Source organism: Bos javanicus, chromosome 10 (assembly GCF_032452875.1).
Source record: "Bos javanicus breed banteng chromosome 10, ARS-OSU_banteng_1.0, whole genome shotgun sequence".
NCBI lineage: Eukaryota > Metazoa > Chordata > Mammalia > Artiodactyla > Bovidae > Bos > Bos javanicus.
In genome coordinates, this window is record NC_083877.1 from 26238034 (window position 1) to 26298981 (window position 60948).

The 60948-nt window shown below is 41.9% G+C and overlaps 2 protein-coding genes across 4 annotated transcripts; both read right to left on the reverse strand.

Moving 5' to 3' along the window:
• Window positions 1-15095: 15095 nt before the first annotated feature.
• RNASE10 (ribonuclease A family member 10 (inactive)) lies at window positions 15096-58518 on the reverse strand. Of its 3 annotated transcripts, none has more exons than XM_061430645.1 (3): window positions 58431-58518; window positions 21026-34006; window positions 15096-19014 (listed from the first exon to the last, which is right to left on the reverse strand). In XM_061430645.1, the coding sequence occupies exon 3, from the start codon at window positions 19007-19009 to the stop codon at window positions 18374-18376; it is 636 nt and encodes a 211-aa protein (XP_061286629.1). In that variant the 5' UTR covers window positions 19010-19014; window positions 21026-34006; window positions 58431-58518; the 3' UTR covers window positions 15096-18373. The 3 variants fall into 3 exon arrangements, with proteins under 3 accessions (XP_061286629.1, XP_061286627.1, XP_061286628.1); XM_061430643.1 differs by lacking the exon at window positions 58431-58518 and adding an exon at window positions 45758-48993; XM_061430644.1 differs by lacking the exon at window positions 58431-58518 and adding an exon at window positions 45758-48993 and having other exon boundaries at window positions 21018-34006.
• PNP (purine nucleoside phosphorylase) lies at window positions 54335-60611 on the reverse strand. The gene is made up of 6 exons (XM_061430639.1): window positions 60474-60611; window positions 58431-58600; window positions 56364-56467; window positions 55984-56159; window positions 55702-55892; window positions 54335-54971 (listed from the first exon to the last, which is right to left on the reverse strand). Exons 1-6 carry the CDS (start codon window positions 60605-60607, stop codon window positions 54754-54756), a joined length of 993 nt encoding a protein of 330 aa, XP_061286623.1. The 5' UTR covers window positions 60608-60611; the 3' UTR covers window positions 54335-54753.
• Window positions 60612-60948: the final 337 nt, after the last annotated feature.

Sequence of the window (60948 nt, forward strand, 5' to 3'; positions counted from 1 at the left end):
CTAACTCTTTTTTCAGAGAGGTAGTGGGGGACAGCCCCCCGTAAAGTCAGAGGTGTAGGTGAAAGCACAAAGCAGAAAGTAGGCAGACTCTGGTTTTGGGGGTAGATTGCTCGAGAATTTCCAGGGAGACTCCTGAGGCTTGATCCCGCCTTTGCGTATGCCAAGCCTCCTTCCTCATGACCTTTGCCAGAGGCAGAGCTCGCTCCCCGCAGGGTCGCTAAGAGTTGGACATGACTGAGCGACTTTACTTTCACTTTTCACTTTCATGCACTGGAGAAGGAAATGGCAACCCGATCCAGTGTTCTTGCCTGGAGAATCCCAGGGACGGGGGAGCCTGGTGGGCTGCCGTCTATGGGGTCACACAGAGTCGGACATGACTGAAGTGACTTAGCAAACAAATTGTGGGATGTCCACACAATGGAATATTAACAGTTATAAAAAAGAATTACTGGTACACACTGCAATGTGGAAAAATTTGGAAAACATTATGCTAAGTGAAAGAAGCCAGATGTGAACTGTGAATACTTTATGATTCCATTTGTGTGAAATATCCAGAATAGATAAATCCAGAGACAGAAAACAGATTGGTGTTTAACAGGAGACGAGAAGAGTAAATAATCAGGAGTGACTACTTAAAGGTTCAAGTTTTCTCTTGTGATGTGAAATATTTGGGATCCATAAAGGGATAGTGGTTACATAATAATGTTAATGTACTAAATATCACTGAATTGTACATTTCTAAGTGTTAATAGTGTATTATGTGAACTTTACTTCAATTAAAAGAATCAGTTACACTGGTAATTGCCAGAAAGGACTTTTAAAAAATAAAAAATAACATTACTGAGACAGTAAATTGTGAATAAAGTCTTTAGCTTAGACAATATTATTATAACATATTAATTTCCTGATTTTGATAATTATAGATGTTTAAGTGAAAGTCTTTGTCCTAGGAAATTCACACAAGTATTTAGTAATAATAGAGAGACATTATGTCTGAAACCTTCTTTCAAACCATTCCCCCCAAAATGATAGAAAAACTGTAAAAACAAAGAGTGGTAAAATATTAACATAAATAAAACATTAACAAGGGCTTCCCTCATAGCTCAGTCAGTAAAGAATCTGCCTGCAATGCAGGAGACTCTGATTTGATTCCCGGGTCTGGACAATCCCTTGGAGAAAGGAATGGCTACTCACTTCCGTATTCTTGCCTGGAGAATCCCATGGGTAGAGGAGTCTGTCAGGCTATAGACCATGGGGTCCCAAGAGATGGACACAACTTAATGGTTAAACCAACAGCAAAATGTTAACAACTGGGGAAAGGAAGAACTTTTGTTTTTGCTTTTGCTAATTTTACATGTTTTCTCTCTCTGATAAGAACTAGCAATTCTCAGAAGTGACAGAAGGGGTAGTGTGAGTTGTCATCAACACTTGAATCTCACTGGTAATATGGGAAATGTGAAATATTATGACAATGAGATATAATTGCATCTGTATCATAATTTGGAATTCTAGAAAAACCATGTAGGCAAAGGAAGATGCACAGGAAAGTTCATTAAGGTGTTATTTATATAATAAATATTTGGAAAATTAAATGCCCATTTATAAGGAAAAATAAACATCCCAGTATGCTTGTAGAATATAGCAGTAAAAATTAATGAACAAGATTTATATATCTTAGTGTTGATAATCTCAGTAACAATGTTGATTGTTAATTGCAAATAGCAAAACGATATGCATAACAAGATAATTTACATATATTTTGAAAACACAAAATATTATACTACATGCATATATATTGTTTACAGTACATGCATAGCTGATAAAAGCATAAAAATGTCTATGGGAAGAATAGTCACCAACATCCCTTTCCTAGTTACTTGCGGAAAATGGGGGAAAAAGAATGGAGGAGTCATGTTAGATGTATTTGCATCCCTTTAATTCTTTTTAAAAAAATAATTTTGTTACCAAAAGAGGTGGGGATTCCAGAGCTAGCCACTCAAAAGCCAATAAACAGGCCGGGTTGGTGGACATGAACGTTTACTTTATTTCAGATGCCAGCAACTGGTGGCCAGTGGCAGGGTGGGGGAGAGGGGTGGTGGACATCTGTCTAAAGCCCTACTCTCTTCCTATAAACAGGGGGTGAGAGCTTTGGTAGACAGAGTTGGGGGGGTGCTACATGCAGAAATAGCACAATCATCTTCAAATCTGTCCTCAGTGGTCTGACTGGTATCATCTTGGTTTTCTTAGGTACAGTTAATCTTCAGTTCCAGCATCCATTTGTTCCCATTACTTTGCAGCCTGTTCTCAGAACTGTGGCAGCTCATGTCCTGGGTACAGTCTGGTCATCATGTAGTTAACTTCTCCACTTGGGATTTTACTATCTGTAAGACAGCTCACAGGATATGGTTCAGAATATTGTCTATAGCCCTTGAGAAAGAACTAAAAGTCTTTGTCTATGTTTAATGACTATGTTATTATTTAGTCTCCTTTGACTGTTTTCCTTTGTTTCTGCATTTCTCACTTCTCTGATTAAACTTGTTTTTTGACTAAAGTTCTGCACAGACAAAAGGCAGGCAGAGGACGTGGCGGGGTGGCAAGGACCTGCTCCACTTCAGTTTTAATAATCTGAACCAAATAAAGCTTAGCATTAACATTTTTAAAATGTTGATGGAAATGTGCAATTATTTTTTATTATTTTCTATATGTTTGACATTATTGTTAAAAAGAAATCAAAGAGATTATAGATTTCTTAAATGTGGAGATGGGAAATTGAGAAGAGATGAGTGTTTAATTCTTTTAATGATATTAGAAAATAAACATTCTAATGAGTCTGGTCATGAGATTAGTTTAGGAATAATAATTTATAATAGAAACAGGAAAAAACTAGTGAGTCACTAACAATTTGTACCTATATGTTAACTTCTTGCTGTACCAAATATTAATAGTTGTATATTGTAACATCTAATGTTGAAATTTAATCACTATACAGAGACACATCATTTTGGTTTTTATCACTCAAATAATTCAGATTAATTGGTAAAGACTAAGAAAAGAGTACTATTCAGAAATTAACCACATTCATCCACATAAAATTATGATTCATTTATTGGTTCATATCTTTCCAGATTTTATTTCATAAATAAGTGTTGGAATGCTCAAATTTATTACAAAAGACTGAGACAGGTAAAATCCAAGCATCTACCCCACAGATCCTGATCATGAGACTAGTACATTGGCGCCATTTGGTGGCAAATCTCACACATGTTGCACATGCTGGGGGTTTTGTTATTTTTGAGAAATAAATGCACATAGGAGGAAAAATTAGGCTCTACCACTTCTTTGTTAATATATATACATACACATATCCTTTTTGCAACATTGAATTATCTTTATTTTAAGGAGAAATGTACTTTCCCAAGGCTACACGATTAGTTCTATTTGTTCGCAAAGTTCTTTTTTTTTCACATACTGAATCCATATCTCTTTGAAGACTGCACCTACAAAACATGAAGTAAAAGAACAAATTAAAGCAAAAGCAAGGGGGATAAAGTCTTAATAATTAACAGTTAGAGGCTAAGATCTCGAATTAATGTATTCTGAGTTATTTGAGGCTTGGGTTTTTTTAATAAAAAACAAACCCAGAATGCTTTGAAAAAGTAACAACAGAAAAAGAAAAAACACTTGGAAAATAAACATGCTGATGTCAGAAGGAACAAAAGAATCAGTAATAGGGTCAAAAGATAAGTCAAAGAAATTTCCAAGAAATTCATTCCAAAAAAGAGAAGAAAGAATAGATAAGAAAGTCCAAAAGATCCAATATCTGACAGTTTGTTATTGTTCTGTCACTAAGTTGTGTCCTATGCTTTGTGACCCCATGGACTGCAGCACATCAGGCTTCCCTGTCCTTCACTATCTCCCATGGTTTGCTCAACTCATGTCCATTGGGTCAATGATGCCATCCAATCATCTCATCCTCTGTTGGCCTCTTCTCCTCCTGCCCTCCATCTTTCCCAGCATCAAGGTCTTTTCCAATGAGTTGGCCCTTTGCATCAGGTGGCCAAGTATTGGAGCTCCAGCTCCAGCATCAACTCTTCCATTCAATATTCAGGATTAATTTCCTTTAGGATTGACTGGTTTGATCTACTTGCAGTCCAAAGGACTCTCAAGAGTCTTCTCCAATACCAGTTTGAAAGCATCAGTTCTTCAGTGCTTAGCCTTCTTCATGATCCAACTTTTGTAGAGTTACAAAAAAAAAAAAAAAAAAGAGGAGAAAGAAAATTGAAAATTTAGTGAAATAAGTTTCCCAGATCTGAAGATTTGATTTTCCAAATTAAACCCTACCACCAGATCAATAATTTCCTTGTAGTTCAGTTGGTAAAGAATCAGCCTGCAACGAAAGACGACCTAGGTTTGATTCCTAGGTCTGGAAGATCCCCTGGAGAAGGAAATGGCAACCCACTCCAGTATTCTTGCCTGGAGAGTCGGATATTACTTAGCAACTGAATCACCACCACCACTAGTTCAGTTTAGTTCAGTCGCTCAGTCATGTCCGACTCTTTGCGACCCCATGAATTGCAGCACGCCAGGCCTCCCTGTCCATCACCAACTTCCAGAGTCTACCCAAACTTATGTCCATTGAGTTGGTGATACCATCAAACAGTCTTATCCTCTGTCATCCCCTTTTCCTCCTGTCCCCAATCTTTCCCAGCATCAGGGTCTTTTCCAATGAGTCAGCTCTTCCCATAAGGTGGCCAAAGTATTGGAGCTTCAGGTTCAACATCAGTCCTTCCAATGAACACCCAGGACTGATCTTTAGGATGGACTGGTTGGATCTCCTTGCAGTCCAAGGGACTCTCAAGAGTCTTCTCCAACACCACAGTTCAAAAGCATCAATTCTTCGGCGCTCAGCTTTCTTCACAGTTCAGCTCACATTCATACATGACTACTGGAAAAACCATAGCTTTGACCTAGATGGACATTTGTTGGTAAAGTAATGTCTCTGCTTTTTAATATGCTGTTTAGGTTGGTCATAACTTTTCTTCCAAGGAGTAAGAGTCTTTTAATTTCATGGCTGCAGTCACCATCTGCAGTGATTTTGGAGCCCAGAAAAATAAAATCAGCCACTGTTTCCCTATCTATTTGCCATGAAGTGACGGGGCCGGATGCCATGATCTTAGTTTTCTGAATGTTGAGCTTTAAGCCAACTTTTTCACTCTCCTCTTTCACTTTCATCAAGAGGTTCTTTATTTCTTCTTTACTTTCTGCCATAACGGTGGTGTCATCTGCATATCTGAGGTTATTGAGATTTCTCCCGGCAATCTTGATTCCAGCTTGTGCTTCCTCCAGCCCAGCATTTCTCATGATGTACTCTGCATATAAGTTAAATAAGCAGGGTGACAATATACAGCTTTGATGTACTCCTTTTCCTATTTGGAACCAGTCTGTTGTTCCATGTCCAGTTCTAACTGTTGCTTCCTGACCTACATTACAGGTTTCTTTTCTAAAACCAGCTTGAACATCAGGAAGTTCATGGTTCATGTATTGCTGAAGCCTGGCTTGGAGACTTTTGGGCATTACTTTACTAGCGTGTGTGATGAGTGCAATTGTATGGTAGTTTGAGCATTCTTTGGCATTGCCTTTCTTTGGGATTGGAATGAAAACTGACCATTTCCAGTCCTGTGGCCACTTCTGAGTTTTCCAAATTTGCTGGCATATTGAGTGCAGCAATTTCACAGCATCATCTTTCAGGATTTGAAATAGCTCAACTGGAATTCCATCACCTCCACTAGCTTTGTTTGTATTGATGCTTCCTAAGACCCACTTGACTTCACATTCCAGGATGTCTGGCTCTAGGTGAGTGATCACACCATCATGCTCCAGAACAGGACACAATGACTTAAGCATATCAATACTAGACTTAAGCATATCAATACTTTACTTAAGCATATCAATGTGAAAATTGAGGACATGGTCATTAAAAGATCCTAAAAGTGAAAGTGTTAGTCGCTCAGTCCTGTCTGACTCTGTGTGACCCCATAGACAGTAGCCCACCAGCCTCCTCTGCCCATGGGATTTTCCAGGCGAGATTGTAAAAGTGTGCTAAAGAAATTTAAAAAACAACAACAACAACAACAACAAAAACTTAAAGACTCAAAATGGCATCAGGCTTTTCAACAACAGCATTAGATGATAGAAGACTATGAAGCCAAGTGTTTTCACAATTCTGAGAAATTCTTGGTGGTGGTTTAGTCACTAAGTTGTGTCCAACTCTTGTGACCTCATAGACTGTAGCCTGCCAGATTCCTGTGTCCGTGGGGATTCTCCAGGCAAGAATACTGGAGTGGGTTGCCATTTCCTTCTCCAGGGGATCTTCCCAACCCAGAAATCAAACCCTATCTCCTGCACTGCAGGCAGATTGTTTACCAACTGAGCTACAAGGGAATTCTTACCAGTCTGTAATGCCATACCCAGGCGAATTATCAATCAAATCTGAGAATAAAATAAATACATTTTCCAGTAGGCAAGAACTCACAAAATGCACCTCCAAAGCACAATTTCTTATGAATTTACTTGGCAATAGAATCCAACAAGAATACACAGAAAAACTACAAGTTCTTAATTACCTGGATAACCACGATGGTGTGATCACTCACCTACAGCCATTAGGTGGAATGTCACTCCCAGACATTCTGGAGTGTGAAGCCAAATCGGCCTTAGGAAGCATCACTACAAACAAAGTTAGTGGAGGTGATGAAATTCCAACTGAGCTATTTCAAATCCTAAAAGATGATGTTGTGAAAGTGCTGCACTCAATATGTCAGCAAATTTGGAAAACTCAGCAGTGGCCACAGGACTGGAAAAGGTCAGTTTTCATCCCAATCCCAAAGAAAGACAATGCCAAAGAATGCTCAAACTACCCCACAATTGCACTCATTTCACATGCTAGCAAGGTAATTCTCAAAATCCTTCAAGCTAGACTTCAACAATATGTGAACCAAGAATTTCCAGATGTACAAACTGGATTTAGAAAAGGCAGAGGAACCAGAGATCAAATATTCACTGTATCACAGTAAAAGCAAGAGAATTCCAGAAAAGCATCTGCTTCTACTTCTACTTCACTTCTACTTCTGCTTCACTGATTACACTAAATCCTTTGTCTGTGTGGATCACAACAAACTGTGGAAAATTCTTAAAGAGATGGGAATACCAGATCACCTTGTCTGTCTCCTGAGTAACCTGTATGCAAGTCAAGAAGCAACAGTTAGAACCAGACATGGAACAATTGACTGGTTCCAAATTTGGAACCAGTCAGTTCAGTATATTGTCATCCTGTTTATTTAACTTCTGTGCAGAGTACATCATGTGAAATGTTGGGCTGGATGAAGCACAAGTTGGAATCAAGATTGCCGGGAGAAATATCAATAACCTCAGATATGCAGATGACACCACCCTTATGGCAGAAAGCAAAAAGGAACTTAAGAGCCTCTTGATGAAGGTGAAAGAGGAGAGTGAAAAAATCTGGCTTACATTCAAAAAGCTAAGATCATGGCATCCAATCCCATCACTTCATGGCAAATAGATGTGGAAACAATGGAAACAGTGACAGACTTTATTTTCTTAGGCTCCAAAATCACTGCAGATGGTGAGTGCAGCCATGAAATTAAAGGACTCTTACTCCTTGGAAGAAGAGCTGTGGCAAACCTAGACAGCATATTAAAAAGCAGAGACATCACTTTGCCAACAAAGGTCCATATATTGAAAGCTATACTTTTTCCAGTAGCCATGAATGGATGTGAGAGTTGGACCATAGAAAAGGCTGAGCCCTGAAGAACTGTGGTGTTGGAAAAGACTCTTGAGAGTCCCTTGGACAGCAAGGAGATTAAATCAGTCAATCCTAAAGGAAATCAACCTTGAATATTCATTGGAAGGACGGATGCTGCAGCTGAAGCTCCAATACTCTGGCCACCTGATGCCAAGAGCCGACTCATTAGAAAAGACCCTGATGCTGGGAAAGATTGAAGATAGGAGGAGAAGGGGGCAACAGAGAACAAGATGGTGGGATGGCATCACCAACTCAATAGACATGAGTTTGAGCAAGCTCCAAGAGACAGTGAAGGACAGGGAAGCCTGGCGTGCTGCAGTCCATGGAGTTGCTAAGAGTCAGACACGACTGAGCAACTGAACAATGACAAGACCAAGGAACAATGACATGGCATCCAGACAAGAGGGGCACAGGATTACAGGTGAAGTACAGACCTACTAGGTCAGTGATTCTAGGAGAGAAGTCTCTAAAGAAAGGAAGTACTTCATAGAAAACTCAATTTGATTGAAAGGATGGATCAACCTGAGGTCTACAGCTTGCAGAAACTGTGTAACAAATAAAAAAGACAAAAATAAACTTCAAGAGGTAAAAAATGTTTTTGAAAAGTATGCTGTTTCTGAATCTTCAGAAACATTATTTGCGTAGTCAGTTCAGTTCAGGCTATTTACGTAGTCAAAATAATGTAAATACTTTGCACTAATTTTTACTGTTAGAGTACATGAACCTAAGCTTTAATTTTGATTACAGAATGAAATCTTAATAATGAATAATCATGACAGTGTAAGACTAAAGGAGAAATCACTGAATTTGGGAGACAGCAGAAAAAGAGAATGAAGGGAAAGATAAAGATGTTAAAATCCTTGTCTTGCAAAATTGGAACTTAAAATATGCATCACATAGCTGAACCAGATACTAAGAGAGTTAGTGTATTATTAGGTTAGAAAGGTAAGCAACAGAGAAACTAAAATATAGCTATATTAGGAGCAAGAGGAGAAGGGAGTGAGGTGTATTTGGGCTAAACCTTAATCTGCATAGCCACTTGATGGATTAATAAGTAGAGAAAGAAGACTTTTCTAGAGATAGTGAGGCAAGATCTGGAAATGGTGCCTCTTGGCCCCACTTGGACTTGGACTGGAGAGTTGGAAAGTCGTGGGGAGAGAGACTGTAGATTTTAATTGTGGGCATGTACTATTTTGATAAATACAAATTGTGACCTGAGTGACAGAATTTCTATTTGGCATGATAAAAAAAAGGTTTAGAAACAGATAGTATTGGTGATTGTATAACATTGTGAATGTAATTAACACCACTGATTGTATACTTTAAAGATGATTAAAGTGAGAAGTCTTATGTTTACATCTATTTTACTACAATGATAATTGTGTTCTGAGGTAACGAGCCCACCTCCTATAACACCTCTGCTTAGGCAGTTGATTTGGTCCTAGAATTTCAGAAGATGAATTTAAGTAACCACAACAGCAAAGATGAAAGAATTGTAGAACCAGGGCATTACGCAAGTCATTAAGAGGATACTTTATTATCTCTGGATGTGATGCTGCCTGTTCAAATTTTATTCTCATTAAACAGGGCCTGCCAAGGGAGAAAGTTCCCATCTTACAATTGACTTTTTTTTTTTTTAAATTCTTGTCTTGAGACTTTAACTAAATGTTTTTCCATTTTAGGATTAACACTAAAAGAGTTGCTTCAAAAGCAGTTGAGATGACTAAGCTAGGCAAAACAGATTACAAGAGAGGAGCCAGTGAATGAAAAGACTCCTGACTATGCAGATAGTTTGTTGAGGCTGGTACAGATAAGCTCAAGGGTGGTCAACACTGATGATGGCCTTGTCCACTGAAGGGCAGGTGGCAAGACTGAAGGCAGGTGATGATGGACTGTCCATGGCGCTTGCCCAACCTGAGCTTGGTGGTGTAATTTTCCTCTAGGAGAAATTTCTGAAGCATGTTTCCTCTGTGTATCTTCCTAAATGAAGCCAGATTCAGCACCCTGAAGGCGTGATTGATGATACTATGAAGCCATTATGAATAATCCATTTAAATTTAAAGGGTTTTATATTTATGTTTATGGAGTAACAGAATCTATATGCAAAAAGAAAGTTTATGAGGGTTTGTATCAGGAAGTGGAGAGAATCTCTGGAAAGAGGAGATACTGAGTCACTAAGAATTGGTTTAGGTGTGGCCTGTTTAATAAAAGGTATGCAAAGTTCAGTGATAATGAGATGCCTTACTTTGCCTATTAACTATCAGAGATTAAAACAGTACCAAATTATGCAAAGGATATAGAGAGGTGGGTCCATTATGTACTCTGGTAATGGAAGCATACTTCCAGAGGTGGGCAAAGTTAGAGTTAAGAGCCAGGCAAAGATATGATACAGAGATGTTACCTTATTTGACCGTAAGCAGAGTTGTCTTTAAGGTGTGTGGCCCTGGCCAATTTTTTCTTTTTTTTTTTAAGAGTGATGACTAATATGGCCCCTATCTATATAAACAATTTGACTTTTAAATATATTATAAAAGTCATCGGCCCAAGTGAAGTACAGTGACTTATCATTGATGATTTAGAATTATGGGAAGAGGACTACTACTTAGTCCTACTAAGAAACTACTACCAGCTACTTGCTTATTTGCTTACTGTCCAGTCAGTGCACATACAGACTTTTGTTACTATCCAGGCACCATCTCTTCCTGTTAGATCGAAGAGACATTTGTTCATGTTATTTATTGTCAGAGGCATTATTCCTGGATAATTTCATTATCTCCCACCACATGAAAAAGGTAGCACAATGCCACAACTCTTCAAAAGCTGTCTGGAATCGTACAGATCTTGCTCTTTCTGCAGTTTCCATAATGCCACTTATTTCACACCGGCTGTATCATGACTCAAGGCACCGAATCATTCGCTGTGGTGCCTGTGAATACCAGCTCCAGTGACTCTATCAAAGGTTACTTTGTTACTCTACTGTGTTGATAATGACCACAAACGTAGGCAGTGTCTTACTTAGTCCAGCTTTTATTGTTATGACAAAATACCACAGACTGGGTATCTTATGAATGATAGAAATTCGTTTCTCACAGTTCTGGAGGCTGGAAGTCCAAGATCAGGGTGCCAGCATGGTCAGGGCAGAAATGGCAAGGGAGCTCTGGGGGATTTCTTTTGTAGAAGCATTAACCCCATTTATAAGGCTCCATGTCCTAATTCCCTCCCAAAGGTCCCGCTTGCTCACACCATCACAGGGGGCATCAGGACTCCAACATGTGATTCTGGAGGGGATACATATTCAGGCCATAGCACCAAGAGTACACAGGAAAATGAGAATAAATTTCTGGCCATGTGAAATTTGCCATCTGGAGTTTTATAGTGTAAACATAAAACAACACATTTTCAAACCATATCTTCTCCTGAACTGCTTTTTTTTTTTTTTTTTTGAGAACTGACTTAAGAATTTCTAAAGTTTTCTTTTCTTTTTTTTAATTGGAGCATCATTGACTTACAATAATATATTAGTTTCAGATGTACAATTCTCTTGAACTCTTTAGGCCATGATGACCACGTTCCTAGAATGCCACCTCTTTCACAACTGACCACACCATACTCCTGCCTTCCACACATTGCCACCATCTAAGAAGACAGGCAAGGGGTCCGTGGGCAGAGCAAAAGAGCAATCCCATTCACACAAGGAATGACCATACTTCATCTTGCACAGGTTAAGAGAACATGTCACCACCCGTCAATCAGAGGCAAGAGAGGGCATTGATCTGAAGTGCTCCACTGACACTGCAGAGCCATCATCTCAAAAGTCTTTACGAGAGATAGGAGCAGCCAACCATGCCTCATATGCTGTGGAGCCTGCAAAGGGGTGAGGTCCACCCTGGTGCCCGCAGTGGGGAGCTCACAGTGTAGGGACATGACTACGTTGCCCCTCGTCCTCAACTGCTGTAGATTAGAAGAAGCAGAGCAGTATGGGCATGGGTCCTGGGGAAGCCTCATATATATGCACTCAGTTCCAAGGGTGAATAGTGACTATCGGCAACCCAGAGTCCTAAATTCATTCTGTGTCCAGGATATATTTGAGTCACGAAAAATCAATCTGTCAGCACCATTCTGGTGACCCACTGCTGTGTGATCCCACAAAAGAAATACCACACCAGCCAGAGGGAACTGTCCACTTACCAGGCACCCTCCTGGAAACAGGGCCTGGCTTCAGGGTCCATCAGTTCAGTTCAGTTCAGTTCAGTCGCTCAGTCGTGTCCGACTCTTTGCAACCCCAAGAATCGCAGCACGCCAGGCCTCCCTGTCCATCACCAACTCCCGGAGTTCACCCAGACTCATGTCCATCGACTCGGTGATGCCATCCAGCCATCTCATCCTCTGTCATCCCCTTCTCCTCCTGCCCCCCATCCCTCCCAGCATCAGAGTCTTTTCCAATGAGTCAACTCTTCACATGAGGTGGCCAAAGTCCTGGAGTTTCGGCTTTAGCATCATTCCTTCCAAAGAAATCCCAGGGCTGATCTCCTTCAGAATGGACTGGTTGGATGTCCTTGCAGTCCAAAGGACTCTCAAGAGTCTTCTCCAACACCACAGTTCAAAAGCATCAATTCTTCAGTGCTCAGCTTTCTTCACAGTCCAACTCTCACATCCATACATGACCACTGGAAAAACCATAGCCTTGACTAGCCGGACCTTTGTTGGCAAAGTAATGTCTCTGCTTTTCAATATGCTAAGGTTGGTCATAACTTTCCTTCCAAGGAGTAAGCGTCTTTTAATTTCATGGCTGCAATCACCATCTGCAGTGATTTTGGAGCCCCAGAAAATAAAGCCTGACACTGTTTCCACTGTTTCCCCATCTATTTCCCATGAAGTGATGGGACCAGATGCCATGATCTTCATTTTCTGAATGTTGAGCTTTAAGCCAACTTTTTCACTCTCCACTTTCACTTTCATCAAGAGGTTTTTGACTTCTTCTTCACTTTCTGCTTATTTCTGGTTATTGATATTTCTCCCAGCAATCTTGTTCCATAGGTGAACTTTTACGGGGCATCTGGTTGGCTCCACACATGGGGTAAGGGAGCAGTGTCCTGAAGGGGAGAAATGGGACTCAGGCCCACAGAAGTCCCAGTCCAAGCTCATGGTACCTGATTCAGATGGCACTGCTGGCCCCAGTCAGTCCCAGACACCAGAGGGGAACTTCCTAAGTAAAAGGCACTTCAAAGTGTAGGGAACCCCTGAGGGGCTAGACTCCAGATCAGGGTCCTCTTCACTCAGGTCTGAGGACTGCACTGTCCTCAAGTATGTAAATTAAATGGCCACCGAGGGATGGAATTTGAGGAGTTCTACAAGACACTACGGGAGAAGGAAACGGCAACCCACTCCAGTGTTCTTGCCTGGAGAATCCCAGGGATGGGGGAGCCTGATGGGCTGCCATCTATGGGGGTCACACAGAGTCAGACATGACTGAAGTGACTTAGCAGCAGCAGCAGAAGACACTACATATTCACATACTAGCCAATGTGATCAAAACTGAAACTTGAGCTAATGGTATTGAATATTGTACCACAGCACTGCTTCCAGAAGAATGTTGTCAAAATGCTTATGCTTTCCATGAGCAGTGAGCCCAGCAACATCACCACCAAAAGCAGCTGCCATTCATGGAGCTCTACTAAAGGCCATTTAATCTTATAGCATTCTCATAACAACCCTGAAGTAGACACTATCATGATCTCATTTTACAAATAAGGAACCTGAAGTTCTGAGAAGCAAGAGCTGAGTTGACTCTTTTCTCCCTTGCTATATGAATTAGTTAATAATCTGAGTAGATTACTTTATAATCTTCCTAGATATGAATCTTTACGGTAGTCCCCATGATAAGTGTATTAGATGAACAAAGTTGGGTGAAGGGCTTAGAAAAGCCTGTAACAACTTTTCTCAACTAGAAACACTAGTTCTAGAAGCTGCTGAAGACTGTGTGTGCTTAGTCATGTCCGACTATTTGCGATCCCATGGACTATAGCCTGACAGGCTCCTCTGTCCATGGAATTTTCCAGGCAAGAATACTAGATTGGGATGTCATTTCAGAAGGGAGGAATTTCATGATGAAAAAAATTTAGAAATGCTGAATATGATCTCTGCCTATTAGAGAGTCATATGCAGATGACACCACCCTTATGGCAGAAAGTGAAGAGGAACTCAAAAGCCTCTTGATGAAAGTGAAAGAGGAGAGTGAAAAAGTTGGCTTAAAGCTCAACATTCAGAAAATGAAGATCATGGCATCTGGTCCCATCACTTCATGGGAAATAGATGGGGAAACAGTGGAAACAGTGTCAGGCTTTATTTTCTGGGGCTCCAAAATCACTGCAGATGGTGATTGCAGCCATGAAATTAAAAGACGCTTACTCCTTGGAAGGAAAGTTATGACCAACCTTAGCATATTGAAAAGCAGAGACATTACTTTGCCAACTAAAGTCTGTCTAGTCAAGGCTATGGTTTTTCCAGTGGTCATGTATGGATGTGAGAGTTGGACTGTGAAGAAAGCTGAGCACCGAAGAATTGATGCTTTTGAACTGTGGTGTTGGAGAAGACTCTTGAGAGTCCCTTGGACTGCAAGGACATCCAACCAGTCCATTCTGAAGGAGATCAGCCCTGGGATTTCTTTGGAAGGAATGATGCTAAAGCCGAAACTCCAGGACTTTGGCCACCTCATGTGAAGAGTTGACTCATTGGAAAAGACTCTGATGCTGGGAGGGATTGGGGGCAGGAGGAGAAGGGGATGACAGAGGATGAGATGGCTGGATGGCATCACTGACTCGATGGACGTGAGTCTGGGTGAACTCCGGGAGTTGGTGATGGACAGGGAGGCCTGGCGTGCTGCGATTCAAGGGGTCGCAAAGAGTCGGACACAGCTGAGCAACTGAACTAAACTGAAGGCATGTTAATATTAAAGGTTATGCCAACTGCATAAAAGAAACCTACTTAATTCTGTTTAACCCAGCACCTCCCAAACCATTTCAGCATCTCTATAAGCAAGAATCCTCCATTCAAATTGCAGATCAGCCACTTATGAGTTGGGTGACCTTCTTCCAGGTAAACTTGGACTCTCTGAGACTGTTGCTTATTACCTGCAAAATGGAACTAATAAAATACCACCTCCTTACAAGAACTTCATAAAACCAAGCATGGACAGCACCTAGTGTACAGTGCCCAGCATACAATGGTAGTTTCTTTCCTGCTTGTCTTAAAAGAATTCACATAGAGTCCTCAGGAACATGAATTAAGCCACTCAGCTCTTTTTATTTGCATGTACAATATTTGATAGAAGTCAGAAAACTTGCTTGTCTTACATGATTCTATGTTTAATACAATTTCTATAACTTCTGAAGAGGTACTGGATAATCAGTAAGCAGGTAACCATTGATCAATAAATGTATTGAAAATTAAAATAAATTTATAACAGAGTTGTCTCCACAAAAATGCTCATGGTCTCACTAAATACTCAAATTAATTAAGGGCTAACTAAGTAGTATATATAGGTCCCAATCCCTTACCTGAAACTTTTAGGGCCAATGCATTTTGAAACAGAATTTTTAGGATTTTAAAAAGCAACATTGTGTGGGTATATAAGATATATTACTTATGCATCCCTAGAAGAGTTTATCTGAGGCAGTATTCATAATCAGACATTTTGGTATTTCCTCATTGAAATGTGTAATAGTCATTGTTGTTTTTCAGTTGGTAAGTCGTGTCTGACTCTTAGCGACCTTGGGGACTGCAGCCCACCAGGCTCTTCTGCCCATGGGATTTCCCAGGCAAGAATACTGGAGTGGATTGCCATTTCCTTCACCAGGGGATTTTCCTGGTCCAGAAATCGAACCTGCCTCTCCTGTGTTGGCAGGTGGATTCTTTACCACTGAGCCACCAGGGAAGCCCTAATAATCATAGAGAATAAATAAAGATAATAATTATACTAACATAGTCAGTTCAGTCAGACTTCCATCTCACTGAGTTTGGGAACCACTTTGAAAGAAAACCTTTCAGTTTTCAGAGCTTTGGGAATTTAGGAACACTGGGAAAAGGTTTGAGAACCTGTTATATGGGCTAAGCATATATCCTGGAAGTGCAAAGTGGGAGATACATTGAAGCCAGAAGACTTTGTGAAAGTTCTGTGAATCAGGCATCATTTGAGCTACGTGTGTGAAAGTCACTCAGTTGTGTCCGACTGTTTGTGACCCCGTGGACTATACGGTCCATGGAATTCTCCAGGCCAGAATATTGGAGTGGGTAGCCTTTCCCTTCTTCAGTGGATCTTCCCAACCCAGGGATTGAACCCAGGTCTCCCACATTGCAGGCGAATTCTTTACCAGCTGAACCACAAGGGAATTAATTTTCTATTTCTGTCGAGTGAAGTCCCCACATCTTAGCAACCCTTTACACCTACCAAGCTATGTTTTCTTGTTTAAGTCACTAGGAGCCTGAAGAAGCCTTTGTAAATTGCTTTTGTGAAACAGGAAACTGAACTGAACTTACTGAAATTAGTCAGATAAAAGCCTAACCACTGAGATTTGTGTAAAGTGGAGACCAAAAGAGGGCGATAGAGGTACTCGGTGGAGTGCTGGTGGAAACCTATGAGAGGATGTAGTCTTACCTGTGCATGAAAACATATTGGCTTCCGTTTCTTGCCAATTCCAGTCTCCTAATAGTTCACCCCACACAATGGATCCTTTGTCTTATGGTCAAGATGTCAAGCTTGGAATCTTTCCCATCCCATTCCCAATCTTCAGTGTTTTTCATTTACCTATTGGATGGCTGATTTTCTCTAATAGCCAGTCTTCTTTCCTCTCTCACACCTCACTTCTTTTTTTTCTCCCTTGTCTTAAATCACCTTTTGTCTAGTTCTCCTGAAAGAGATCCTCTGTCAGGAAGGGTAGAAATCTGCCTTGTCCAGTGCCTTGCCTCTTGCCACTCTTCAACCCACCTCTGAAATGTCAGGGCAGCCCACAGCTGTAGACACACTTCCTGCCCAACATCCTGAGAGGTCACTGCCAGGAGAGGTGAGTCAAAGGTATAAAGGGAAATGTTGAAATAGGGGAATCAGAGCAGAGGCTACAGGCAAAACATTTAAGTGGTTGCTTGCCTGTAAGAACAGGAAGGATAAGGGAAATTAGGGACTAAATGATGAAAGAACAAGAAAAGAAAAGCCAGGCAGAGTAAGACAAAGTTTTCCTTCCTCCAGTCTCCCATTTATGGATGTCCCTGACTCTTGAGTGTGTTAGTCTAGAAGGCTAAAGCAGAAAAAACCCTAGGGAAAGGAAGTCTCAAAATCAAGTCACATAGTGAATCCATATTGCCATTTTTGAAGATCTCTTCTGTACCTCTGCCTGTCTAAAGTATTTCTTGATAGATTTGAAGTCAGAGGAAATAGGCTGGGGCAACCACTTACACCCTCTATTTATTCAACTCCATAGCATTTCTCCTCTGAGTAGATCCAGTACCTTTTCTGCTAAAAATATTCTTTCACCCACTTTCTTGTTTTTCAGAAAAAAGGAAAGAGGTACTGAGTGAGAATAAAATTCCCTCCAATCCCATTAATTCTACATCTATTGAGCATCTAATGTGAGCATTATTCTACTTATTGGACATAGTTTTGAAAAACAGTTCTCTTTTCTCATCAGTCTCCTGACCCACCCTCCCTCTAAATCCCTATGCCAAGCTCTTTATAAGACCAACATCTTATCTGGCATGGCATAAGAGATCAGTGTTGGCTGAATGAATTTCTAAAAGGATTCAAGGAAAGAATAGGGAGAGCCCCAAAAGAAGAGGAAAATGAGACTAGGAGAAAGTGGCTGGGAGTGAGGGAGAAACAAAGGGAGAGAAGAGAAGATGCAAAACGATAGGTAGTAAAAGATGGGAGGGAAAAGAGTTGAGAAAGGTCAGGAAAATGAATGCTGTCTTTGCCCCAGAACATGTTTGATCTCGGTCTGCACCACCATAGCCCTGTACCAAGGGGGTACACCTACAACCAGGGGTCAGGAAAAGAAACTTTGTCCATATGGTTTTTCAAATACAGTCACAGGTAGAGTCACTTTAATTTGCATCTACAGCAGAGAAGTGTTTCTGGGGAAGCCCAGGAGGTTTATGTGAGTGCCCTAGAAGCTCGTGGTGGCTAGCTGGGAAGGAAATGGGTAAGGATGCATTAAACTCTTGTACTCCACACCTAAAGGCCTCCAGACCAGGGAACAGACTAATGACCAAGATCATGAAAGAGGCTGTCTTATCTTTTTCCAGGACAAGGGATAGACTCCAAGAGACAGAACCTACAGAGATCAGACATCATCACCCTCTTCTGCCACCTCTAATCCCAGGAACAAAATACAAGTTGGTTGAACCCTAGGGAAAGAAGATTTATATTTTTGTATTTATCAGAATAGTCCAGCTTCTCTTCCCAAACCCTTCTTTGCAGAATACTTAAGGAAGGATGAGAACCGTAAGGAAAAGAAGTGAAAGGGAGACAAAAGTGAGAAGGTGAAGAAAAGAAAAGTTACTTCATGATGTTATCTGGACTTTCATGTCACTACAGGACATAAGAATGTACTTTTCAAGAATGAAAGTTACATAATTACAGTGAGGAATCACTTGGCCTGATTTGGATAACTTGCAGAATGTCAAATCAAAAGGACGGGGGCTTTTGTGGCATTTGCCTCCCTTGAGATCACAGGCAACAGCAGGACTCTTACAGACAGCTTTGACTGCATCTAGTTCCTCATGGATAAATATGTACTGGGGTATGCAAGTGTGGTCTTTTGACTTCACCTTCAGTGCCATCAGGGCATTGCATTCCCTGTCCATCATGTCAGATCTAAGATAGTCTTTGTTGCTGTGTAAAAGAACCTCAGCTCTGAGCATCCTGTCTCCTCCAACTTCATCTTCACTGATGATGGTGTCTTCTGGTTGTACCACTTCTTTGTTGCTAACCAGCAGGGTTTCTGTGCTTCGGCTGGCCAGTCCCTCCTTAGTAGCCTCAGCTTTGTCCTGTGAGTCACTGGACAGAAACTCATCCAGTAGCTGATCACTTTCCTCCAGGACAGCTGCGGCCATCTGGAGTCCCACACCCAGGCCCACCCCTAGGCCCAGAAGCAGCAGCAACATCATGAAAAAGATCTGCACCAGAGTCAGCTTCATTTTGCCTGGTGGGAAGAAGGGAAACAGAGGACTGACTTTGAGATGAAACTTGGCTCCAGTAGAGATCCTAAACTCCCCAAAACCCCGAGAGCATAGTCTTTGGGGTCTTCTCCTCCCCCTCTCCACATAACCCATCCCTTACCCAAGGCTGAGATCCTTTCTCAATCTTTTCCCATTCTCCTGCCCTCTCATTCATTCCTTGTTGCTGTGGAATAATATGTGGATCCTGCACTACTGCAAGATGACCAGGGAAGCTGTTCTGTAATTGGCTCACATATGGGGAATCGGGGGGAAGGTTGACATCAATTGACTTTTAAACAGAAATTAGTTCCAAGTCACCAAAAAGAATAGGTAAAAAGACAAATACAGTGTCACTTTTTCCTTGAGAGAAATTCTTGTAGAAACTCTTATTCTCAGTAAAAGACTAGAATTACCATAGGAGACCAACTCCCTATTTTTTTCCCCAAATTTATTTTTGCTCATTCAAGTATTTATTATTCTCCCAGCTACCCACCTTCCCCCCAAAAGATCAAAAAGAATAGAAAAAGTACTATAGTTCATTTTCACTCCTAAGCTGAGGCTAATGGGGAAGGGAGATTGGGGAGGGGAGGGTGTGGGGAGGGAGCCAAATTTCCCCTTGCTGCAACTGAATCTTGTCAAGTCAAATCTTTTCTACTATTATTGGTCACTTAGCACTTGGGTATTTCCTGCTGATCAGTTTTTGTACTCTTTAAGGAGGATAGGGACTAAGAATGGAACAAAAGTAAACCAAACAAATGAGCATTGGAGTTCCATCATTAGTAGAGATCCTAAAGAGGCTGGGAGGAGCACGTACCTTTGTCCTGCTATGCCAGCCTCATGCCCCGTAGAGGCATGCTACAGTAGATAGGAGTGCTATGTCAGTGTTTAATATGTGGAATTTGCAATTTATACTACAATTGTCAAAGAGGATATCTTTGTTCTTAGAAAATGAATCCTAAAATATTGCTCAGGGGCATAATACAAGCAACTTCCTCTTCAAGATTCAAAATGAAAATCATATGGGGAACTCCCTGGCAGTCCAGTGGTTAAGACTCTGTGGTCTCACTGCATAGGGCCTGAGTTCAACCTTTGGTTGGGGGAACTAAGCCAGGTAGTGTGGCCATAAGCCACACTTCCCATAAGCCAGGTAGTGTGGCCAAAGAAAAAAAGGTAGATCATATGAATGTCTGTGCATGTGTGTTTACAGAAAAAGAAAGAAAAAACGTTTAATGAGGGAAAGAAAAATTTTAAATATTGTGATTGGACAAAGGGTATTTAGGGGTTCCTTAGTCAAGGCTATGGTTTTTCCTGTGGTCATGTATGGATGTGAGAGTTGGACTGTGAGGAAGGCTGAGCGCCGAAGAATTGATGCTTTTGAACTGTGGTGTTGGAGAAGACTCTTGAGAGTCCCTTGGACTGCAAGGAGATCCAACCAGTTCATTCTGAAGGAGATCAGCCCTGGGATTTCTTTGGAGGGAATGATGCTGAAGCTGAAACTCCAGGACTTTGGCCACCTCATGCGAAGAGTTGACTCATTGGAAAAGACTCTGGTGCTGGGAGGGATTGGGGGCAGGAGGAGAAGGGGATGACAGAGGATGAGATGGCTGGATGGCATCACTGACTTGATGGACGTGAGTCTGAGTGAACTCCGGGAGTTGGTGATGGACAGGGAGGCCTGGCATGCTGCAATTCATGGGGTCGCAAAGAGTTGGACATGACTGAGCAACTGAACTGAACTGAACTGTATTATTGTTGTAACTTTTCTGTAAAGTTACAAATACTAAAAAAAAAAATTTTTTTTTTAACCATGACGCACAGCTTATGGGATCTTAGTTCCCCAACCAGGGATCAAACCCAAGTCTTCCACAGCAAAAGCATGAAGTCCTATTCACTAGACCACCAGGGAATTCCCTCAAATTTTTTTAATTTTTTAAAAAGAGAATTTCTCATGTTTTTCCCTGGAGTGCCCAACAACACTGTGACTTACCTACATACCTAGATAGCTTCAGAGATGCTTGTGTCTTCTTGGTTTCCAATTTTGTCCCTCCCAGGTTTTACTTTTCTCGGAAAAGTACTCTGGATGCTGGTCTGGAGAAAAATGGTTATCCTCTTGCGGTTCCTGGGCTCTTAAACTCAGACTTACTTCCTACACCCATTTCCACTCCCACTCCCTCTATCTAGCACTGAATAAACACACAGCCAATTGTCCTTTCTGCTCCCATGAACACTTTGAAGTAAGGCTACTTGGATATTGAAACAGATCCAGACATCCAAGATCGGAAATGTCTCCAGTCTGGAAAACTGCAAAACTGCAAATGGTTTTATTTATCCAATCAATTGTTCCACTTCTGATTTATACCCACTATCCTGTGGTTCATAGCAGCCTGACCTTGCTCTTAAATTTCAGTCATTTCCTTCTATTTTCTGCATGTATTTCCTTTCAACTTTCCCTGTCATTTCTGAAATCTCAAAATCTTTGGACTGTTTTTGGTTCCCTCCTCCAACATGGTATTTTGCTTTTTGCATTTTAGAACTGTATCATGACTTCATGGAATTTGGCTATTTGAGTCAATGATGATTGTTTACATATCTTTATCTATGAAGCCTATTCCAGCTCTCCATTCTCCACTTCCTGTTTCCAACCCTCAGCCAATAAATTCATGTCAAGTTTTGGAAACCTGATTATTTAGTCCTAGATAAGAGAATATCCATAGCAGCTGTCAGTCCCTATGGCCTTGGTGAGTACAGTCAAAAGGTTATAGTGTTGATTCTACTTATTTCTTTAGCTGAAAGTGACATGATGAGATATTTTTAAAGCATCCTGGAGCTCATTAAAGCGGTATGAAAATCCTTTTTAGACATAAACAGAGAACTTTAGGAGGATGATTTGCTGTGTCTTTCAGGCAGGAGTTCTCAAATAGTGGTCTAGGAACAGCTTCTGTGATCTGCAAAGTCTATCAGGCTGACTTCTACACTGCCGATGTTGATTCGGTAACAGTAATAACAGCGTGCATGCTTAGTCGCTCAGTCATGTCTGACTCTTTCAACCCTTTGGACTGCAACCTGCCAGGCTCCTCTGTCCATGGGGTTTTTCAGGCAAGAATACTGGAGTGGGTTGCCGTTTCCTTCTCTAAGGGATCTTCCTGACCCAGGGATCTAACCCAGGTCTCCTGTGACTATCGCAGGTGGATTCTTTACCCAGTTAGCCATGGGGGAAGCCTAATAAGAACAGCAACGAACTATTATGGAGCACTTACTTCATGCTGGGCACCTATTGCATTTCACCCTCACAATTTGCTCATGCTATCCAGCTTTGGTGTCTGTTCTGCCTTTTCATTCTGACGTGAAGGCTGAGTAAAGGTGCTTCTGCTGAGCCCAATAGCTGTCTGGAGTCAGCAGGGATAAAACATCCAACTTTATACACCATTTGTTTCTTTATGAGTGTTAACACATGTTGGACTCTTTGCGACCTTATGGACTGTAGCCTGCCAGGCTCCTGTATCCATAGGATTCTCCAGGCAAGAATCGTGGAGTGGGTTGCCATGCTCTGTCCCAGGGGATATTCTCCCTCCAGGGATCGAACCCACGTCTCCTGCGTTAGCAGGCGGATTCTTTACCGCTGAGCTATTGGGAAAGCCACCTGCTTCTTTATAATTGGTTACTATTAGGGATTTGATGGAGAAGGAAATGGCAACCAACTCCAGTGTTCTTGCCTGGAGAATCCCAGGGTCGGGGGAGCCTGGTGGGCTGCCATCTATGGGGTCACACAGAGTCAGACATGACTGAAGCGACTTAGCAGCAGGGATTTGAGGGAGAAGGAAGTGGCAACCCACTCCAGTATTCTTGCCTAGAGAATTCAGTGGACAGAGGAGCCTGGTGGGCTGCTGTCCATGGGGTCGCACAGAGTTGGACACGACTGAAGCAACTTAGCATGCATGCATGCATTGGAGAAGGAAATGGCAACCCACTCCAGTATTCTTGCCTGGATAATCCCAGGGACGGAGGAGCCTGGTGGGCTGCCTACTGAAGCAACTTAGCAGCAGCAACAGCAGCATTAGGGATTTGAAATCAACCCTTGATTCAATATGAAGAAAAGATCTATGTCTGTGGTCTAAGTATGACCGTTAGGCTGGACAGGTTTTTAAACTTTATTTAATTTATTTATTTTGGGGGCTGTGCTGGGTCTTCCTTGCTGTGCAGGCTTTTCTCTAGTTTCGATGAGCATGGGCTACTGTCTAGCTGTAGTGCATCAGCTTCTCATTGTAGTTAGTTTCTCTTGTTGCAGAGCACAGGGCTCTAGGCCTGTGGGAGTCAGTATTTGCGGCTCTTGGGCTCAGTAATTGCAGCTCCTGGGCTCTAGAGCAGAGGCTCAATAGTTGTGGAACACAGGCTTAGCTCCACAGAATGTGTGATCTTCCCAGACCAGGAATCAAACCTGTGTCTCCTGTATTGGCAGGCAGATTCTTTATCACTGTGCCACAAGGGAAGCCCTGGATAGGTTTTTATTCTTGTTTTTTCCTTTTTTAGGCTACAGTTTTCACATCTTCTGTAGCTCTTCATAGGGATGATATGAATATTATACAATGCACTGCATGTAAAAGGGTAAATGTATTAGCTTTTGCTCTTATAGTTACTAACTATGGTGGAGGTGATAAAGATAATGGCGACCTCCTTCAAAAGGTCCCATGCATGCACTGCTGTACTCAATGCCCCCAACCCTGCAGCAGGCCACCATCAACCCACGCCTCCACTAGAGACTCCTGGACACTCACGGGCAAGTCTGGGTCAGTCTCTTGTGGGGTCACTGCTCCTTTCTCCTGGGTCTTGGTGCACACGAGGTTCTGTTTGTGCCCTCTGAGAATCTGATCACAATCACAGAAAACTAACCAAACTCATCACATGGACCACAGCCTTGTCTAACTCAGTGAAGCTATGGGCCATGTCATGTAGGGCCACCCAAGACGGAAGGGTCATGGTGAAGAGGTCTGACAAAATGTGGTCCACTGGAGAAGGGAACGGCAACCACTTCAGTAGTCTTGCCTTGAGAACCCCATGAACAGTATGAAAAGGCAAAATGATAGGATACTGAAAGGGGAACTCCCCAGGTTTGTAGGTGCCCAATATGCTATGGGAGATCAGTGGAGAAATAACTCCAGAAAGAATGAAGAGATGGAGCCAAAACAAAAACAACACCCAGTTGTGGATGTGACTGGTGATGGAAGTAAAGTCTGATGCTGTAAAGAGCAATATAGCAAAGGAACCTGGAATATTAGGTCTGTGAATCAAGGTGAATTGGAAGTGGTCAAACAGGAGATGGCAAGAGTGAACATTGGCATTTTAGGAACCAGTGAACTAAAATGGACTGGAATGGGTGAATTTAACTCAGATGACCATTATATCTACTACTATGGGCAAGAATGCCTTAGGAGAAATGGAGTAGCCCTCATAGTCAACAAAAGAGTCCAAAATGCAATACTTGGATGCAATCTCAAAAACAACAGAATGACCTCTGTTTGTTTCCAAGGCAAACCATTCAATATCACAGTAATCCAAGTCTATGCCCCAGCCAGTAATGCTGAAGAAACTCAAACTGAACTGTTCTATGAAGACCTACAAGACATAAGCATTCATGGGGTTGCAAAGAGTTGGACACGACTGAACGACTGAACTTAACTGAGGTATATAAAGCCATGAGACTGGAGAAGACTGAGTATCAAGAGGAGGTTGGTGTTCTACTTTGTTGCTTTTTTTTTTTAAGACAGGAAAAAATAACAGCTTGCTTATTGATAATAAAGACCAAGCAGAGAGGAAAAACTGATTAGGCAGGAGGGAAAGGAAAGAATTGTTAGAGCAATGATTCTGAGTGCCCAGACTCTGAAAGTGCATTACCTGGGTTTATGAGTGTAAACGTGTTATTTTATCTGTGAATTACACTACACGATAGTAAATGGGGCATACCACATGTTTTGCTATGAGGAGTTTCTTAACCTTTAGAATCATTTCTGTAAGAACTACACTACATAATATAATGAGGAATTATTCACTAGCAAGATATTTGCCAAATACCCTTAGTAGACTAGACCTCATTGTGTTCTGTGGGTCAGGGTAAATGGATGCCAAGTTCTGCACACATTTGAGCACTCTGGAATCTAATGGAGATCCGTGTTTAGATATCAGGTCATCTCAAATAATCTTTCCAGTTCTGAAAAAAATGACCCCCCTCAAACCAAGACTTTTGTGTATTTGGAGGGTGTGTGAGTGACAAAAACTCTGGGGGAAAAAACCTAATACTTATCTGGCACACAAGCAGAGTTAGATTCCTTATTAGTAAGCCTTTGTTTAGCATTCTTTCCCTTCTTTTGTTTCTGTCTCCCATTCTAAGAAACTCCTCACAATTGGAAATCTTCCAGCCCAAGGCTGACCTGGATTCTTATATGCAGCTAATTGTTACTAAAGAGTAACACTTGCAACTGAAAAATGAGGGGGCAATTCCCTTGTCCACAGTGTAGAAAGAACCCTGACCACCACTAATTCTTTTAAACAGTGGTTCTCAAGTAGAGAGTGAAACCTAATACATGCTCTGCTTGGCAAACTGTAGAAACTGGAAGAGAGTTGACATCCTTGAGAGGAAGTGACTTTTTTCCCAGTTCATGCAAATGTGGTGATTAGGTTCTTTTCCTGGATGAGCCACCAGGGACACCATTTGGTTTTCTAATAGATGGCTTCGCATTTTGGCTCAGAAATGACCTCATGTGACCCTTACAACTTCTTCACAAAGTAAGAAGCACTAGAATTTCTTTCTTCCTTCCTTCCTCCCTCCCCCACCTCCAACCTCTCTCTCTCTTTCTTTCACCAAGGACTTCCCTGGTGGTCCAGTGGTTGAGATCCCTTTCTTCCACTAGTGGGCACGGGGTCGGATTTCTGGTCAGAGAACTAGGATCCCTCATGCTGCCTGGTGAGGTGCAGCAAAAACATAGAAAAACAAAAAACTGAGGCCACATTGGTAGTGGGTGGCAGGGTGGAAGAACAGGAATGGGACCCAGATCTAACGACTTCCACAGATTGTTCTTTCTCGTACACTATCCTCCTTGCCCCTGGTAATTTGTTCCAGCTGAAGTCATTTCCTCCTGGATCTAGAGAACAATCAGTTACCACTGATGCCCGAAACTATCTTGCAAATGTAAGATGCATATTTTCAGCTATTGTTGAGAATCGTTAACAGTTCACGTTTGTAAAATGTGGTACACAGACTGGCTCACAATCTGTAGAACCCAGCCCTTCTAACCTCTGCCAGATCTTTCACTATTATAATTCTTTTATCCCCCTCTAATCACTGCAATGCTCCTAATTCAGGCTTTTACCTCTTCAGGTCCTGACTAGGCCTTAGACCATTTGGTAGATGACCCTATGGGGATATTATTGAACTATGTCTTGTTCTTTCTAAATGAGTGACTTTGGCAGCTTCATGACATTGGAGGAGTTTTGTTAATAACATATGATCCATGAATGAGCCCACAACCTGATACAACAGGAACTTTCAGAACCAATAAAGTCTAAATAATGAGCTCCCCCAAATCACGTCCGAACTTTGACTCCTCTAAGTTCTCTGTCTTCTCACAGCCTACACCTTTGCTACACCTTTAGGAAAGATGCCAGCTCACTGACATTCTGGATTGTATTCTCTATAAAAATTACGTTCATCCATTTTTATCAATCAGTGTAACATTCACTGACTTCTTTGAAACAGGTTTACAATTATCTTTTGAGACATTTTGTACAGCATTTTTTTGGGAAATGATTTATTAACTGGTTTTGCATGCCAAAGAAGCAAATAAGTTTCCCTGTAAGTTACACTACAGTAAGTCCCCTACATATAATCCTTCAAGTTGTGAGCTTTCAAAGATGTGAACATGTGTTTGTATGTGCACTCATGTAAGTTAGTTCACTTGTCTGGTGTACACTGCCACGTGCATACATCCTCTAGAAGTGGTTGTGCTTTTGTGTACTTTACTGTACAGAGTACAGTAGTACAGAATCTTTCCAGCCCAGGATGTCCGAAAGCAAATGTAAAGCAGAGGTCATGTAGTTGGTACTGCTAAGCGGCACCAAGCAATGGTGGAACTTGCTGTCCAACACAAGGAGCTAACTAATGAAGACCCGATGGAACTGGAGGCCCAGAGAAAGGATGAAGAGAGACAAAAGGAAGAAGTGACTGAAGAACTGAAGAGCTTTACAACACGGGAAATGGCAAGGAGATTTTCTCTATTTGTGGAGGCACTAATAGTTTTGGGGGCACAGGACCAGAACACAGAACGATACATGAAGGTTGCAGCAGGCATTCATAATACAACCCAGGGCTACCATGTCATCTATGACGAGAAATAAAGGGCAACTACCAGACATCATTGGATTGTTTTTTCAAGAGGGTAGATAGAATTGAAGGCTTCTTTCATGGCTCAACGGTAAAGAATCTGCCTGCAATGCAGGAAACATAGGCAGAGTTCAATCCTTGAGTCAGGAAGATTCCCTGGAGGAGGGCATGACACTCCAGGATTCTTGGTGGGAAAATCCCATGAACAGAGGAGATTGGCAGGCTACAGTCCATAGAGTTGCAAAGAGCTGGACATGACTGAAGTGCCTGACTATGAGCATGATGAGATAGAATTGAATGCAGCAAGGAAGCAGAACCTGTGCCATCAGTGTCAGGCATGGGTGAAATTGCAGCTTGCCCTCTGTCTCCTTTGCTGATGATCCTGCAGCTCTACCATCTCACCCCTCCTCTCTCTCCTCCAGTCAGTAACTCTTCTTGCTTGTTCATTGGAGCCAGCACCTAATGCCAGCTGTTGTACTGTACTACTGTACTTTTTAAGATACTGTACTGCAAGATTAAAAATGCTTTCTTCATTTTTTGTGTGTTTGGTTTTCATATATTACTTGTGTAAAAACTAATATATTAAAAACACAGCCCATGGGGTCGCAAAGAGTTGAATGGGACTGAGCGACTTTCACTTCACTTACATATCCACAGGTGGGGAAATCAGGAATACGGAAGGCCAGTTGTACAGCACCATTCTATGCCTACAAGGGACTTGAGCATCCCTGTATTTTTATATTCATGGGGGTCCTGGAACAAATCCCCTGTGGATACCAAGAGATAACTGTACAGGTTTTGAATTAACACCACTTAGACATATTTCATACCAAACCAGTGAACTGAGTCAGGATTTCTAGAATTCTTTTTGGTCAAAAAGCAGATAGCTTCTGAGGCTACTGACTCAAGAGCCAACAAAACAAGAATTAGCTGTATAAGACCAAATGAACTAACAAGGAACATTTGTGGTTATTTGTTAGGAATATTGTTCTACATTAATGTTAATGTTTTAATGTTCTATTCTGAATATATTACTATAAATAAGGCTTTTTTCTATCTTCTTAAACTCTCAGTAAGCCAAAGAAAACTATTAGACTCTGCTTTTTATAACTGAAATAAACATTTAAATATGATATTTGATTCTCGCTGACCCACACACTTGAGCCATAAATTTACCAAATCTCCTTACTTTTCTTGGCAATATAGCTATTTGGATAGATTCAGTAAGAATCTGCTTCTATTTTACTGAAATATAAGAAAAAATCAGTTATGCAACCAAGACCTTGTCCAGATATCACTTCTGACAATGATGTTCATTTAATCTGTGTGATGAAATCATATTTACAAAGTCTTCTCAGGGAAATTCATCTAGGACCTGGCTTATCAGGTCCCAGGTTTGCAGGAGGTAGGAAGACCACTTACTGGCCACGGACTTTACGAAATCATAAGAATCTTGAGAAGAAAGGGATTTACCCAAATTTATATGTACTATGGGTAAAATCGGGTGGAAAAAGTTTCCTAGGCTCAGGCTTGGTTTTTCTAAATTCAAGATAACAAATAATAGAGCCTTTTAAAAGTCCAATCTGAAATTCTTTAAGGAAAATTCTAGAAAGAAAATACTTTTGTGGCCTTATCAGTAGATACAACTCTAGATTTATAAAGACTAAAGGAACCTATATGATAAATTAACACTCTTGCTGCACCTGCACAAATAATCAGGCCAAACCAACAGTCTTGCCGTTTTGCTGTTAATATTTTCCAGTGAACTGAGAGTTTCTTCGTCTATCTGTCTTCTGTTCTCAGTGCCTAGCCCAGTGTCCGGCATAAAGAAGGTAAGTAACATTATTTATTAGAAAAATCAATATCAGGGGACTTCCCTAAGTGGTCCAGTGTTTAAGACTCTGCACTTCCACTGCAGGAGGCATGCATTGGATCCCTGATCAGGCTAAGATTTTACATACCACTTGGTGTGGTCAAAAAAAAAAAAAAAAAGATCAGGTTATGAAATTGTATTTGCACCAGACTTCAACTGTGAAGCAGTCAGGAACACCAGGGAGGCTGGGCAAGGAGCTGTCCACACTTGGTTCCCAAATCCCACCTTTAACTCAGGGAGAAGGTGAGTCCTAAAAATAAACTCATAATTAGCATTAAACATACTTTAGGAATAAACGAGCACAGATTAAGAAATTAAAATGAAAGGAGAAATAAAACAAGATGGGCAAAACTCTATTGTTGAAGTTGTGTGTGGTGGGCACTTGAAAACTAATCATACTTTTTCATAATAAAGTTTTTTTTTTTAATTACCTTGAAGGAAAAAGAAAGGATAACAAGGAAATCTGAGGGCTTTGTGTGGGAGGAAGTAAGCTCAGGCAGTTTTTCTGTTTGTTTAGGGTTTTTGTCATATAATAGTTCAAACTACTCTGAGTCACCTCTGCTTTGCCCTGCTGACAGCTGGCGGATGTGGGTAGGGGGAGATAGGCAAAATGTCAGAGGTTTCAGGGAAATGTGAGCTCTGCGAGGAAGTGCCTTGAGTCGGCCCTGGCAAGATTCCCTCCACATGGGTCTTTGGCTAAGCCGTGTCAGATCTGAGATGGCCAGTGGCCAGATACTGCCCTGAACAGAATAGGAATGGAATGTTCTAAGGTCTAACAACAAGGTGGGGGCGGGGGGAATGTATGTGGGCCTAATCAGTGCCAGAGGCCAGGAGAGAAAAGAAAGGTTAGGGGGCACTGCGCCCTCTAATTGTCATTCCCTACCTCAAAAGAGGGAATCTGGAAGCAGTGGAGCCCTGGGAGAAAGAAAGCAGGAAAAAGAATGCAAGTTGTTCATTTGCATTAGACTACAAACATTCCTTGGGTTTAAAGTCAGTATCAACTTAGCTTAACACAACATTGTAAATCAATTATACTCCAATAAAAATGAATTCGAAAAATTAAAAAAATAAAAAAATAAAGTCAATATCAACTTAGTGTGATTTCCTTTAACAAAGTACACTGCCACTGAGAGATGAAATAATAACCAGCATTTATGAAGTGCTAATTAAATGCCAGGGAATTTTCTTAAGCATTTTATTTACAGTCTCTCATCTAATACTGTGAGGTAACTGATACTCTATCCCCATTTTATAAATGTGAAAACAAAGCATTAGGAACTTTCAGTGAAATATTCAAGGTCACAGAGCTAGGAAATGACAAGGACAGCATTTGAACTTAGATCTGTCTGACTAAAAAATGATGTTCTTGGAAGTTCTAGGATAGACAGAAGAAGCATGGAAATAGACCCTTAGGTCAGGGGGGCATTCTTGTCAATTCCTGTGGTGCATAGTGGTACTAGACACTAAGAGTGAGAAAGAAAAAGCGCTAGGAAAGAAATGTGTGGTATGTTTGTCTCTTGGCGGGAAGGTGACCATTTGTGAAATAGCTGGAAGGTAATTGTAACACAGTTCTTTTACAAGGACTGCAGAATGACACAAAAACAGTAAATTTCTCAGAAACAGAACCAATCTCATGTCACTGTGTGGTATTTCAGCTTGAGGCAGCTGTCAAACAAGTTTCATACCTCAAATGCTAAAAAACCTCTGAGTCAAAAGAGGACATGCCAGTTAAACTGATGGCTTCCTAGGACTTCTCTGGCGGTCCAGGGTTGAGACTTTGCACTCCCTCCGCAGGCATCACGGTTTCAGTTCCTGGGTGGGTTAGTAATGTCTGGTGGACCAGTGGTTTAAACTGCACTTCCTCCGCAGGCATCTTGGTTTCAGCCCCTGGGGGGAGTAGTAAGGTCCTGCATGCCATGTTGTTGTTCAGTCACTAAGTCGTGTCTGACTCTTTGTACCCACAAGGACTGCAGCACACCAGGCTTCCCTGTCCTTCACTAGCTCCCAGATAGTTTGCTCAGATTCATGCCCATTGTGTCAGGGATGTTATCTAACCGTCTTATCCTCTGCCACCCCCTTCTCCTTTTGCCTTCAATCTTTCCTAGCATCAGGGTCTTTTCCAGTGAGTCAGCTCTTCACATCAGATAGCCAAGGTATTGGAGCTTCAGCATCAGTCGTTCCAATGAATATTCAGGATTGAGTTCCTTTAGGATTGACTGGTCTGATCTCCCTACAGCCCAGGAGATGCCATGTGGTACAACCAAAACAACATCAACAACCACAACTACAAACTGGTGGCTTCTAATCTTTTAATCACCAGAGACCATGTTATTACTCCCAGACCTCTTGCATTCTGATAAGCTACACTTGTTAAGCTATACTGATTTCTCTGGCTTAGACTAAGGTGAGATAACAAAAGCATCCAGCGGAGCCAGATGGCCACACAGGCAAGGCTTCAGGTGGTGGAGGCAGCGAAATGACCGAGGTCACACTGGGTTCATCCTCAACTCACAGGTCCATGTTTGATTCTGTCTGTGCTTCTGGAAGTTTTCAGTCTCACAGGACTGATTCACAGCAACCAATTCCAAAATAGAACAATAAACAAGAGCTACATTGAGAAATCTGTGTAGTGAAAAATGAGTCTGCCTCAATATTTTCTCCCTGACTTCAGTGGGAAAGTAAACCATGAACAGATGTTTGCTTGGTAAGCAGGGGTGGGGAGTAGTGTTGAGGTTAATTCAGGCTAGGATGAGGGTGAGGAAATATTTCTCAGAATTAATGACAGAGCCAGCATCCCACCCTTGACCGGTGGTGACTTACAAGGAAGCAGTTCCCCAAATTTAGAATTTCCCTTTCTAATCTCTAAGCCTCTCAATCTCCTCCTTAAAATATATTAATATCTTGTTGGTTGGTGTTCTTTTAAAGTCCACCTATTTCAAGGCAGGATTAAAGGTAGCTTATAAAACTACCCACAATAAATGCAACACAAATCAAATTTGGGTAAGAGAAAAAAGGCAGGATACACTTTGACTGATTATATTTTTATTTGTGAGGATGCTAAAATCACTGTACTCCCCTAAGCCTGCATTTTGGTCCCCAAACTGGAATCTGTGGAGTGGGTCACCCTTACTCCACTGATTGGAAATTTCCGTAGTTTGTTTTTACACATGGTGGGGTCAGAGGAAGAAAAACACACAAACTAAAAGTTGCAAGCTGTGTTTTATTCCGTGAACCTATTGAGGACTACAGCCCAAGAGACAGCCTCTCAGATAGCTCTGAGGAACTGTTCCCAAGAAGTAAGGGAGGAGCTGGGGTTTGCTGAAAAACAAACAAACAAACTGTGGTAGCACATCCAAAGATCACTGCTAATCACAAAAACAGACATCTGGGGTTAATGATTTTAGTTCTTTGCATGTGTGGGAAGATAAACCATCTAGGGCTCACTGAAATTGCTCCTTAGATATGCATCTTAATCTAGGGCTGGTATCCTGTACTTTCCCATCTTGAATTCCCCTCAGGGGTATAGCCCAGGTGTGGTGTCAGGGTGGTTGCACTGACTTGGCGGTGGTAACATTTGCTTTTTACTGGAATGGCAGGCGATGTTCTTTTTCCACAGTGGCTACTCTTTACCAACTGATTTAATTTTCAGATGGCACCAAAAATTTCAAGTTTTAAGGAAAGTCTGCTGCTATACTTACAAATCACCACAATTCAGTTTTCTCATTCATATTAATAAAAAAGAAAAACTTGCCAAAAAGTTTTTGATAAGAATGAGATAACCAGGGTTGCCATAATGGATTGACATCATTCAAATAGATTTAGTTTTAGTTAGTACGTGTCTTATTTAGACTAAACTTGTGATCTTCATTAAGATTTCTGAAATGTTAAAATTAGCTCACAGATCTCCGTGTTTACCTTCTTATACCCAGGAACGATTTTAAAAGGACAGCCAACAACTATATCCAAAAGCAAACAAACAACAAAGTCTAAGTCAACTAAGTAATCACAGATGCCCTTCAATTTGCAAGTCAGATATTTCCTTGCACAAAGAATTGTCCCAAGGGGAGCAACTCAACTAAAATTTCAGGGTAAAGGAGCTTGCTTTCTCTTCCTGAAACTGTGTCTGCTGCTCTGGTCAAGTAATGATGTTCATCAGGGCAACCGTCAGTTCAAACAACACAGACTGCCACATGAAGCTCCTCGTATACACTCTAAGGTCAGTAGATGGGTAAGCCAGTCCTATGGGAATGATGCTCCTGAATAACAGGTTGCAGACCAAGGACAGAACCACTCACTGAGGAGAAATTCTACCTTTTCTGTACTTGAGATCAGGGACCAAGTTCACTTGGGTGGGCAGACTCTGGTGCAGAACATAGCACAGAATTGGTGCATGGTAAAGCCTGGTGGAGCACAGAGGAAGGAAGGGAGGGAGGCCAAAGCAAAGCTATCTAGCCCACAGCCTGGAGGAGAGCTGTGTAGATGAGCTCAGGGGAGAAAGAGCATCCTGGACTCCTCACAGAGATGCCCTTCTGACAGGCTTCCAGGTTCCCATGCTCTTGGGGATTCTCCTTCTTATCTCCCCTAGTACACAGCTGCTTTGATTCAGCTGACCAGGTAAGTGATTGCAGTTCTGTCTTCAAAGATGGACGAAGAATCACCTGCCATATCAGTAAACAAAGAATGTTGGGGTCATCAAGCCATCAGCCACTACAGCTGCCCCTGGTGGTGAGTCCTGAGGGAACACAAAACACAGAAAAACAGGCTGCCATCAGCCACTACAGGCACTCCCAATGATGTACCTGAGGGGATTCAGGATGGGAAAGAACAGGATACTGGCCCGAGACCACTGAAATGCATATCAAAGGAATGATTTCAATGAGCCCAGACTCTTGTATCTTCCCATACACAGAAAAATGCTAAAATCATTAAATTGAGGTAGTCACTCAGTCATGTCTGACTCTTTGTGACCACATGGACTGTAGCCTGCTAGGCTCCTCTGTCCATGGAATTCTCCAGGAAAATGTACTGGATTGGGTAACCATTCCCTTCTCCAGGGAAGCTTGCTGACTCAGGGGTTGAAACCAGGTCTCCCGCATTGTAGGCAGATTCTTTACCATCTGAGTCACCAGGGAAACCTCAGCTTCCTTTAATAACAGTAATCTTTGGATGCTCTAACACTTGGTTTATGTTGCAAAAACTTTTATATATACTGGCTCCTCCCTTACCTCTTGGGAAGAGCTCCTCAGAGCTTATCTGAGAAGCTATCTTCAGGGCTTAAGTCCTCAGAAAGTCCACTGAATAAAACATAATTCTCATTATGCACGTGTGTATTTTTTTTTTCAGTCAACAGAGAAATAAGAAAAGGGAAAGCATTTAGAATCTGTAGCAAAACATATTGATAACTAAGATATATGCAGACCTTACTGAATTAATCTTGATCTTGTGCTTAGCCATTCAGTCATGTCCGACTCTTCGCAACCCCATAGACTGTAGCCCACCAGGCTCCTCTGTCTATGGAATTCTCCAGGCAAGAATGGTAGAGAGGGTTGCTGTGCCCTCCTCCAGGGGATCTTTCCAACCCAGGGGTTGAACCCAGGTCAGATTGTTTACCTTCTGAGCAACCAGGGAAGCCAATGTTGATCTTAGGTGAGATAATGGTAATGTTATTACGTAAAAGAATGTCATTTTTAGAGACGCATGCTAATGTATTAAAAAATGAACTGCCATGATGTTTGAAACTATTTAATTTCAAATGGCTCAGGAAAAAAGGAAGCGTATATGAGGCTAATTGTTAAAAATTGATGAATTAGGTATAATAAATGGACTATTGCTTGCTATGTCAGGAAACAGAAGATGTCACAGTCTTCAGTGATTATAATTACAGCCAATGGTGAGCTAATGAGCTCTGAGGATACTCAGGATGTGAAAATGCAGGCTAGTGGCCCCAGACAGCTGAGGTGTACATCTAAAGAATGATTTCAGTGCTCAGACTCTTGTATTTTCCCATACGTAGAAAAGCGGTAAATTCCTTAACTTGGCATATCTGGTTTTCTTTAATTAATAATAATCTTTTGATGTTTAGACTACCTGCCCTTGTTGCAAAACTGTTATATGTCTCAGCTCCCCGACTGGCCTCCTCAGAACAGTTTTATCAAGGTTACTTGAGATGCTGCTTCCCTGGCTTGAAGTCCTAAAAGTTCCCACTGAAAAAAATATAACTCTCCACTTTGAGGTTGTGAATATTTTTTTAGCTCATAGGTGGAAGTTATGCCAGTGTTCGACGCACTATTGTTCTACTGTTCTTCAGGCTTTAAGATTTTCAAAGTAAACAGTTGGAGAGAAAATGGACTTTAAAATTTTCCAAAATAAACAACTAAGATTTACTGTATAGCATGGGGAACTATATTCAATGGTTTTTAATAAACTATAATGGAAATGTTTTTTAAGAATATACATACATATGTATAACTGAACCTCTTCGCTATAATCTGAAACTAACACAATGTTGTAAATCAAGAATATTTTCAAAACTTTTCCAAAAAAAAGTTTTTAAATCCATAATAAGTACACAAACTGGTAGCAGTGCTTATCTTGGCTGAGACAACATAGGGGTTCTTTTTTGTTCTTTATATAATCTAGTTGTTCAACATTAACATATATTGTTTTTGTAATCAAATAAGATTTTTATTTCGATTTTTAAATATGTATATGCATATATTTTTTAAAGGCCACTGCAAGGACTCTTCCTTTGGCTCCTGTGGCCTCTCTCAGTGCCAAACACCACCCTGTGCCATAGCCCTAGCAAAACAAGCCTCCTACACGGCATATTTCTCCACAAGTGCTTTCATGCCTCTCACTAGCCCCATATCTCCCTTCCCCACAAACACTTTGCTCATGAACTACCGCCCACACAAAACACACTCCCTCTAAACTACTCTCCCAGAACAAATGGCTTCTTTTACCACTGACTGCACCTTTGCGCAAGGCTGTTGCCCATAAATCACTCCTTCAAAGTTCCTGTGTAACCCTTCCACCATCTATCCTTTTCTAACTTACTGCTTCAGTCCCCTGGTGAATTTCTCCAGGTGCGCTGCTAAAGAGTTCTCAGCTGCTGACTTTCCTGTCTGCTGAAGTAGTGGAATTGCTTCCACTTTGGTCTGAGATTAATCACAGCTCCCAACTCTTCCTTTTCTAGCCTCCCAACTCCTCGTCTCTTACCTTGCAGTTGATCAAGAAGAAATGGACATGCATAAAATTATTTATATATGTATATATTTATTGCAATTATTGCAATATGATTATGTATTACTATATATATATAGTTATTGCAAAATGAGTGTACAGGGTAACATTTAACCTTCCTTCCATATAACTTAAGTGTTGGAGAAATGTACTTTTGTTACTCAGGCTTTTGAAACAAGTCCTAATGTTTCAACCTGTGTTGGAAAACTGTACCAGAGTTATTCAAACAAGTCCTATTGTTTCAAGCTACTTGAATTTTAGAGATTTTAGAGATTAATAGATTTAGAGATTTTAGAGATTAATAGAATTTTAGAGATTTTAAGATCAAAGAAATTCCTTTATGACTTTGCCAAATACTTATCTAGCCCATACTTCCACACTTCAAGAATTTAATCACAAAAGAGAATATAATTTCCTTTTTGTGGAGTTCTTCACAAATTGAGTGGAGTCTGTTTTCTGGTCTAATTTTTTTTTTTTTTTTTGCCTCACCCTGAGCATGTGGAATCTTAGTTCCAATCCACACCCCCTACAACAGGAGTGTGAAATCTTAACCACTAAAGTTTTAACCACTGAACTGCCAGAGAAATTCCTTCCAGTCTAATCTTAACTTTCCAAAGTTGCACAAAATAAATTTAACTCTTCTTTTATATCAACAATCTTTTAGAATGATAGAAGACAGTTTTTCACTACTCCATTTCATCTCCAATTTGCCACAAAGTGAAATTCCATTGGTGGAGAAGGCAATGGCACCCCACTCCAGTACTCTTGCCTGGAAAATCCCATGGGCGGAGGAGCCTTGTGGGCTGCAGTCCATGGGGTCCCTAAGAGTCAGACACGACTGAGCGACTTCACTTTCACTTTTCACTTTCATGCATTGGAGAAGGAAATGGCAACCCACTCCAGTGTTCTTGCCTGGAGAATCCCAGGGACGGGGGAGCCTGGTGGGCTTCCGTCTATGGGGTCTCACAGAGTCGGACACGACTGAAGCGACTTAGCAGCAGCAGGAATTCCACTGGACTTTTTCTATTAGCCTAAACATGTGATGCGTTTCCACACATTACCCTCCTGTATCACTCTCTGTAGATTCAAAGATAAGGAGTCAAAAGTTGTGACTATTAGTCCTGGTTTAGTCATTCTTTTGCTGTGTGTGATGGTGGGAAATTCAAGTGACCCTATCGCTAAGCCTCTTTTTTCATCTGAAGAATGAAAATGAGAATAATATTAATGGTAATTGCTCAAGTCTCCATAAATGCCCAAACTAAAAAGAACAGACTGTAAAATCTTTTGTCGATTGTAAAGCACTCTGTACCTGTTACATGCTGTGGTTATTCACATTGAAGATTCAGTCAAAGCAGGTGAATCTTCCCCTCCCCATGCCTCATTACAGATTAAATTCTTCTCTCAGTTCAGTACAGTTGCTCAGTGTCCGACTCTTTGCAACCCCAGGTACTGTAGCATGCCAGCTTCCCTGTCCTTCACCAACTCTCACAGTTTGCTCAAACTAATGTCTATTGAGTCAGTGATGCCATCCAACCATCTCATCCTCTGTTGACCCCTTCTCCTCTCGCCTTCAATCTTTCCCAGCATCAGGGTCTTTTCTAATGAGTTGGCTCCTCATTTGAAGTGGCCAAAGTACTGGAGCTTCAGCTTCAGCAGCAGTCCTTCCAATGAGTATTTAGTATTTAGCAGTCCTTCCAATGATTTCCTTTAGGATTGACCGGTTTGATCTCATTGCAGTCCAAGGGACTCTCAAGAGTCTTCCCCAACACCACAGTTCAAAAACATTAATTCTTTGGTGCTCAGATTTCTTCAAGATCCAGCTCTCACATCCATGCATGACTACTGGAAAAATTAGCTTTGACTAGACCGACCTTTGTTGGCAAAATGATGTCTTAGCTTTTTAATATACTGTCTCTAGGTTTGTCTTGGCTTTTCTTCCAAGGAGTAAGCGTCTTTCAATTTTATGGCTGCAGTCACCATCTGCAGTGATTTTGGAGCCCCCCAAAAATAAAGTCTGACACTGTTTCCACTGTTTCCCCATCTATTTCCCAGGAAGTGATGGGACAAGATGCTATAATCTTCGTTTTCTGAATGTTGAGCTTTAAGCCAACTTTTTCACTCTCCTCTTTCACTTTCATCAAGAGGCTTTTGAGTTCCTCTTCACTTTCTGCCATAAGGGTGGTGTCATCTGCATATCTGAGGTTATTGATATTTCTCCCAGAAATCTTGATTCCAGCTTGTGCTTCTTCCAGCCCAGCGTTTCTCATGATGTTCTCTGCATAGAAGTTAAATAAGCAGGGTGACAATATACAGCCTTGACATACTCCTTTTCCTATTTGGAACCAGTCTGTTGTTCCATGTCCAGTTCTAACTGTTGCTTCCTGACCTGCATATAGGTTTCTCAAGAGGCAGGTCAGGTGGTCTGGGATTCCCATCTCTTTCAGAATTTTCCACAGTTTATTGTGATCCACACAGTCAAAGGCTTTGGCATAGTCAATAAAGCAGAAATAGATGTTTTTCTGGGACTCTCTTGCTTTTTCGATGATCCAGCAGATGTTGGCAATTTGATCTCTGGTTTCTCTGCCTTTTCTAAAACCAGCTTGAACCTCTGGAATTTCATGGTACACATATTGCTGAAGCCTGGCTTGGAGAATTTTGAGCATTACTTTACTAGCGTGTGAGATGAGTGCAATTGTGTGGTAGTTTGAGCATTCTTTGGCATTGCCTTTCTTTGGGATTGGAATGAAAACTGACCTGTTCCAGTCCTGTGGCCTGGAAGGGTTCAGTTCCCTAATATTTTTGAAGGGTATGGATGTGAGAGTTGGACTGTGAAGAAGGCTGAGCGCCGAAGAATTGATGCTTTTGAACTGTGGTGTTGGAGAAGACTCTTGAGAGTCCCTTGGACTGCAAGGACATCCAACCAGTCCATTCTGAAGGAGATCAGCCCTGAGATTTCTTTGGAAGGAATGATGCTAAAGCCGAAACTCCAGGACTTTGGCCACCTCATGCGAAGAGTTGACTCATTGGACAAGACTCTGATGCTGGGAGGGATTGGGGGCAGGAGAAGAAGGGGATGACAGAGGACGAGATGGCTGGATGGCATCACTGACTCGATGGACATGAGTCTGAGTGAACTCCGGGAGTTGGTGATGGACAGGGAGGCCTGGCGTGCTGTGATTCATGGGGTCGCAAAGAGTCGGACATGACTGAGCGACTGAACTGAACTGAACTGAACTGAACATTACCCTGCAAGGACAATCTTGCCATGCTCTTTCTCTGCTGCCCTTTTGTGGATAGCTATCAAGTCAAAGTCAAAGCTATCAGTGTGGACTTATTTCATTATCAAAAGTCCCTATCAACAGTACAGCTGGAACTGTACTATAAGCAAGTCATAGCATACTGCATCAGCGATCTATTCAAGGTCCCATCTAACTCCCAGTCAACAGTAGAAATCATCTAGTTTCCTCCTTCATATTGTCTCTATTTCAAGATGTCTACCATTGGTACAAATTTAAAAAAAAAATTAATCTTCTTTCTTTGACCTCACATGTTTCTTTAGCCACTTCTCTCCTTTGTAGCAAAATTTCTCAAATGAGTTGTTTGTACACGCTGTCTCTACTTCCTCATCTCTTATTCTTTCTGGTGTATAGTCCAATTAAGGTGTTGGAGTCGAATCTAGCCTCTGTACCCTGACACCGAAGTAAATCTCAGAGACAGAATTTTGGGTGAAATACAAAAGAATAGTTTTATTGTTTTGCTGGGCTTCTCTGGTGTCTCAGTGGTAAAGAATCCACCTACAATGAGGAGACCCAGGTATGATCCCTGGGTTGGGAAGATCTCTTGGAGAAGGAAATGGCAACCCACTCTAGTATTCTTGCCTGGGAAATTCCATGGACAGAGGAGACTGGTGGGCTACAGTCCCTGGGGTCACAAAAGAGTTGGACATGACTTAGTGACTAAACAACAATAACAAATAGTTTTATACCTAGCTTTCTGAGATACTGCCAAACTGTTTATCCGAAGTAGCTACACCATTTTATCCAAAGTACTACATCCAGCAGCAATGTATGAGGGTTTTTGTCTATCTGCATCCTACCTACCAATACTTGTTAATATCTCTTATCTACTATAGACATAATAGTGAGTATGAAATGGTATCTCACTGTAGCTTTAACTTGCCTTTCCTTCCTCTATTACTTTCCATCCCCTTACTTTGACCTTAGCACTTACCATTACCTGAGATTTTTTTTTAACATTTGTATTTATTTGTAGTCTAACTCCTCAAATAAATATAAACTCTTTGAAGGCAAGAACATTGTCTTGTTCTTCTGTTTCCCTAATCCCTGGAACATTTGTTGAGGAAATGGATGGATAAACATACCCTCCTCATGTGTTTATTTTTCTCTCTGCACAACAGCCTAGAAAGGTACACTCAGCAAGTACCTTGCTGAGACATTGAAAAGCTTCTAGCTTCCCCAAGGTTTCATGGGCAGAAAACAGTTTCTAAGTTGATAATTTGGGGATTAGCACACAAATGTGTGTGTATATGCACGTGTATGTATGCCCAAACACACACATATACCTCAGCATCTCTATATGTCTTAATACATCTGATTATCAAAGGGACACAGTTCAAAATAAATGTGGAAAAAATGGACAAACGTCGATGCAATCCAGCATTGTCAAGTAAACATTTTGGTTATCTGAGTGGCCAATATGTTGAAAACCATCAATAGAGGGCAATGACTGATAACAAGACCTGACACAAACATCACCTGAGTAAATCAAACACACTACTTATCCAAAGGGTACAGAACAAATTCAGCTCAATTAGAGAGATGACGAAGTCTTTCAGTTTAGACCAAAGTACAAACACCTTAGAAAACAAACTTATTGGGATTGACATTTACACACTTAGTTCTTCCTTGGTGGCTCACTGGTAAAGAATCCACCTGCCAAGCAGAGACATGGGTTTGATTCCTGGGTTGGGAAGATTCCCTGGAGAAGGAAATGGCAACCCTCTCCAGTATTCTTGCCTTGCCTAGGAAACCCCAGGGACAGAGGAGCCTGGCCGGCTACCATCCATGGGATGGCAAAAGAGTCGGATACACCTTAGTCACTAAACAACAACAAACAGCAATAAAAACGCTACTATATATAAAATAGATAGCTAACTAATAAAGATCTACTGTATAGCACAGGGAACTCCACTCAGTACTCTATAATAACCTATGTGGGAAAAGAATCTAAAGCAGAGTGGATATATGTATATGTATATCTGATTCATTTTGCTGTACACCCGAAACTAACACAGCACTGTAAATAGATTGTACTCTAATAAAAAGTTTTTTTAAAACAAAGAAGTACAAACATCTTAATTCCAAAACCTTCACCAGAGGGTGTATTATTACTGGAAATGCTAAGCGAGAGTCATATTAGGGCCTATGGAACTCTATGTACTCATAAGCAAGTAAGGATATGCCCCAAGCCCTTCAGGTAGAAGCACCTCATATGTCTGGTTTATACAATGTACAATCCTATTGCAGGGTTCAGTTTGGTTCTCTAAGGTACCTCTCTTCAGTTCAGTTCAGTCGCTCAGTCGTGTCCGACTCTTTGCGACCCCATGAATCGCAGCATGCCAGGCCTCCCTGTCCATCACTAACTCCCGGAGTTCACCCAGACTCATGTCCATCGAGTCAGTGATGCCATCCAGCCATCTCATCCTCTGTCGTCCCCTTTTCCTCCTGCCCCCAATCCCTCCCAGCATCAGAGTCTTTTCCAATGAGTCAACTCTTTGCGTGAGGTGGCCAAAGTCCTGGAGTTTCAGCTTTAGCATCATTCCTTCCAAAGAAATCCCATTAGGCTAGTACATTCTGGTCTGAGAACATTCCTGAACCCAGTATTGTGTAACCATACCAGGGATCAGTTTTCTAGATCTTTGGGAGTCTTGCTAACAAGCCTTTGGATCAACCATGGAGGTATACTAAAATAACAAGCTGATAGGTAAGAAATATTTTAGATGCTGGACATCCATAAAGAATGGCAGAATGGCAGAAGATATTCAGAGTTACCCTTACCATATTTCCATGTTTCTCTTTTAAACACTGGTGATTCCTATCTATTTGTGAAGGATAGAGGCAATCTGGGGGGGCAAGCATTCAAGGAAACCCAATGGCTTTCTTCTGTCTCCCCAGATTCAAAATCTTGCAGGTCTATCAGTGGATGTCCAGAGTGAGAACCTTCCCACTCTGAAACAAACATATCACAAACAACCACGGCACCAAACATCAAGTTTATTCCTTGATGGCAGTTAAATTATTTCCATACTTTGTTTGATAGAGTGGGTGGGATACTAACAATGGTAGAAGCTCTACCTTATTATTTAGAGGGAGCAGTGGAGATTAAAACTGTGAACTGGAATTAACCCGAGACAGTTTTTGAAGGGTAAAAAGAACACTGGATAGACCTAGGACATGTCAGGCTACACATAAAGTCGTACTAAATTCCAACTAATCTCTTATTATGAAATTACAACTAAAGTTCAAGTAGAAATAGCTCAAAATAAAATAGGAAAAGGAAAGACTAAGGCTAAAATCAAACAGCTGGCTGACATTCATTTTTTAAAAATGAATAAAAGAGAGAAGGGAAAGAGAACAAGAAAAAAAAGAGATTTGCAAGGGAGCTAAAGTAAACCTCCTGAACATACTTAGGATGGAGTGAAAATGAAAACCAGTGGGGGTGGAGGGGAAGGGCTCTCTGACCCCAAAACAGGAAAACAAAGACAGATTAATCCCAAACAATATCAAATCTATTTTAGGCCAAAGCTACAACTCTGGAAAAAAGATTGAAAACAGGAAATATTACACTTTTATTAAAATCCAAATTTACAATAACAGGAAAGCAAGGCAGATAGCCAGTATTTATTCAAAAGGTGTCCCTTAGGAACAAAATGTAATTATGAAAACAGAGGCCTATTTCCAAGGAAAAGAGCAATGCAGATCTAAGCCAGATCAAATTTAGATGCAAGGCACAGCAAGGAAGAAACAGTTTCATTCTCTTTCACTTTCTTGTTTTAAAGGGACATGTACTCCTAATACTAATCAACAAGCAGGCTGGGAAATAGCTAAAAACAAACAAACAAAATCCAAGCATATTCTTCCTTAAGTTCTAAAAAATTTGAGATGACAGACATGTGTTCTTGACAGCATTGACTAATTCATGAAGCAAGCACACTAATTTACTAAAGAGCAAAGATCTTCAAGATATATTAAGATAAAATAAAATAGCAAAGTGCAGAACAATACAAATAACATGCTAGCTTCAGTGTATTATAATAATAGGAGAAAAAAATTGTATTTGTATTTTTTATAAATGCTGGAAGAATATACAAGAAGCTAATAAAAGTGACTCCTAGTGGGATAGGGAAGGAAGGGCAGATGGAGGACAGAACTGAGGTGAATATTTTCGCTGTATACATTTTTTTTTTTTTGCTTAACTTTTTAGCTATGTGATTATATCACCTATTCAAATTTTAATCTAAAAGAAGGAGAAAACTAATTTGAATTAACTGTACATTTTCATTTCTAAATTTCTTACATTCTTGCCTTTATGTTTCATTTTATAACAACATTTTCTTTCAAACACTACAAAAGACCTCAACCAGATTAAAAATTAAATATGTCACACCACCCAGCTAATTTGAGGTGAAATTAATTCTACCATCAAAAAAGCCACCTTGGTTCTACTTAGGCTTTAGTATATGAAAATATTTACTATAGTGTGATTTTCAACTAGCAGTCAGTTAAAAAGCCTTCAGTGGCTGGCCATTTGCCTAGAAAACAAGATTCTTACTGCTCAGCCTGAAATCAGAGCCTTAAACAATTTTAACCTCTCTCCACCTTATCTCCAAGTGCTCCTTCTCATGATTTCTTCAATTTTACCATTTCAATTTGTTAAATGATTACAAACGCCTGAATTTGACTGTGTATATTGCCTTCAGTTATATCTTCCTCATCTATCTTTCCAGTAAAGCCTACCTCAAGTCCTACCAATCCTTTTCCCACTCCCAATTCTCAGTAGCACATATGATCATTGGCACTTAGCACATGCTACTTTTCACATTATTATATTGCTCTTTCAAAAACAATTTTTCTAAACAATCGTCACTAAGTCCAAGCTCACTCTGCTTGCCGCACAACAGGCCAATAAATCTGAGAAAGAAGGTTTTGTGGCAAGGAATCCACTTTATTTGGCAAGCCAACTGACCGAGAAGATAACAGACTAATGTCTTAAACCACTAATGCCGAAGAAGATGAAGTTGAACAATTCTATGAAGACCTACAACACCTTCAGAACCTAACACCAAAAAAGATGTCCTTTTCATCACAGGGGACTGGAATGCAAAAGTAGGAACTCAAGAGATACTTGGAGTAATTGGCAAGTTTGGCCTTGGAGTACAAAATGAAGCAGGGCAAAGGAGTTTTGCCAAGAGAATGCCTTGGTCATAGCAAATGCCATCTTCCAACAACACAAGAAATGACTCTACACATGATATAGCCAGATGGTCAATACTGAAATCATATTGTTTATATTCTTTGCAGCTAAAGATGGAGAAGCTCTATACAGTCAGCAAAAATAAAACCTGGAGTTGACTGTGGTTCAGATCATCAGCTCCTTATTGCAAAATTCAGGCTCAAATTGAAGAAAGTAGGGAAAACCACTAGACCATTCAAGTATGACCTGAATCAAATCCCTTACAGTTAATATATTGGAAGTGACAAAGAAATTCAAGGGACTAGATCTGATACAAAAAGTGCCTGAAGAACGATGGATGGATGTTTGTAACATAGTACAGGAGGTGGTGACCAAATCCATTCCCAAGAAAAAGAAATGCAAGAAGGCCAAGTGGTTGTCTGAGGAGGCTGAGAAACGAAAAGAAGCAAAAGACAAAGCAGAAAGGGAAAGATAAACCCAACTGAATGCAGAGTTCCAGAGAATAGCAAGGAGAGATAAGAAAGCCTTCTTAAGTGAACAGTGCAAAGAAATAAGGGAAAACAATAGAATGGGAAAGACTAGAGATACCAGGGGAACATTTCATGCAAAGATGGTCACAATAAAGGACAAAAACAGCAAGGACATAACAGAAGCAGAAGATATTAAGAAGAGGTCGCAAGAATACACAGAAGAACTGTACAAAAAAGCTCTTAATGACCCAGATAACCACAATGGTGTGGTCACTCACCTAGTGCCAGACATCCTGGAGTGTGAAGTCAAGTGGGCCTTAGGAAGCATTGCTACAAACAAAGCTAGTGGAGGTGATGGAATTCCAGCTGATCTACTTCAAATCCTAAAAGATGATGCTGTTAAATTGCTGCATTCAATATGCCAACAAATTTGATAAACTTAGAAGTGGCCACTGGAAAATAGGAAAAAGTCAGTTTTCATTCCAATCCCAAAGAAGGGCAATGCCAAAGAATGTTCAAGTTGCTGTGCAATTGCACCCAATCACTAGCAAGCTTATGCTCAAAATCCTTCAAGTTAGACTTCAAAAATACGTGAACAGAGAACTTTCAGATGTACAAGCTGGATTTAGAAAAGACAGAGGAACCAGATATCAAATTGCCAACATCTACTGGATCATGGAAAACATCTGCTTTGTTGACTATGCTAAAGCCTTTGACTGTGTGGATCACAACAAACTGTGAAATATTCTTGAAGAGATGTGAATACCAGACCACCTAACCTGCCTCCTGAGAAACCTGTATGCAGGACAAGAAGCAACTTTTAGAACTGCACATAGAACAATGGACTAGTTTCAAATTGGGAAAGGAGTACATCAAGGCTGTATATCGTCACCCTGCTATTTAACTTATATGCAGAGTACATCATGTGACGTGCTGGGCTGGATTACTCAAAAGCTAGAATCAAGATTGTGGGGAGAAATATCAAGAACCTCAGATGATATCACTTTAATGGCAGAAAGTGAAAAGGAACTAAAGAGCTTCTTGATGAGGGTGAAAGAGGAGAGTGAAAAAGCTGGCTTAAAACTCAATATTCAAAAAACAAAGATCACGGCATCCGGTCCCATCATTTTGTTAACAAAAATAATATAGTCACAACCTGAAAGTAGAGAGTTATTTTATTTGGTGGGAATGTTTACAACTCTAAGCCCGGGAGATATCATCTCAGTAGCTCTGAGAAAACTGCTCCAAGGAGACAGGGGAGAAGTCAAGCTAAATACAAGTTTGTAACAAAGGGAGCAGGCAGTCTGAACATCAAAGATCAGGTATCAAGAAATTTAGCATTTTGTGTGTGGGAAGATACAAGCCTCTTGGTTCACTGAATTCATTCCTTTCATATTCTCATCAGCTATCTGGGGCCAATCCTGTTTCTTGCATTCTGCTAGCTCCTCAGCAATCACTGTGTGGTGTGGTAGCATCCTCTGGATCTAAGTTTTGGAAGCCCTGATTCACATTTGGAGGCCAGAAATCACTGAAGGCTGTAACATTTCTTGTTGATTAATAGGGCATGAGATATTTTCATTTCAACAACTTCATAGTAAATAGATGAGGAAAAAGTGTAAACAGTGTCAGATTTCATTTTCCTGGGCTCCAAAATCACTGCAGATGGTGACTGCAGGCATGAAATTAAAAGACTCTTGCCTCTTAGAAGAAAAGCTATGACAAACCTAGACAGTGTATTAAAAAGCTGGGACATAACTTTGCTGACAAAGTCCATATAGTCAAAGACTACTGGTTTTTCCAGTAGTCATGTATGGATATGAGTGAAAGTGAAAGTCACTCAGTCATGTCCGTCTCTTTGAGACCCCATGGATATACAGTCCATGGAATTCTCCATGCCAGAATACTGGAGTGCGTCAGTTCAGTTCAGTCACAAAGTCATGTCCGACTCTTTGCGATCCTATGAATTGCAGTATGCCAGGCCTCCCTGCCCGTCACCAACTCCCGGAGTTCACTCAGACTCATGTCCATGGAGTCAGTGATGCCCTCCAGCCTTCTCATCCTCTGTCATCCCCTTCTCCTCCTGTCCCAAGTCCCTCCCAGCATCAGAGTCTTTTCCAATGAGTCTTTTCCACATGAGGTGGCCAAAGTATTGGAGTTTCAGCTTCAGCATCATTCCTTCCAAAGAACACCAGGTATGATCTCATTTAGAATGGACTGGTTGGATCTCCTTGCAGTCTAGCTGTTCCCTTCTCCAAGGGATCTTCCTAACCCAGGGATTAAACCCAGGTCTCCTGCATCAAAGGCAGATTCTTTACCAGTTGAGCCACTGAGTAAGCCCAAGAATACTAGGTTGGGTAGACTATTTCTTCTCCAGTGGATCTTCCTGACCCAGAAATCAAACTGGGGTCGCCTGCATTTCAGGCAGATTCTTTACCAGTTGCGCTACAGTTGGACCATAAAGAAGGTTGAGTGTCAAAGAACTGATGCTTGCAAACTGGTGCTGGAGAAGACTCTTGAGAGTTCCTTGGACAGCAAAGAGATCAAACCAGTTAATCCTAAAGGAAATCAACCATGAATATTCATCGGAAGGACTGGTGCCAAAGCTGAAGCTCCAATACTCTGGCCACCTGATGTGAAGAACCAGCTCATTGGAAAAGACCCTGATGCTGGGAAAGATTGAGGGCAAGAGGAGGAGGGTTGACAGAGGATGAGATGGTTGGATAGCATCAATGGACATGAGTTTGAGTAAACTCAGGGAGATAGTGAAGGACAGGTAAGTCTGGTGTGCAGCAGTCCACGGGGTCGCAAAGAGTTGGACTTAAGGAGTGAACAACAACAAATGTCTCAAAACAACCATCTTGTGTGTGTGTGTGTGTGTGTGTGAGTGCATGGGGGTGGGGGTGGGGAGAGGGGGTGTTGCTGGATGACAGGATCTTTTATAGAACCAGAGAGAGAAGCTGTGAAGAACTAAAGTCAAAAGGCTTTTGGCATTGCCTCTCTCTCTCCCTGAAAGAATATATATAGAGAGAGGCAATGAGGAAGTAAAACCAAAAGGGCTATCAGTCTTGCAAAACATCTCTGGGAATGACCAACCTCTGAAAGTGATGTTTTAATCTCTTCTCTCTTGAAGTTATTTACGGCTGGGCAGGGTTCTTTGAGTCAGGCCATTATGTAAGATTATTACAATAAAATCAGCAAAAACAGGTCAAAGAAATAGTTTCAATGTGGAGTCAGAATTGGCTCTTCCCTGCAACACAGTGACAGTATAACACACAAAAAGACTAAAAGTAGGCATAGAGAGTACAACTAATCCACTCCCTCCCCCCTTTTAATGCATTTATTCTGTCTTCCATCTAAACTACAAGCACTTTGTCTTTTCACCAATTTATAGTATGGTTTTAAAGACAATGTTCTATATAAAGTACATGATTAATGATAGTATTGATAAAAGTAAAGATGACCCTGACTGATGGGGTGGCCTTCCCTGTGGCTCAGCAGTAAAGAATCCACATGCATACAGGACCTGCAAAAGATGCAAGTCCCACCCCTGGGTCTGGAAGTTCCCCTGGAGGAGAACATGGCACCCCACTCTAGTATTCTTGCCTGGAGAATCCCATAGACAAGAGGAGGCTAATGGGCTACAGTCCATGGGGTCACAGTTAGACATGACTGAAGCAGCTTCACAAGCACACACGACTCGATGGAGTATGTGTGTTTTGACATATACAATGAGACTCAAGAAGCTAAACCCACTTCTCAGGCATTCTGTAGGCCCCTCTGGAGAGTTTTTCCCCAAGAACTATCCTTCTCTAGTTGGCCCCTATCGCCTTGACTTTGTGCTTTTATTCTTTTGCTCACCTCAACTGATACATTCATTTTGGGCTGAATTGGTTGACATTTTGAAATTGAAAATACTTGATAAACCAAACGTGGTGTAGCCATACAATGGAATATTGTTTGGTTATAAAAGGAATGAAGTACATGTGACAACTTAGAGGAACCTTGAAAACACTAGGCTACGTGAAATAAACCAGTCACAAAAGTCCATGTGATTTCATGTATGATTCTAGTCATAGAATCATGAAAAACAGTCCAAAGTAGCTCACTCTGAAATGGAGCAAGACCCTATGGTCCTTGAGTGCCCACTCCCCCCACCCCCTGCCCACCCCCACGGGGTCCTCTGCCTGCCTTTCATCTGTAGAAAACTTTAGTCAAAGAATAAGTTTAATCCGAGAAGTGAGAAATGCTGAAACAAAGGAAAACAGTCAAAAGAGAGTAAAAATAATAATGTAGTCATTTTAAGCATAGTCAAGGACCTTTATTTCTTTCTCAAGGGCTTTATATAATATTCTGAGCCATATCCTGTGAGCTGTCTTATAGATACTAAAACAACAGGTAAAGAAGTTAATCACATGATGACCAGACTGTACCCAGGACATGAGCTACCACAGAATTGACTGCCAAGAAACGGGAACAAATGGACCCTAAAACTAAAGATTAACTGTACCAATCTTAGTGACAATAAAGATGATGTTGGTCAGATCACTGAGGACCAGATGAAGATGACTGTTACAGATGACTATGTTGTTTCTGCATGTAACCCTCTCCACTCCCAACTCTGTCTATAAAAGCTCTTACCCTCCGCTTGTTGGGAAGGTGGGGAGTAGGCCTTTGAAAAGATGTCCACTACCCTCACCCCACAGTCACCAGCACCTTAAATAAAGCAAATTATCCTTTCTATCAGCCTGGCCTGTCTATTGGCTTTTGAGCAGCCAGGGGTAGCAAAGCCTTTGACTGTGTGGATCACAATAAACTGTGGAAAATCCTGAAAGAGATGGGAATATCAGACCACCTGACCTGCCTCTTGAGAAACCTGTATGCAGGTCAGGAAGCAACAGTTAGAACTGGACATAGAACAACAGACGGTTTCCAAATAGGGAAAGGAGTATGTCAAGGCTGTATATTGTCACCCTGCTTATTTAACTTATATGCAGAGTACATCATGAGAAATGTTGGAGGAACCTTTCTCTCAGTTCCTCATGAGGCTGGAGGAAGCACAAGCTAGAATCAAGATTGCCTGAAGAAATATCAATAACCTCAGATATGCAGTGACACCACCCTTATGGCAGAAAGGGGAAGAAATATCAATAACCTCAGATATGCAGATGACACCACCCTTATGGCAGAAAGGGAAGAGGAACTAAGGAGCCTCTTGATGAAAGTGAAAGAGGAGAGTGAAACAGTTGGCTTAAAACTCAACATTCAGAAAACTAAGATCATGGCATCCAATCCCATCACTTTATGGCAGATAGATGGGAAAACCGTGGAAACAGTGGCTGACTTTATTTTTCTGGGCTCCAAAATCACTGCAGATGGTGATTGCAGCCATGAAATTAAAAGACACTTACTCCTTGGAAGGAAAGTTATGACCAACCTATACAGCATATTAAAAAGCAGAGACATTACTTTGCCAACAAAGGTCCGTCTAGTCAAGGCTATGGTTTTTCCAGTGGTCATGTATGGATGTGAGAGTTGGACTATAAAGAAAGCTGAGTGCCAAAGAATTGATGCTTTTGAACTGTGGTGTTGGAGAAGACTCTTGAGAATCCCTTGGACTGCAAGGAGATCCAACCAGTCCATTCTAAAGGAGATCAGTCCTGGGTGTTCATTAGAAGGACTGGTGCTGAGGCTGAAACTCCAATACTTTGGCCACGTCATGCGAAGAGCTGACTCATTGGAAAAGACCCTGATGCTGGGAAGGATTGAGGGCAGGAGGAGAAGGGGACGGCAGAGGATGAGATGGTTGAATGGCATCATCAACTCGATGGACATGGGTTTGGGTAGACTCCCGGAGTTGGTGATGGACAGGGAGGCCTGGTGTGCTACGGTTCATGGGGTTGCAAAGAGTTGGACACGACTGAGCGACTGAACTGAACTGAACTGAGGAGGGTAGCATGGGGTAAGGGGTGGGCAGGGTACAGAATGATAGCTAAAGGGTACAGATTTCCCTTAGAGGTGATGAAAGTGTTCTAAAATGGACTCTGATGATGGCTGATTGTGCATATCCGCATATATACTAAAAATCATTGAATTACACACTTTAAATGGATGAATTTTTATCATATGTGAATTATATCTCAGTAAAGCTGTTTTTGTTTTTTAAATTGAAGACACTTTGTGTTCATGTTTATTTCCAACCTATATCCCCTTGAACCTAGAATTCTAGGGATTTAGAATTAGTAATTATTACTATTACTTGCCTTTGCCTACTTTCCTTGTCATAGCTTAGTTTGTACTATAAAGAATACACAATTTTCTGTCACTGTGAAAGTATATTTAATGTCCTAACATGAATACAGTAATATATACTTGTATAAAGTAGGTGAGTCCTACTTTTTGTACTTAGATCTAAGTAATTAGACTTTGGAATTAGGACATCAAGTGCATAATCTTCCTTATTAGCCTAGTATTTTATTATGAAATACACGACACCTTCTAAATCTAAAAGGCTAGAGGGACTTCCCTGGTGGTCCAGTGGTTAAGACTCCACACTTCCACTGCAGGAGGCATAGATTCCACCCCTGGTTAGGGAACTAAGATCCTGCATGCTGCACAGTGGCCACACACACACACACAAAGTCTAGATTCCCTTTAAAAACTCTAGAAATGCCCTTAAATATTCCAAGTCTCTCTGGGACATATTTTTCAGATGGCACTATTCTAGTTCCTGACCTACCACACTGCAGATCTGGGGTATGAAAGCCCAGCACCAAAATGCAGCCCTCCTCTAACCTCCAAATGCCCATCTGCTACGTCTCCATGTCTTCTGTTCTAGTCACACCTGTTGTGACAATGACCCATGAACATGCCTAGTGCTTTTCATTACTCTGTACTTTGGCTCACCCTCATGTGAAATCCTTTTCCTCCCTTTCAACCTTGAAGACTAAGCTCAAAGTTAAACAACCTTTCTCTAAGTAACCAATCCTCACAATCCAGTGTATAAAATCAGTTTGTCCGTTAGGCTCCCATAACATGTGACTTGTCCCTATTTTATACCACCTTATATGGACACGTAATAGCTTTGCAAATGTGTATTTCTACTGGCAGGAAGTGAAGAGGAACTAAAGAGCCTCTTGATGAGGGTGAAAGAGGAGAATGAAAAAGCTGGCTTCAAACTCAACATTAAAAAAACCAAGATCATGGCATCCAGTCCTATCACTTCAAGGGAAATAGAAGGAGGGAAGATGGAAGCAGTGACAGATTTTACTTTCTTGGGCTCCAAAATCACTGCAGACAGTGACTGCAGTCATGAAATTAAAAGACACTTGTTCACTAGAAGGAAAGCTATGACAAACCTAGATAGTGTATTAAAAAGCAGAGACATCACTTTGCAAACCAAAGTTCATCCAGTCAAAGCTACGGTTTTCCCAGTAGTCACATAAGGATGTGAGAGTTGGATCATAAGGAAGACTGAGCACCAAAGAATTGATGCTTTTCAATTGTGTTGCTGAAGAAGACTCTTGAGAGTCCCTTGGACTGCAAGATCAAACCAGTCAATCCCAAAGGAAATCAGTCCTGAATATTCATTGGAAGGACTGATACTGAAGCAGAAGCTCCAATATTTTGGCCACCTGATGTGAAAAGCAGATTCACTGGAAAAAACTCTGATGCTGGGAAAGATGGAAGGCAAAAGAAGGGGGCAGCAGTGAAGGAGTTGGTTGGATGGCATCACGGACTCAACAGACATGAGTTTGAGCAAACTCCAGGAGACAGGGAAGCCTGGTGTGTTGCAGTCCATGGGGTTCCAGAGTCAGACACCACGTGGAGACTGAACAAAATTTCTGTAGGGCACTGTAAGGCCCTTGAGAGGAAAAAACCATTTTTATATTCTGAACTTAACATTCTCTTAGTTAACGGTGTTAAACAAATATTCAATAACTTGATGAAAAGAAGAATGGATGAAAGGAAGAGTAGTCATACTGCCCCTCCGGGATGCTTTTGTGTTCGGTTCAGCTAAGTAGGTCAGTTACCAAACAAAGGATTATTTCTAAGAGTTCTGGAAAGCTTTCCTGCCAAAATTTCTCTTCTATATTATACTACTTCTAATTGAAATGTTACCACTATTGGAGGCTGACCCAGCTCTACCCTCTCTTAAAAGGCAAACATGCCAGCCAGCTGAAGGCAAGCTAATAAGCACACAGAGTTCAGTGAGCCAATGAGTCATGCCTGGGCTTACGTCACAGGGAGGTTCTGATCAAGCAGAGTGAGAAGGCTAACGCCCAGGAAGAAAGCAATAGGAGGAAAAGGGCTGCTCCAAGAGAAGAGGCCAGGGTATGAGTCAGGCTCGCAAGGGCTGGCAGCACTCTCATCAGCAGTGGCGTGGCGGGCAGCAAAGGGTATTTGCCATTGCACTGTGAGAATGGAGTGAAGGAGTGTATGGCTGCTGTGGATTATGGCAGGTGTTTGGGTGAGGGATCTGAAGGAAATCAATAGGAAATACAACTAGGGCATAACAAGGAAGTGGCAACTATGGAACACAAGCTGAGGTCAGTGAACTAATTCAGATATTCATGAGTAGACAGAAACTACCAGAAAGCAAAGGGGCAGAGGAAGACTGATCCAAGGGAAGTAGCCATTATGTGCCCGAAGTTAGCCTTTCCTTATCTTCTAGCACTTCCTCTCACTTTCACCTCTTTGCCTTTGCTTCATCCTACCCTGAATTCACATACCACCTCATCTCAGTTCTTCGCTGTCTGAGAAGCACAGAGTCGAACAAAATGTGGTCTTATGATTGGTTTCTTGTCACTCTCGGTCCATATGCCAACCTTATCCCAAATCACATAAAAATGAAGAAATTATTTCATCTTTGTCTTTATTCAAAATACAATAGCATAAAAATCCAAAAGCAATAGGCTCTTCCCTGTATGGTCGCCAATGCTCTGAGGAGGCAGAACTGAGCTCTAAGGAATGTGAAAGGACCATCTTAAGCCAGTAATAGTTCCTGTGCTGAGTTTGAGGGCCCCAAACTAAATCCTTGGATGTGTGCTAGGGTTGGGGCTCCGTTCTTGAAGAAGAATAGGAGTGGAAATCATTTTGAGATGACAAAATGACTAGAAGAGGGCTCAGCACCAGTAAGGTCTGGTGGGAGAAGCAGGGAAGGTGACCCTCCTTTCTGCCGCCACCTAAGGCAAAGGCACGTGACTCCAGCAAGGGCTGAAATAGGCAGCAGCTCCCCGGATCCCATAATGGAGAGGCCAACCCACTCCGGGGCTGGTTAACCGGTGTGCCCTGGCACTGGAATGCTAGGCATAAGAAGGGAGACAAACCGCTCTAATTTCTGTGCAGCTTGCTTCCCAGCCTCTAGTACTTCCTCATGATTGGCCTTCCCCTGGCTTTCATAATCCATGATGACCTTGTTTGTGATGAGTGAGAAGCCAAAGACTCGAAGTCCACAGTGTCTTGCGACTATAACTTCTGGTACTGTGCTCATGCCTGACGTGAAGAAAGAGGGAAACCAACTGTCAGAATCCCCAAATGACCCTTAGCCTCACCTCCATTCATCACCGCGTTGACAATTCGACACTAAGAAAACATCCAACCAAGCAGCTAAACTAGTGTCAAGCTTAGGTTGTTCTGTGTTACCTAAAAGAGTTGGGCTTCAGGGGGCTTTACACACTTCTTATAATATCACCGTTGCAATACTTTATTTCTATCTCTGCTTGTGATCATTTTAAAGTTAGTTCTAATGTTGCAATTCTATTTTCCAGCCAGAGGTATAGAAGGTGCCTATAATATTTGTTAAAACAATCAAAAACAGTTATCACACAGTGGAAAGTTCTCACATTAGCATTACACTGGTTAAAGTCCTTGGTGCTGGGTGATGGGTTGAGGCTACAGTGCAAACCTCCCAGTCACCTTTAAAGTCAGTAAATTCAACCTTCCCTTACAGCAGACCCCTCCCTCAGTGTATCATCTAAATCTACAATCTTTTACTCTTTTCCAACCTATTTTACCAGGATCCTCTCTGCAAGCCTCCAAGTCAAGGGAGTTCCCTGGCAATCCAGTGTTTAAGACTCTGTGCTTTCAATGCAGGGACTGCAGATTCAATCCCTGATTGGGGAACTAAGATCCCACATGCCCTGCAGGACAGCCAAAAAAAAAAAAAAAAGACAAAAAAAGTCCCCCCACATTATGAAGCCACCAGCCAAGTTCCCCTTCTCACCAACAGCATCCGCCCCTAGATTCCGCAGCAGGCGACACTCTGCCACAGTCTCATAATTGGGGCCCCCCAACATCACGTAGGTGCCTTCCTGTAACTCTCTTTGCTCCCCCATTTGTTTCCAGGTACTGTGAGCTTTCTGCCTCATATCCCGGTCGTAGGCATCAGACATGGCAGGGAAACGAACTCCAAACCTAGAGCACAGGTTGGATTATGTCAGATTAATGGAATTCAGGGAGCTCTCCCAAGCTGACCCATCTAAACAAAAAGAAGCAGGATAGATACCTTTCCTCATTGGGCCCTCTGAGAGGGTTCTCACCACTGAAACCAGGTAGGTTGATGTGATCACGGATCAGCATGATATCGCCAACCTCAAAGTTGGGGTTGAGCCCTCCAGCTGCGTTGGTGACCACTAGGGTCTCCACACCCAGAAGCCGGAAAACCCTTATTGGGAATGTCACCTTAGAAGTGAAAGATAAAACATCAGAGAGTTTTCTTTAAAATTTTACCAATACACCCATGCAGATAAACATGACATACCTCATGAAAGAAGAGAAAGGAGAGAACCAAAAATCTACCTTGCCTAATCAGCTAGGTAGTAAAATAGGAGAGAGAGCTCTATCTCCCTTCTTTCAGACCCAGTCAAGCTTGTGCCCCTGTTTTACCTTCCAGAACGGGTAGCCTTCATACATGTGGAACCTGCCCTGCATCATCACACAGGCTCTGCCATTCAAGATCCCAAACACCAGTCGACCAGCATGACCTGGCACTGTATACAGAAAAGACAAGGAAATGCATGGAATGATGCTTTCATACAACACATATCCCCTGAGCACCTACACTGGCCTGACTCACTGTGTTCAACATGTGAGGGTATAATTAACCAATAGAAAACATCATCCTCTCCACTCTCAGAAAGTTTAAGTCTGGTGGGGGTGTGCTCAGTCGCTTCAGTCGTGTCCAGCTCTTTGTGACCCTATGGACTATAGCCTGCCAGGCTCCTCTGTCCATGGGACTCTCTGGGCAAGAGTAATACTGGAGTCGGTTGCCATTCCCTTCTCCAGGGGATCTTCCCGACTTAGAGACTGAACCAGGGTCTCCTGTACTGCAGGTGGATTCTTTACTACTGAGCCACCAGGGAAGCCACTGGGGGGGGAGACAGAAATTAATCATAAACTTAGATACAAGTACACTCTGAGATTAGAGCGATGGGGCTAAAGATGTTTAATGCGAATATACACCAGTTACTTTTTAAAGACCTTTAAAAGAATGAGAAAGACATAAGACAAGAAAATAAAAGAAATAAGTGGGTAATAGAATAGTGGGTAAAAATAGAGTAAGTGGGTAACAATGAATGCAGTGAGTTTTGTAATCATAGACCTCTTTTCCAAAACTTTCAAAACTCTCAAAATGCATATTCTTATGAACATAACTAAGCTATATGCTTCCTCACTCGTGAAAGGCAGCTCATGGTATAGCCTAGCTTCCTATAAAGGCTATGAACAAGGAAAGGGGCTGACATTGGACCCATACAAATCTTTTTTGTGACTCACAAAATAGTCCTGTGGGAATACATGTCCTGTATGTGACAGGTAGGGGCGTGGGACTGCAAAGATAACTCCTCACACAGACATAGTAACAATTATTACTATTTCTCTCATCTAACATTTCTGAAGGGAATGAATGGTCTGGGAGAAGAACCAAAACAAAGAGGGAGAGCTCAGAGGGTACTCAGAGATTGAGGAGCATATGAAAAAGTTACCTGTAATAGAGCAGAGGTGATACAGTTAGGAAAACCCAAATAGTATATAAAAAATAAGTTGACAAAGTTTAAAATTAATAATAAACCAACAGAAGTTAGTCCTGAGAAATTAATAATTAAACCAAATAAACTACCCTTGTCCTTGACCAAGTAAACTTGGCCGTTTCTCATCTGACCCTCCTCTAAGCCTCACCTTTGGCATGAGAAACTTCCTCAATCAGGGATGGAACCCAGTCCTTGCAGTGAACTGTGGAATGTTAGCCACTGGACTTCCAGGGAAGTCTGGCCTTGGAGCTTCCGGCTGCTATTGAGATGCTGGATACACTCTCCTCAGATCCCTCAGAGCTCCACTGTGCACAGGGGGCCCTTCCCCGCCCCCAACAAAGGTCAGTGTGAAGCAATTCTTGTGTTTTCATATATTACCTGGGTATTTGTCTGCAAGAACATGGCAGTCAGTGTGTTCATTTGCTGGAATGTAGCAGTGTGTGCCTTATTCTAGGACTGGAGCCAGAGCTGGGGAGACTGAGAATGGTAGGAACACACAGGATAGGGTGGGGGTGGGGGGCTGACTTTGTCCCGGGAGGTTACAAGCACTTCTTTTTCCACTTGGGATGCAGACTGAAAGAAATGAGCGAGGTGTATGAGGATGTGCTGACCACAATGTGTGGGGGGAAAGGATGTCTACAGGAAGTAATGTAAAGCTTTAGGAACTGAGTCATTAGGCACAGGAAATATGTCATCATACAGTACCATTGACACACACACATGCTCTGTCTGTTAAAATGTTTCTACTGGAGGAATTTCTTTCTAAAGTCATTCCGATTCTTGATGGGTTTTTTCCCTCTCTCACAACAGTTGTTGCTCGTCAAATGCTACAGAGGATACCCAGGATCAGGTATAGAAGCATTGCCCTCCCATCACAATCCCATCAGTATCCCTCAGTCTCATCCCCCCTTCCCTTTGCCAGTACCTGTACTTTCTGGAAAGTTTGGTATTTCACTGTAGTCAAAGGTCTGGGCTTGAGTCAATTTGTTAACCAGACCTCCTAACCCAGAACCACAGATCACTGCCACTTGAGGTCGCTGTTCGGTATGAGACAAAAGCCATTTTGCAGTCTCTTGATAATCTTCATATGTATATCTAGCAGGAAAAAATGGAAAACCAAGGTGAGATTCACTCCCAACCCAACGGTATCATAAAATAATAACCTTCAGTGTAGAAAGGCTGGCAGGGGTACCAAGATGACAGGGGATACAGAAGTTGGCCAAGGAGCTAGACCAAGCTACTGCACAAAGAAGCAAATCCAGGCCACAAATCTGGTTGTCAAGAACTGGGGGAGAACTGACTGTGTAAGTTTCTCAGAAGCAGCTTGTGAACACTACAGACTCTGGAGCCCACCTCTACAGATTCAGCATTCTGGGGAGAGGCCCCAGAATCTCTATTTCTTACAAAAGTGCCTCAGGCAATTTTCATCCGAAAACAGGTTTCATAATTCTGGCCTAAGGGAAGCAGAACTCTTATCTGGATTCTAGTCCCGATTTTGTCTTTTTAAGCAAGTTAACTTGTGCTTCAAATTCTTTTCTCTAGGGTAAAGCAAGGGAATGTGATTGGCCTCACCTATTGTATAGGCTCTGTTTGAAAATGAATTAAAAACTTGCTAACAAGCTCCAAAGACGTTTGAGTCCATAAAATCATGGTACAGGTCCACAGAACTTGAACCTTTTTTTTTTTCCCTTTTTTTTACAACTCTTCCCCCTGCCTGTATTTTTCCTCCCTGCCTTCTCCCATCTTTCCTTCTCTTCATCAAGATCCAAGGTCCTTTGCCTTTCAGAGACCTAAAGACATAACCAGACACCCCCAAGAATCAACTGGGAATTTTTCTCACAATTCTAGTCCAATTCTCTCATACCTATCTGGAAAAAAAACAAGAAGGGAGGTGGGGAGACTAGGTGTGACAGAGCTGAACACAACTAACTAACCAAACCTCCAGAGGAAACCTTTTTTTTCTTTCAAAAGTACTGCCTTGGAAACTCAATGACTCACACTGGGCTACCCTCAGGCAAGTAGCTGGGCAAGGGACGGGGTAGAGGCAATAGAATTGGGGTCAAAGGATGATGGAGATGAGAAAAGCAGTGAGATGGTAGATATTAATCAAATATCACCCCCAAAAGGTGCAAAGGAAAGGAAAATAGTAGTGAAGCCTGGTTCATCAAGCACGTCGAAGCCACAGCTTACAGGACTTCCTCATTAGCCATCAATATTCCAAGAATGCCCCGAATCCCTGGGCACCCTGAAGCCACCGTGATCCCTAACGCTGGGTAGGGATTTCAAGGACAAAAGCAGAAATAAAGGTTTTCAAAGGCAAGGGCGCCAGGGAGTGCGGGGTGGGATGTGTGGGTGGGGGAGGGGTGGCAGGGAATGGGAAGGATCTGTCATGAGTAAGAATTTCATTTTCTTGGAGAGGCCATCCGCAACTTAATTGGACCTCCAACTAGGAGGGAAGAGAAGTGTTCGCGAGGGACGAGGTGTACTCTCTCCTCGGAAGGAGGAACTCTAGATACGGGCGCCAAAAGTACCTCGCGGCTTTCCCTACACTGTCGAATCGGAATCAGTGACGAGCATATGGGTTAAGAACACCTCTTCCCCGACATGTGGGTGGAGAAGCACGCTCTCTCCATACTCGCTTCAGTAAGTGCGTGGCCCAACGCACGCACACACAAACACCGGGTCCTTTAGGGAGTAGTCCACGATTTACTAACCAGTCCCCTTCCTGCTCTGATGGCGCCACCCTGCTCGATTCCCGCCGGCGCCCCTGCCAGGGCGGGCCGCACCACCGCTCTGCTGCTTTGCCCCTGATACCATGCTCCTAGCCAGGACTCTCTGCATCTCCGGGGCACTCGTTCCCTCTCTTGGCAATCTCGAGACCCAGAGTGCTATGTTTTCAGGGCTCGAAGATAGCCATTTCCTCTCCCCAGGGTCCTCCTGGATCCCCTGGGCCTGGTCCCCGCCTTACCCATTCGCCATGGTCCCGAAGACGCCCTCTCGATGAGTTGGCCCTTCTCGGTTTATATCTGCTCCGCTGAGCTGAGCTGGCTCCAGTAACAGAGTGTTACCCACCCAGCGACTGTTTGCACCGCGCTGGCTCATTATATCCCCAGCGCCAGAGTCCCCAGCCAATGGCAAGCGAGTACTCAGCCATTGGCTGCGTCTCCATGGTGACCCGCCCAGACTCAAGAGCCCCGGGCAAGCCTCTAAATCTAATGGAAGTTCTTTCCAGCCACAGTCCAGCTGCACTTTAGCTTAGGCGGAGTGGGAGCGGAGATGGGACGGAGGGAGGTGGGAGCGTCCAGTGTTGTGCCTCTGCACCCAGTCCTTACAGCACGTCGGGTTTCCAGCTTGGAAGCCTGTGCGGGAACAGGGCTAGAAGTCCGGAAGAAGAACCTCTAACCATCTGTCTGCACCCCCATTCCTGACCGTGTCTACAGCAA

Excerpts from the sequence above, each read along its gene's own strand:
- RNASE10 (XM_061430645.1), bottom strand. The coding sequence starts at position 19,009 with ATGAAGCTGACTCTGGTGCAGATCTTTTTCATGATGTTGCTGCTGCTT.
- PNP (XM_061430639.1), bottom strand. The coding sequence starts at position 60,607 with ATGAGCCAGCGCGGTGCAAACAGTCGCTGGGTGGGTAACACTCTGTTA. Across the intron at positions 58,601-60,473 it reads TTCGGGACCATGGCGAATGG|ATATACATATGAAGATTATC; the intron begins GTAAGGCGGGGA and ends TTTTCCTGCTAG. Across the intron at positions 55,893-55,983 it reads AGAGGGCCCAATGAGGAAAG|GTTTGGAGTTCGTTTCCCTG; the intron begins GTATCTATCCTG and ends CCTGTGCTCTAG.